At 36.6% G+C, this 72,089-nt stretch overlaps 2 pseudogenes; both read right to left on the reverse strand.

The window, feature by feature from the left end:
• Positions 1-39,083: 39,083 nt before the first annotated feature.
• Positions 39,084-39,213, reverse strand: LOC112859210 (U2 spliceosomal RNA; annotated as a pseudogene).
• A 5,164-nt stretch (positions 39,214-44,377) lies between these two features.
• Positions 44,378-46,031, reverse strand: LOC112858822 (SNW domain-containing protein 1 pseudogene; annotated as a pseudogene).
• Between the last annotated feature and the right edge of the window lie 26,058 nt (positions 46,032-72,089).

A 72,089-nucleotide genomic window follows, 5' to 3' on the forward strand; every position in this document is an offset into this window, starting at 1 on the left:
AAATTAATAACTATGTGGTGAAATTCCACATAATATCATTTATTTTCTAGTTAACTACTCAAGTATACTTATTTGTTAATCCAAGTTAAAATAGACAATTATTATGTATTTAATTCCTCGCTGATATTCCTTTTAATTTGCCCTATGGAAATGGAAAATTCTTAGTGAATATGAATACAGCTCTGAAGCAATAATTCTTCATTATGCAGGGGAATATTATCTATAAAAGAAAAGACTCATAAATTTGGACTCCCCCAATCCCACCTAGGAAGTAACTGATCCTTAGTAACATGGTACTCAGGCAAGAGTCATTCAGCTGGTGAGTGTGGGAGGGCAAAAGAGGACATTTAGAGAATGGAAAGGCTGAGGTATTGTGGTTTGATAAAGGCTTGCAGAATATCTGGAAGAAAGCATGTAATTGACAAGAATTAATTTACATCATTTAAGAGAGATTTTCTGAGCAAGTCACCAGTAAAAATTGCTAAGGGATGGAAGTATAAAAATGTCAAATGAAACCAAGAAACATAAAATAGGCAGATGCTTATATACGTCGGCAAAGTGCAGTTTCAAACCAAAACTGAAAAAAGTAAGCATGGACAGAAACAAATTAGAAGATTTCTTGGTATGGATCAATATGTGGCATGAAAAAAAATTCAAATGCAAAAGGATCAACTCAAATTTTTTGGTAATTTCAAGTTAAGCCAGGCATCAACAAGCCATGAGGCTATATACCTCCATTTTCTCTGTATGAATATGGGTCTATGACATTATAAATTATACATACTGGATAGAATTAAAGAAAGAAAAGAATTCCTGTCAAATTCTGTGGTAGTGAAAGGAGTTGCTAACAATAAGAAATAATCCTATACCAATCTTTGAGGGCACCTTACTAACTATCCCAGTAATAAAGCATTTTCTCAGGTATTTGTAACAATGCCTCAAAATCTGATGTATATTTGTTAAATTTCTGCTCATTTTTAATGCTTTGTTTTACTTTTAGTACCTATTGATTCAGACTCGGGACTGCTTTTGAAGTTAGGCAAGTATTGTTTGTCTTGATGTTAGTAGCTGTTCCTGACTTAACTCAGCTCCATAGAGGCAAGGAACAAAGAGAGAATCAGAGTAGATACTTTAATAAAAGAGGTTCTCTGTATACAAGTAAGGTGTAAATATACAGAAGAATATCAGAAATATAAAAGAAATGTCAAGCCAGATAGAACAACTTTTTGATGTAGGTATCACAGATCAAATCTTTGTTGGAGAAAGTGTTGATGAAATGTCTCCAAATCCTCAAGAAAAACATATCTGTTCACTCACAGATTTATTAATAAAAGTTCCTTGATATCAACTCTATATTTCCAACAAGCTTTCTACAGTATGACAAACAACCTGTAGGTTTTATAACTCTTCTGGGTTTAGGTTATGTGATTCTCTTGAAAATAAGTATAAGCATAGTATATTTTATTTTTTTTTTTTTTTTTTTTTTAATTTTTTTTTTCAACGTTTATTCATTTTTGGGACAGAGAGAGACAGAGCATGAGCGGGCGAGGGGCAGAGAGAGAGGGAGACACAGAATTGGAAACAGGCTCCAGGCTCTGAGCCATCAGCCCAGAGCCCGACGCGGGGCTCGAACTCACGGACCGCGAGATCGTGACCTGGCTGAAGTCGGATGCTTAACCGACTGCGCCACCCAGGCGCCCCAAGCATAGTATATTTTAAACTATACTGTTGGATTTTCTTAAAATTATGGTGTAACTCTTGTATAATATCTTAGTCTTGGTGAGATATACTGTAAGAAGTATTTATTCCGTGTAGTTATGTTTTAAAGAAAACATCAGTCTGTCAAAATATAAGCTAGAGAATACTGAGGTCCCATTTCCTCTGGTTCTTAACCACATCAGACCTGAGCGCCTTAACATAACCACTCATTTTTTTCCACCATCAATTATCTTGTCCCTCTCGGGTTTCATCATATGTTGGTGGGAAAAGTTGGAAACAAATACAAATTATTTGGTTAAATCCTACCTTTCTACTCTGCACCTGACTGACTTTAATTTTATTCATGCTGACAGCACTTTGAAGTACTTAGTAATAATTCTAGGGGACGTGTATCCCTGCAATTAATCCCAGTATATTATCCAAGTTCATTTGCTTCTCACGCTCTTACACTTACTTCATATTTTCTCTCTCTCCTTAAATTTTTAATATCTCCATCCTCTCTCTTATTTGATTAATCTGCTTTCTATTTCATTGAGAAAAACAAAGGCAATCACAAGAGAATTTCTGTACAATTTATCTGAAAAAAAAAAAAATCCCACAACAACTCTCCACTGTTGGAAGTAAATACCCTAGTCCTGTTAATGACACACCATTTCATATATATTGAGCCTGTTACTCCATTTTTTCTATCATTTCATCTATGACTATCCCCCCTTTTCTCCAGCCAAGGCATCACTGATGATCCATGAAAACATCAAGTATTTGACTATGCAGATATCTGAAAAGTTTTGCTTAGAAAATCCACAAGTATCTGCATGGTCAAATGTCTCCTTATCATTGAGGACCTGCCTGGCCATCCTCTTTTCAAGGAGCACCTCTAACACAGACCCTTCCTTTCTCTTTGCCCAGTCAGATGTTTCTCTATAGAATTTGCCTCTCTACCCAACTATTAAATGAGTTAGTTTACATACAGCACATACAGTAGTTGTCATGCATCAGAAACTTTGAGTGTTGCCTACAATTATCATTATCATTAACGTTATTATGTTATAATAATATAACTATTATTAAAAACACCTTTATATTCCTCTATATTCTAGTGTAAATTTGATAAAGGCAAGGCAGTTCATTGTGCTCACTGCTGTTTATCACCAGTATCTAGCAAAATGTGTGGTATATCATATGGGCTTGATCAGCGTTTGTGGCAATATAACTAAATATTTGAACTGCTTTTAGAGATTTTCTACTAATTTATTATTCTTCAAGTGAGAGAATCTTATTCAAAACCTAGTTGAAAATAGCCATTTTCTATCTCAAGTTTTATGTGATGGATGTGTTTCTATATATTCTTAAGAAGTATGTATATTTTTAAATACTTATAAGGTCCTATGAATAGGAACTATAATCTGCTGCCCCAAGCTTGAAGAGTCAAATATTTTATTTCTAATCTTTTTTGAGCTAAGTGCTAGGGAACACTTTTTAGAAATGATTCTATCACATATTAACTAGTGGCTGGTGCACATTAGACTCTTGAAATTAGTTCTTTAGTCTATTTCTCTGTCTTTCAAAGTCCTGTTTAATAAACAGCAGGTAGGAAAAGCAATTTATTTTCATAGATTCATTTCAAATATTATGCTTGAATCATGCATTCATTATAGCACTTATCATATAGTAATATAGTTAATTATTTAATCATCTGTCTTTTCAATTAGAGATCAAACTACTTCAATCTATAACATAATGCCTAGAACACAGAAGGTGTTATTTTTTGTTGAATCAATTGCATCTACTCACATCTATCAATTAATCAATAAATGAAAGCTTTTCCTATGTTCACATACATATGTTATCTACTGGAAAACTTTTTGACAGTTCCCCAGTGTTCATTTGTGTTCTGAATATTTACTTTTCTATATACATGATTTTTTTTTAGTAAGAAGAGTTCACTTATACAGAAATAATTCTATGTATGTATAGATATACTACCTAAATATAAAATTAGAAGTACCATAATGCCATGTCCATGTGTAAAATATAAACTACTATATACTAATATTCATGTTAATATATATGAAAGTTACAGTAATAGTGGGAAAGGCTAAAAGTAAACTATATTTGAAATATAGACAATGGAGTTTTTGATTCCCATAAAAATCCTGGAGTAACATCTGAATTTAAGGTGCATTTTGAATGTGAGAAAGCTTCCCACTAGATCACAGGGGGGTGTATTAATTTGAACAACTATTCTATCTTTTTCTTTTTTAATTACCATGCAAAACCCTTCCTGCACATGGTACAGATTTCAGCACTTTTTTTTTTTTTTTCTGGTGCCTATGGAGAGTATTAAGTGTGTGGGCATCACCAGGTCCCTTTATACCACAGCAACAGTTTGCTAAGCGTAAGGATCTGGAGTGGGGCCTCTGGTCAGGGCTGTGGGTACTCCTCCAGTCCTCAGCTGCTTGGTGTGTGAGATAGTTGTTGGATCCCAGAGGTGCCAAGACTCTGCAAGGGGGCGTCTGACTGACATGAAGATATTTGAGTCTGTCAGCCTCCCACTCAGCAACCCACAAAACTTCCTGGAAAGCAGACATCTAGTAAAAATTTTAGGATTTTGCTATAGGCATATATGATTTCCTTGCTGAATTTTCCCCCAGGACAGAAAAATTGTGGTGCCCAATGGAGTGCTGAGGTTAAATTTTAAAATATTACTTAGTATGAAGTGGTCCCTCGATTTGGTTCAAAATATGTATCCAAATATGTTTCCTCCGTTAAGAATGATGGCTTAAGACCCACCAAAGCAGACCATAATGTCATTTTGTTTACAGCTGAAATGTTTTAATAAACAAAAGTTTTGTTATAGTATGGATTTATAGCTTTTTCCTAATTAGATATTTAGATATTTAGAGATATTTAGAGAATGGCCTAAATTCAGCAGAGAAAGATCTACATATATAAATTTATCTTCTAGTGAAAGCAATTGGGATTTCCTTAAGGGATTCACTGCTTATGCAAACTGAAAAAAGCATTCTTATAGACAATCTTCTAGTGAAGTTATAAATCTTTTAGAACAGTCTAAGAGAAAGGATTCTCTGGATTCCACTCTCAAGTAAACATCTAATCATAGATGCTAAAAGGGAAAAAAAAAAAAAAAAAAGGAGCGCCTGGGTGGCTCAGTCAGCTAAGCATCCAACTGGATTTCAGATCAGGTCATGATTTCACACTTCATGGGATAGAGCCCATGTGAGGCTCTCTGCCAACTGCATGGAGCCTGCTTGGGGTTCTCTCTCCCTCTCTCTCTGTCCCTCTCCGGCTCATGCTGTCTCCCTTTCTCAAGATAAATAAATAAACTTAAAAATAAATATATTTTAAAAAAAGGAAAAAAAAAGAAAAGTAGCTCTTTTAGCTGCTGGGCTGTTTTTCTCTATTGCAGCACTATTCACAACATCCAAAGGTGGAAACAAACCCAATATTCATCCACAGATGAATGGGTAAAGAAAAGTTAGTATATAGATACAATGGAATTGTATCCAGCCTTTAAAAGGGATATTCTGGGGGCGCCTGGGTGGCTCAGTCGGTTAAGCGTCCGACTTCAGCTCAGGTCACGATCTCGCGGTCCGTGAGTTCGAGCCCCGCGTCGGGCTCTGGGCTGATGGCTCAGAGCCTGGAGCCTGCTTCCGATTCTGTGTCTCCCTCTCTCTCTGACCCTCCCCCATTCATGCTCTGTCTCTCTCTGTCTCAAAAATAAATAAACTTTAAAAAAAAAATTTAAAAAAACATTAAAAAGGATATTCTGCAGTATGTGTCAATATGGATGAAACTTAAGTTTAAGTGGTCAAATACAGCAGGATTCCACTATAGAAGGAAACTAAAATAGTCAGAATCAGAGGGTCAAATCGTGTGACTTCCAAGGGCTTGGGGGAGATGGAAATTTGGAATTACTAATCAAGGAGTATAAAGTTTGTTTTGCAAGATTAATAAGTTCTAGGCATCCACTGTATAACATTGTTCCTCTGGTTAACAATGCTGTATGGTACATTCAGAATTTGTCAGGTAGGTAGGCCTTATGTTAAGTTTCCTTACCACAATAAAATACAATTTAGAAAGGAGAAAAACAATACCTTTATCTAGAACTTGACAAAGTTCGATTATGGATTACAAGAAAAAGACCATTTCAGGTCAAGAAGGTACTTCCTATATCCTGTTTGGGTAGTAAAATTTACAGAGTAAAATTACTGTTTCAAGTTTATAGGCATTGGGATGCTTTTAGCATTTATCGACTAGGCATTGGGATGCTTTTAGCATTTATCCACCCAGTGGGAAAATCAGAGGTTTTCAGGATATGCATTTTTAAAATCACATGAGCTCTGGCATAGTAGAAATATGGTGCCAACTAGCCCATCAGTTTTTATTGTATAGATTTCCCTTCAGTCTTTGGGTGTTTTGCAAAATGTCTTCAATACGATCCTACTGCCACCAGAGGAAACAAAGGAGAACACCGTTAATTGTTCAGCTGGCATCTTGGAATGTGTCAGAAGAAGAAAATATAAAATCCACTTGTCTTATTCTGAACTCTCTTCCCTGAGTTCAGTTTAACACATATCTCTAGGCACTTTATGCCCAAGGAAGAAGGTTCCATGTCCCTAAAAATATGGAGCCTCAGACACATCAATCTATCCCATTTATGTAATAAATATAAAAAATTCTTCTAATGCTGCTAAAGTTAAAAAAAAGGTTTTCTTAAGTTTAAATGCTGTATAATGAATTAATCTCATATGCACTTAACATAGACAAATAATTTCAATACTGCTGGAAATTTTTGTAATATTTTAGATTTTCTTTAAAGAAAGTTCAACTTCTTTGCAGTTGTCTTGGCATATAGAGCACCAACATTATTTCAGTTATAAGTATCTGCCAACCTTTAAACACCTACACATAGATTTTAGTTATCTGTGATGGTGTTGAGACTCGTTCCAATCTGTAATTTTTAATTAATATTCTACTTATGGATTTAAAACCACTGAAAACTAAACAAGATTATATGAAGCAAAAAACAAATGTCATATCAAGTTAATAAACAAAGCAAAATGCTATAGAAATAGTAATAAAAAAACCACAAAGAATCAATTTAGATGAGCCAAAATATATTACAAAAGGAAACACTGAAGATAATAGAGATTTATTTATCCCAATCACTGTGTGCAACAACATATTCCTTGGCACAAAATGGATGCATGATTATTTTAGGCTATCCCTGTGTACTTGGTTATGAGACAGCAATGAGCCACTTGTGTGCAGTAGGAGATTCAACATCACCAATACCCTTGCTGTGTGGGACGTTACAAAGGGGTCTCCAAGTGAAAAAGGTCTTCTCGACTAATGACATTATAAAGCTAGCACATTCCCTGTCAGGTATGACTATGTCTCCCCATACATTCATATATTGAAATTCCAACCCCATCTTCCACCCATGTGACTATATTCGGAGATGGGACCTTTGGGAAGTAATAAGGGTTAAAGGAGATCATGAGGGGAAAGCCCTCATAATGGGATTAGTGGCATCGTAAGAGGAAGAGAGAAAGGTAGGTCTCTGCCATGTGGGGACACAGGAAGAAGATGACCATCTGCAAGCCAAGAAGGGAACTCTTACCTCAAACCAACTAACTGGACTTTTATCTTAGAATTTCCTGCCTCCCAAATTATGAGAAATACATGCCTATTGTTTAAGTTGCCCAGTCTATGGTATTTTGTTACAGCAACTCAAGCAGACGAATATAGGTACTTTGGAGACAAGTGTTGGCTCTAAAAACTATGAATGGTTTTGTCCTGTATGAATAGGACTTCCTAATGCACTCTGAATTCCCAAGGATTATACTCAGAGAAATTTTTGTAAGGGTGCTTGGGACTGGTTTCCCTAATGCTGAGTGAGAGGGGAAAGCCCCATCCCAGTTCAATATGTACCACGGGGTAAGCAATTACTAGAAGCCTTGAGCTAGTCCCACGTGGGTTTTTGGAGCCATAAGCAGACCTGTTCATACCGCAGGCCCATATTTCTTGGATCTTTCTGTTTCCTATAGCTAATGACTCCCACTGTTATCTGCATCTGTGGTCTGAAGGCTTTCTTTCTTTTTTGCCCTGGAGCCATATAAAGTCATTCTGACCCACATGGAACCAGGGAATCAACACTCCCTGGGAGAAGCCTTCAGCCAATGAATATAAACACTTAAGCTCCTTCACCCTTCACGGGGAGATATTTCTGAGATGTTTTACACAAAATCTCAGAATTTCTCTGTGAAAGTGAACTTCATTTTCCTATCCTTTTAGTTGACTTAAAAGTGTGTTCTTTATTGGTTGTGTTCTTTGGCCGTATCACTACCTACATCCTTGCAGGTAATCCCGGCCAAATAAACTACCGGTACGCAAATCCTCATATCTGACCTTATTTCAGACAAAGAAAACTAATACACCCAGACACCCTGAGGAATAATGTATCTTCTTGACAGATACAAGATGAAAATTATATCCAAGCATATTTGTGCCTAAGAATCAGAATTTTTCTCCATTGTATAGCTGGGTTTCTGTGTTAAGCAACTGAGCCAATAGCTATCAGACTTTCTGTTCTGAATGGCTCATTCAATGTAGCTCTTCATAGTCCAGATGATGGACCTAATGTGGCAGTAAAAATAGTAGTATCTAAGCTTTAATGAATTACTAGAATACTTCAGACCTTGTTCTAAGAGTTTGATATATGTTACCTCATTTTGTTTTAACTGTTCTATGAGTTAGATGCCATAGTGTCACCCAAGTGTACAATAAGTAAACAAACAAACAAACAAACAATCTTGCAGAGAAGATGGGTGTAACAATGTTTTCAAAGTAATATTGCTTGGAAATAGCCGAGTCATAATGTAAACTCAAACAGTTTGATTCTAGAATCCCATTTTTTTTTTTTTTTTAATTTTTTTTTTTTTTTTTTTTTTTTTTTTTTTGGGACAGAGAGAGACAGAGCATGAACGGGGGAGGGGCAGAGAGAGAGGGAGACACAGAATCGGAAACAGGCTCCAGGCTCTAAGCCATCAGCCCAGAGCCCGACGCGGGGCTCGAACTCACGGACCGCGAGATCGTGACCTGGCTGAAGTCGGACGCTTAACCGACTGCGCCACCCAGGCGCCCCTAGAATCCCATTTTAAACACAAGACTCTATTATCTCATTGACTTTCTCAGATGACTCAATTTTTGTTTCCAAATTGGTAGAGAGTAGGCCTCATTTTTATCTTCAGATTTCTCTCATTTGAATTAAGTCACTGTCTCCCCTAGAGAATTTACTTCCTTATTCACAAATAGGTACTTTGGCCTCTCGTAAGAACGGGCATACAGCACTGGGAGAAGGACACCTGTAATTGGTTCTCTTACCACACAGAGGAAAAATAAAGCCTGAAACAGAAGAACATTTCTATTTTTCAATTTAATTTTTCATTCAGTATTTAGTGATCACCTACTGTGTTGTAGGCACATTCGTAGGTCAAGCAGATAGCATAGTGAGAAAAAAAAATAATGTCTCTTCACTCCTAGAATTTATATTTTCATGGGTGATAAAATATACAATCATATAAAAAATGAATAAAACATTTCCAGATATTTTAAGTGTTCTTTAAAAACACACACATGAAAGATAGAATGTCTGGGGTCTGAGTTACTGCAAAGAAAGTCTTGCTGAGGGTGAAATAATGATGTTGAGACCTAAAAGAAAGGGAGTCAGGCATGCAAAACTCTAGGGTTGATGTTCTGAGCAGAAAGGATAGCAGGTTCAAAACCCAAGGGAACAAGAAAACAGCCATGATGGCTAGAGAACAGTGAGCAAGGTGGATAGTTTGAGACAGGCTTGAAAAGTCAGGCCGAAGTCCAGTCGTACAGAGTTTGGTACGAGCGGAAGATGTTTGGATTTTTTTCTGAGTGTAGAGACAGTGGAATAATTTAGACATAAAAGACACAATCTGTTTTGTTTTTTAAAAGATAGACTTAGCTTCTATGTGGGAAACCAATTAATGAGGTTGAGGGAGGAACAGAAAAACCACTTTGGAAGCTACACAGAAGTTTAGCCTAACAGTGGGTTAAAGAGATATTGGTGAAGATGAAGAGGCATAGACGGGCATGGGGATATGCTGTGCATGTGTATCCAATAAGACTTTGTCACATACCTCCTGCTGAATTCCCTTAGCTGACTAAATTCTAAAGCCTTACAAAGTAAGAGAAGAGGGTAATGTAATGCCAAGAGCAGAGAAAGTGTCCCCCACAGAGTGTGGACTTCCTCTATCATTCAAACACTGCTTAATTATAATTTCTGTATCATTGGCTAGGCCTGGACTTCCTCTAGTGTGCCATGTCTAGCCCGCAGGGTCAAATGCCAAATATAAGAATACGGACAGGCAAAGAGAATGAAAAGTGCTAGTTCTAAAGTGAGTGCTCTTTTTGGAGACTTATATATTGCGTTGGGAATAAAAGCAAAATTAAAAAAAAAATTGCATGCCACTCTAATTAATTTTTCTATAGTGCTTCAACATCTAAGATGAATACATTATTCCTAAAAAGTAGTAAAGCAAAGCCAACATTTAAATTTACCTGTTAAATTAGAATAATATAAACAATCCAGTTAACTTCTCTTTTAAAATATGGATCTTGAAATCCTCCTTGTGCTATAATTTGAGCTGAGGTCAAAGTCTCATAGTGCAAGATGAGAAGCTATTTCATAAAAATGTCACTCACTAACCTTACACCCACCACCTATTATTTTCTAGGATTATTATTTAGTTTCTACAACTTGAAATACTTTAGTCAGGGTGAACTGGAAAAAGTAAAGATGGCCACATTTGGGAAGGACTAAACTTGAAAATGCTATTCATTACAGATTATTACCATAATCTCTGTGTATAATACAGAATATTACCTCAGATAAGGAATGTGATTTTTACAGATTAATGAACTGATTGGGAAAATTCCCACTCTTTCAAATTAAACTAGAAAGTAGCAGCCATAACATAAATGAATACATTCGTGCTCAGAAATCAATGAAAACTCACTCCTATGTTTATTTTCACTTTATGTAGTAATTTATAGCATCTGCTACTGATTTTTTAATTTAGTTTTCACATTTATATAAACTATCTTTTAATATTGATTGCTATGCAAAGAAATGATATTTGTCAGTATTTGTAGGATCCTACAATGATCCAGGCATTTATAAAATTTAGAATCTGAAATCATATTTTTGAATCATGAGTACATGTAATGGGACCGATAGCAAATCAAGAATATTTTATGAAATATAATCGTTCAACCAAGTAATGTAGATCAACACAATTCTTTTTTCCCTGTCTTTTATACAAATGTCAGGCAAGAGGCATGACTTAAAATATTCTTATGATCTGTGATTCCAGTAGTGAAATACATCTCATTTCAGAAAATGCCCCTTCATTTCTCTCCCTTGTGTCCTAAATTCCATTGTATTGATCTTTCTGACTTTCTTTCCCATTTTTTCTTTAACTTCTAGTTTCATTACATTGAAATAAGTGTCATCTGTACTACGTCTTCTGGTGATTTCTTGAGGGTTTTTCTGTCGTCAGTTTTTGTTGACATACCATGGACTCTGTTTTTTCAACTCTATTAAAATATAACTGACACATAGCATTGCATAAGTTTAAAGCGTACAACACAATGGTTTGATATATGCGACATATACATTCCAAAATGATTGCCACAATAAGGTTAGTTAACTTATTCATCACCTCACAAAGTTACAATGTGTGTGTGTGTGTGTGTGTGTGTGTGTGTGTGTATGCACATGTACACACAATGAGACTTTTAAATTTACTGGGTGAGAAAAATAAATAAGTAAATAAACAAAATCTACCAGGTGATAAGTAGATGATTGTCCTCCTGACCTACAGTTAGAAGATCTACAGTAGCCTGACGCTACCTGCAACGTCCTTCACTTCATCTCATCATTCAGGTATTTTATCTTCTCATGTCATCACACAAAGAAGGGTGAGTACAGTACAATAAAATATTTTGAGGGAAAGACGACATTCACAAAACTTTCATTATAGCATATTGTTATCATTGTTCTATTTTATTATTGCTGTTGTTAATCTCTTTTTTGCCTGATTTATAAGTTAAACTTTATCATAGGTATGTATGTATAGGAAAATCACATAGATTGTAGGGTTCCTTATTATCTATAGTTTCAGGAATCCACTGGAGGTCTTCGAATGTATCCCCCAAAGATAAAAAGGGGCTACTATAGAGCCTTATATTTTCTTTTATTTTAATGTTTATTTACTGTTGAAAGAGACAGAGAGAGAGAAAGAGACAGAACATGAGTGGGGGAGTGGCAGAGAGAGAGGGAGACACAGAATCCGAAGCAGGCTCCAGGCTCCAGGCTGTCAGCACAGAGCCCGATGTGGGACTCAAACTCATGAACCATGAGACCATGGCCTGAGCCAAAGCTGGGCGCTTACCCGACTGAGCCATCCAGGTGCCACAAGAGTCTTATAGTTTCTAAACACACAGAAGATGTTTACATCTTACTCCTGTTTTCCCCTCTTTTCAAAACACTAAAATGAAGAGGTTAGGTTATGAATCAAAAACCAGGAAGAATTTTGCTGTTACATGAGTCACCTGTCTCAGATGAAAAAAAGATGGTGTCCAAGTGGTGCCCCCAGCCAGGCATTAGTAGAGTTGGTTCCACACAGTCATACTGCTAGGATTCATAGTGAATAGATGGCCTACCTGCTTGATCTGCTGATCGAGAGCCCTTCACATGATGAAGCCAGATACCAGTCCCTACATATTACAGTTGCCTTTGCTTTGCTGTTGCTGTTGTTTACTATGAACTCTCTTCTAAATGGCCGATTGTGTGGCATAATTGTAGGCCTAAATAGATAAGCATGGTTATTGTTGAGTAAAACATTCCTACAGCTGGAAGAAAAAATCATAGCATGGATGTCTGTTAAATCTCCATCTAAACAGGGTACATCATTTGGCAAACCTGTGCTAATTTAATCTTGGTGAATAAAAGCCTCAAGTGTTATTTCTAAAACTGAATCAATATGCTTAAAACATTTCTGGCAAGTAAAAACTTCTATACATGGTGCATGAAATCGAAAATTATTTATAGCCTAAGTTCATACATTTGTTTCTGAGAAATTTCAGTCTTTTCTCACTTAAAACCCAACGCCCAGAAGCTATAATATGATGTTCCATGTACATCTTTTTTGAAAGCATCTCTTTCCCTTAGTATTAATTTTACATCATTCTCATTCACTCAGTGAAGTGGTCTCAATGTATTCAAAGTTAGGCCCTCATGCTCAGTTCTTCTCCACACTCACTTATACATGAGGCAGTTTCTGTGTTGTTTTCTATCATTGTAAGTATCAAAGCTAAAAATAATAGCTATGCATTAATTCAACTATGTTGACATTCATAACTACGTTTTTACAGAGTTGCATAGAAAGCATATTACCACTGAAGAACATATTTAACATACATGCTAATGGAGAAACGATGTAGATGACTCAGTAAGCATTAAAAATAATTTATTTCATCCTACTTCTTTCAGGTCTCTCTGGTTAATTGAGTAGATTACAAATTTATGTGTTATGTAAGTTTCACATGATGACAGAGCATTTTCTTTTAAAATATAAATGAATCTTCTAACTTAAATGTCAAGAAGTCGTCACTTTTTAAGCAAATTTATAAAAGCACTACAAAACAACATTTTGAATGGAGAAATGTATGTAACTTTACTGATGAGAGACCATTAAGTATCTCTCAAAGCAGTTGATAACATCTTAGCCAAAGGAATTTAAACAGAAGGGAAAAGTGAATACATACATTTGTTAGAAAACCTACTTATAACATTCTCATCTCCAGAATAATTTGCTACCAAGGGCATTTAATGCCCTTGACTCAAGTAACAAAATTACAACCAGTTTTCAGGTATATTTTAAAACATTCTCTGGTATATAAATTTGCAAGCATATCTGTAATCATCTCAGGAAACAATGATAATCTTTAAAAATTCCTTTAGAAAACGATTTGCTAGAAATTGTATTTGGATTATTCTAATGTTTATAAGCATAGAAACTTAAAAACACCAATGGTGAATAAAATAGGAGAACCATTTTATAATGGAGGTAAGCAAAATCTTTATATCTTCAAAGGACTTCTTGAAAGTTCTGTTGGTAATTTGACTAGGTGATCGAATAGATGTTGTCAGAATTCTCGTCTACTTGCTTAAGATGAAGAGAAATGACAAGTACTAACCAGAATGTTGGTAATTATAACCACACTCTTCTTGAAGAGCCCAGGATACCATATTGGTTTTTATGATCTATCTGTGGGGTGCTATGTACTTTGTACCCATCAGAAGATTAATGTGATGGCCCTAGAAGCTATTTGTATGCAACTCCATGCTTTAACTCAAACCTTAGATGCACTAAGGAGACATGACAAGTTGAGCAATTGTGCTCATATAATATATCTAGTAACTCAAAGAACTTTTTTTTCTACTTATGTGACTAAAAAACACATTTAGATCTGAGACGACGATAATTAAACACAGATCAGGTTTTGTTTGTTGTTGTTGTTTTCGCCAATCTTGCTTGATACTGACACACGAGCAATGAGTTCCATGACAGAGAGGCAAATAGAAGTATGAAAGATTTGGAATGTTATTTAAATATTCCAGGCAATCAGGAGTCAAGAGAAAAAAAAATAATTTACTCAAATTAAGTGATAGTTTATTCTCATAAAGCATGAGAATCAAACATAAACTGTGTTAGGTAACTTATTTATGCTTTCTCATTTAATAATCAAGACAACTCTATTTAACAGATATTAGAATATTCATGACTTCGTCCTGAGATTGAAAGTGTACACCCATGAGCACGTGCATGAATTTAGAGCCCAAGCTTTTTATGACAATGAACTGATGTTTAGTGCAGCTAAATGAATGTTATGAAAAGCTAGGTAAAAAGATCCTATCTAGGACTCCTCGGTTTGGGTATCCCACAAACATACTTTAATGAAAGCTCAGTGACTTGAAGGAATAATAAGAATTAAGGGCATATATTTTGCAGTAGTAAATGTCTTTGAAAAAATACTTTTCTATGTTTAGGGTTGAATTATATCTAATCAAACAAGCCACTAACTGGTAAAGGCTAATATTCCTGAATGAAATGAATATGCAACTAGCCTCCACATCTTTTTTTCTGGTTGAAGATGTTATATGAATATTGAAGGTAAATGATAAAATGAGTGAACACTTTATTATTCACTATCTAGAACTTACTTGATCTTTACTGCCCAGTTTTATCTTTTTTTAATTATTGAACTTTTATTTGGTTAAATATGGCTCACTAGATTTGCAAAACTACTGCCCAGCTATATCTTTGTAATAAGTGATATACCATTAAAATTGCATACAAGCTGGTATGTGCAACATTGTAGAGATCCATTGTGTAATTTAATAAAATACCTGAACATTTTATAAATGCTATGCTGCTTTTCTTTAGGGTCACTATTGGAAGGAATATGAAATTGACAGGATGTGAAATATATTTAGGCTTATACCAATTTTAACTGTATGTAAAAGAGAAAATAATTGTTACTTTAACTTGACAAATTTATATACATATATATACATATATATATATATATTACTATGTATTACATTTTAGATAATATGCTAAGAGCTGGACAATGTGAATGGACAAAATAAAAAAGGAAGGTCTTCCCTCATGGAATGTATATTCAGGTATGGGGGATAAGACAAAAATAGGATCAATAATTTAGCTATATCATATTTTAGAAAATAACAAATCTTGCAAAGAATATTTTTAAAGGAGAAATAGGATAGGAAATGCCATGGATACAAATTCAATTTGTAAATGGCTGCTCAGAAAAGGGCCCACAGAGAAGGTAGCAGGAGCAAAGATTGAAGGAGACAAGAGTAATTCATTGGTCTTTCCAACAAACAACAGGATGAAGGCAGAGCCCCAGAGGGGATGTGTGCCTGGCTTGTTCAAGGAATGCCGAGTAGATCAATATGGCAAAAGTGAGGAACGAGTGAGGAGAATGAGATTGAAGAGGGGATGAAAAGGAGAGGATACAGGGTCTGACAGGCAGTTGTTTTTTATCTTGAAGTAATTTGAAAAGACATGGAGAAATCTGAGCAGATATGCCATGATTTGATTCACAGTTTAATAGGGTCATTTTAGCAACTTTGTTGAGAATAGAATGTAGGAGTCAGGAACAAGGGTGGAAACAGGGAATCTAGGGATAATACTGTACTGGTTTAACCAGAGTAGCAGTAAAGGTGGTGAAAACTATCTGTTTTCTAAAACATGCAAAGCACTCTTGAAAGAGAACAATGTGGAGAGAAAAGTCAGGTAAAAAATATGGACAAGCAATTTATAGAAGAGGATAAGCAACAGAATAAACAAGCCTCCAAAATATCCTCAAAAGCGCTGGTAATCAGAGAAGTACAAAATTTTGAAAATAAACTATCACTTTGTCCCAGTCGCACTGAAATTAGAGACCTGTAAGATGCCCAGGGTTATTGTAATGTGGGGCCGTCTTAATTCTCTAGTGCAGTTGGGACTGTGCAATGGTATAGCTATTTTGAACACCAATCTGATGCCAGAGACACAAATTAATTATTTGTGTTAATAATTAATTATTAACTCCTAAGACCCAGTAATTTCTCTTCTGGATACATATCCCAGAGAAATTCTCATGCAAGTCCATAAGGGAACATGATGGAGAATGGTCATGGAAGCATTCATTGTTATAAATGGAAACTAGATGAAAATAAAATATCTTAAGGGACTTGTAGGACAACATCAAGTGGACTAACATTTGCATAATAGGTGACCCTGAAGGAGAAGGGGGTAGGGGTGGCCTGAAAACGTATTTGAAGAAATAACGGCTGAAAAGTTTACAAACCCGAGGAAATAAACAGATCCTGATCTGGGAAGTCCAGAAAGCTCCAGCAAAAGATAAACCCAAAGTGACCCATACCAAGACAGATTGTAATTAAAATGTTAAACGTTAAGGCAAGAAGAGAATTTCAAAAGCATAAAGAAAAAAAAAACTTATTACACACAAGAGAACCCCCATAAGATTATCAGCAGATTTTTCAGCAGAAACTTTGCAGGCCATAATGGAAGAGCATGGTATATTCATAGTGCTGAAAGGAAAAAAAAGAAAATTCCAACTAAGAATACTCTACCTGGCAGATATAAAGTTAGAATTGAAGGAGAAATTTAAGACATTTCCAAAAAACCAAAAGCTAAAAAAGTTTATCACCACCAAACCGGCCTTACAGAAAATGTAAAAGGGGATTCTTTAAGCTGAAAAGAAAGGGCATTAATTAGTAACAAGAAAATTTGAAAGTATAAATCTCACTGATAAAGGTAAATATATAGAAATATATAGTAAAAATTGTGGATTGATCACTTATAAAGCTAGCATGAAGGTTAAAACACAAAAGTAATACAAATAACTGAAACTATAATAATTAGTTAAGTGATACACAAGGCAAAAACATTTAAATTTGACACCAAAAATATAAAACATGGAGGGAGAGAATCAACATACAGAGCTTTAGAATGCATTTGGTCTTAAATTGTTATCAACTTAAAATAGACTGCTATAAATACAACTTTTTATATGTAAGCCTAATTGTAACCTCAAAGCAAAAACATTAATAAAAAAAGGAATCTAAGAATACCCCCATGTTCAATGTATTATTTACAATAGCCAAGATATTGAAACAGCTTGCATATCCATCAATAAATAAATGGATAAAGAAAATGGGATACACATGGGGAGCCTGGGTAGCTCAGTGGGTTGAATGTGTCAGACTTCGGCTAAGGTCAGGATCTTACAGTTTGTGAGTTTGAGCCCTGTGTCGGGCTTTGGGCTGACCGCTCAGAGCCTGGAGCCTGCTTCTGATTCTGTGACTCCCTCTCTCTGACCTTCCCCTGCTTGTGCGCTCTCTCTCTCTCTCTCTCAAAAATAAATAAACATTTAAAATATTTAAAAAGGAAAATGTGATACACAAATACAATGAAATATTCAGCCATTAAGAAAGAAAGAAAGAAAGAAAGAAAGAAAGAAAGAAAGAAAGAAAGAAAGAGAAAAAGAAAAAAAGAAATAAAAAAAGAAAGAAAGAAAGAGAAATCTTGCCATTGTGACTCCATGGATGGACTTAGAAGGCATTATGCTAAGCAAAATAAGTCAGATAGAGAAAAACAAAGGCTGCTGTATGATACTACTTGTTTGTGGAATCTAAAAAATAAATACACACACATACACACACACACACACAAACTCATAAAAACAGAAAATAGATAGGTGATAGGTGATGGCCAGAGGTATGGGTTGAGAAATGGGAAAAATGAGTGAAGGGAGTCAAAATGTATCAACTTCCAGTTATAAAATAAATAAGTTATGGTGACCATAGTTAAAACTATATTGCATATTTGAAAGTTGCTAAAAGAATAAATATTAAAGGTTCTCATCACAAGAAAAAATGTTAACTGGACTTATTGTAATGGTTATTTCACTATGTACACAAATATCAAATCATTACGTTGTACACCTGAAACTAATAAAATGTTGTGTGTCAATTATACCCCAATTTTGAAAAATGGGCAAAGGACTTGAATAAGACACACATATTGTCAACAAGTGTATGAAAAAACTGCTCATCATCACTCATCATCAGGGAAATGCAAATCAAAACAACAACGAGATATTACTTCCATGTCAGGATAGGTCACAAAATGCAACCACTATGCAAAATGGTTTGGAGGTTTGTCAAAAAATTAAAAATAAAGTATCTACCATTTGATCCAGCAGTCCCGATTCTGAGTATATATCCAAAAGAATTGAAATCAGGATCTCAAAGATATTAGCACTAATGTTCATGGCAATACTATTCACAACTGCCAACATTTGGTTTGGAAACAACCAAAACAGGGTTACTCACCGGGTTGGGGGTGGGGGCCGGGCTCCCGCTGGGCTCCTGTGTTCTGTGCCTGCCGAGGCAGTGCGGAGCCCTCTGGCTCCCGATTGTCCTTTGTGGCTGCTGTGGTTGCTGCGTCCTTGTCTCCTGACCTGGGGCTGCAGGGGCCAGAGTGATCGTGCCTCTCACCAGCCACAGCTGCCCAGAGCAGAAACGGCCTGCACGATAAACCTTGGTCGACAGCATGGCTGTGGGCCACAGAGCTGGACTCCCCTGTGGCTTTCTAAGTAGAGAGCGTTTGGTGTGCGTTGTCCCAGCCTGCGGCTTGCATCATGCCAGTGTTGTCAACAGGATCTGGTAGTGACACAGTTATCAACAGAAGTACTTTAAAAAGTTTCCCTTGAGAGACTTGTAGGGAAGATGGCGGCGTAGGAGGACGCTGGGCTCACTGCGTCCTGCTGATCACTTAGATTCCACCCACATCGGCCTAAATAACCCAGGAAACTGCCAGAAGACTAGCAGAACAGATGCTCTGGAGCCAAGCGCAGACGAGAGGCCCACGGAGGAGGGTAGGAAGGGCGGAGAGGCGGTGCGCACTAGAGGGACTGGCGGGAGGGAGCCAGTTGGCAGAGGGGTAGCCCGCCTGGCAAGGCAGAGCTCCGGGGTCTGGCTTGCAAAAGCAGAGGGGCCGACTGTGTGAGTTCTGACAGCCAGCGGGACTTAACATCTGGAAGGTTATAAATTAACAGCTCTGCTCGGAGAGCCAGAGGGCTGGAGGACAATGGGAGGGAGAGTTGTTGCGCCGCGGACACAGAGCTCAGCTCAGCGGGGAACAAAGGCGCTCACCAGCGCCATCTCCCTTGCCCATGCCCCAGCCAAAATCCCAAAGGAAACCAGTTCCCCTCACGGAACTTGCTTGCACTCCGCAAACACGCAACGCTGTGCTTCTGTGGATCCATCCCTCTGACGGGCCTGCCTCCCTCCCAGTGCTGCAGGGCCCCTCCGGCAAGGGACCACCCACCGCAAAGCAAACTAAGCCTGCCCCTCCTGCCCCTGTGCGCCTTGAGGATCCACCCCTGCTAATACATCAGATCCCATTGAAGCAACACCACAAGCCTAGCAGTGTGCAAGCAGCCAAGAGAGGGACTACACCACTCCACAGTGAGTCCTGCCCCTTGGAGAGGGGAAGATAGGTACACACCAGTCTGACTGTGGCCCCAGCAGTGGGCTGGGGACAGACATCAGGTCTGACTGCGGCCCCACCCACCAACACAAGTTACTCCAGACAGCACAGGGGAAGTGTCCTGTGGTTTCAAGCCACGGAAGGGACTACCCAAAATAACAAAATGGAAGAATTCTCCTCAAAAAAACTCCAGGAAGTAGTGACAGCTAACAAATTGATCAAAAATGATTTAAGCAATATAACAGAACAAGAATTTAGAATAATAGTCATAAAAGTAACCATTGGGCTTGAAAAAAGCATAGAGGACAGCAGAAAACATATTGTTACAGAGATCAAGGGACTAAGAAATAGTCATAAGGAGCTAAAAAAATGCTGTAATAAGGTGCAAAATAAAATGGAGGTGGCCATAACACGGACTGAAGAGGCAGAGGAGAGAATAGGTGAACTAGAAGATAAAATTATGGAAAAAGAAGAAGCTGAGTAAAAGAGAGATTAAAAAAATCCACGACTATGAGGAGAGAATTAGAGAAGTGATGCGATAAAACTCAATAATATACGCATAATTGGGATATCAGAGGAGGAAGAGAAAGAGAAAGGTGCTGAAGGTGTACTTGAGGAAATCATAGCTGAGAACTTCCCTGATTTGGGGAAGCAAAAAGGCAAAGTCCAAGAGGCACAGAGCTACGTCCTCAGACGTAACTTGAATCGATCTTCTGCATGATATATTATAGTGAGACTAGCAAATTACAAGGATAAGAGAAAATTCTGAAAGCAGCTAGGGATAAACATGCTCTAACATATAAAGGGAGACCTATAAGACTCATGACCGATTTCTCTACTGAAACTTGGCAGGCCAGAAAGGAATGGCAGGAGATCTTCAATGTGATGAACAGAAAAAATATGCAGCCGAGAATCCTTTATCCAGCAAGTCTGTCATTTAGAATAGAAGCAGAGATAAAGGTCTTCCCAAACAAATGAAGACTGAAGGAATTTGTCACCACTAAACCAGCCCTACAAGAGATCCTAAGGGGGATTCTGTGAGACAAAGTACCAGAGACATCGCTACAAGCATGACACCTACAGACATCACAATGACTCTAAACCCATATCTTTCAATAATAACACTGAATGTAAATGGACTAAATGCTCCAAGAAAATGACATAGGGTATCAGAATGGATAAAAAAAAAAAAAAAAAAAAAAAAAACCAGACCCATCTATTTGCTATCTACAAGAGACTCATTTTAGACCTGAGGACACCTTCAGATTGAAAGTGAGAGGATGGAGAACTATCCATCATCCTCCTGGAAGTCAAAAGAAAGCTGGAGTAGCCATATTTATATCAGACAAACTAGACTTTAAATTAAAGGCTGAGGGCGCCTGGGTGGCTCAGTCCGTTAAGCGGCCAACTTCGGCTCAGGTCATGATCTCATGGTCCGTGAGTTCGAGCCCCGCGTCAGGCTCTGTGCTGACAGCTCAGAGCCTGGAGCCTGTTTCAGATTCTGTGTCTCCCTCTCTCTGACCCTCCCCCGTTCATGCTCTGTCTCTCTGTGTCTCAAAAATAAATAAACGTTATAAAAAAAAATTTATAAAAAAAAATAAAGGCTGTAACAAGAGATGAAGAAGGGCATTATATAATAATTACAGGGCCTATCCATCAGGAAGCGCTAACAATTATAAATGTCTATGCACCGAATACAGGAGCCCCCAAATATATATAACAATTACTCACAAACATAAACAACCTTATGGATAAGAATGTGGTAATTGCAGGGGACTTTAATACTCCACTTACAACAATAAATAGATCAGCTGGACACAGGAACAATAAAGAAACAAGGACCCTGAATGATACATTGGATCAGATGGACTTGACAGATATATTTAGAACTCTGCATCCCAAAGCAAGAGAATGTACTTTCTTCTCAAGTGCACATGGAACCTTCTACAAGATAGGTCACATACTGGGTCACAAAACAGCCCTTCATAAGTATACAAGAATTGAGATTATACCATGCATACTTTCAGAACACAATGCTATGAAGCTTGAAATCAACCACAGGAAAAAGTCTGGAAAACCTCCAAAAGCATGGAGGTTAAAGAACACCCTACTAAAGAATGAATGGGTCAACCAGGCAATTAGGGAAGAAATTAAAAAATATATGGAAACAAATTAAAATGAAAATACAACAATCCAAATGCTTTCGGATGCAGCGAAGGCAGTCCTGAGAGTAAAACACATTGCAATCCAGGCCTATGTCAAGAAACAAGAAAAATCCCAAATACAAAATCTAACAGCACACCTAATCAAAATAGAAGCAGAACAGCAAAGACACCCCAAACCCAGCAGAAGAAGAGAAATAATAAAGATCAGAGCAGAAATAAACAACATAGAATCTAAAAAAAACTGTAGAGCAGATCAATGAAACCAAGAGTCGATTTTTTGAAAAAATAAACAAAATTGACAAAACTCTAGCCAGGTTTCCCAGAAAGAAAAGGGGGATGACCCAAATAGATAAAATCATGAATGAAAATGGAATTATGACAACCAATCCCTCAGAGATACAAGCAATTATCAGGGAATACTATGAAAAATTATATGCCAACAAATTGGACAACCAGGAAGAAATGGACAAATTCCTAAACACCCATACACTTCCAAAACTCAAACAGGAAGACATAGAAAGCTTGAACAGACCCATCACCATTGAAGAAATTGAATCAGTTATCAAAAATCTCCCAACAAATAAGAGTCCAGGACCAGCTGGCTTCCTAGGGAATTCTACCAGACATTTAAAGCAGAGAAAATACCTATCCTTCTCAAGCTATTCCAAAAAATAGAAAGGGAAGGAAAACTTCCAGACTCATCCAATGAAGCCACCATTACTTTGATTCCTAAACCAGACAGAGACCCAGTAAAAAAAAAGAACTACAGGGCAATATCCCTGTTGACTATGGATACAAAAATTCTCAATAAGATACTAGTAAATGAAATGCAACACCATATAAAAAGAATTATTCATCATGATCAAGTGGATTCATTCCTGGGCTGCAGGGCTGGTTCAACATTCTCAAACATTGTGATACATCACATTAATGAAAGAAAAGATAAGAACCATATGATCCTGTCAATCGATGCAGAAAAGGCCTTTGACAAAATTCAGCAACCTTTCTTAATAAAAACCCTTAGGAAAGTTGGGACAGAAGGAACATACTTAAACATCACAAAAGCCATTTACGAAAAGCCCACAGCTAATATCCTCAATGGGGAAAAACTGAGAGCTTTCCCCTGAGATCAGGAACATGACAAGGATGTCCACTCTCACTGCTGTTGTTTAACATAGTGCTGGAAGTTCTAACATCAGCAATCAGACAACAAAAGGAAATCAAAGGCATCAAAATTTACAAAGATGAAGTTAAGCTTTCACTTTTTGCAGATGACATGATATTATACATGGAAAATCTGACAGACTCCACCAAAAATCTGCTAGAACTGATACATGAATTCAGCAAAGTCACAGGATACAAAGTCAATGTACAGAAATCAGTTGCATTCTTATACACTAATAATGAAGCAACAGAGAGACAAATCAAGGAACTGATCCCATTCACAATTGCACCAAGAAGCATAAAATACCTAGGAATAAACCTGCTGAAAAGTATAGAAACCTTATGAAGAAATTGAAGAAGATACAAAGAAATGGAAAAACATTCTGTGCTCATGGATTGGAAGAATAAATATTGTTAAAATGTCAATACTACCCAAATCTATCTACACATTCAATGCAATCCCAATCAAAATTGCACCAGCATTCTTCTCGAAGCTAGAACAAGCAATCCTAAACTTTGTATGGAACCACAAAAGGCCCCAAATAGCCAAAGTAATTTTGAAGAAGACCAAAGCGGGAGGCATCACAATCCCAGACTTTAGCCTCTACTACAAAGCTGTAACCATCAAGACAGCATGGTATTGGCACAAAAACAGACACATAGAGCAATGGAATAGAATAGAAACCCCAGAACTAGACCCACAAAAGTATGGCCAACTAATCTTTGACAAAGCAGGAAAGAACATCCACTGGAAAAAAGACAGTCTCTTTAACAAATGGTGCTGGGAGAACTGGACAGCAACATGCAGAAGATTGAAACTAGACCACTTTCCCACACCATTCACAAAAATAAACTCAAAATGATAAAGGACCTGATTGTGAGATGGGAAACCATCAAAACCCTAGAGGAGAAAGCAGGAAAAACCCTCTCTGACCTCAGCTGCAACAATTTCTTACTTGACCCATCCCCAAAGGCAAGGGAATTAAAAGCAAAAATGAACTATTGGGACCTCATGAAGATAAAAAGCTTCTGCACTGCAAAGGAAACAATCAACAAAACTAAAAGGCAACTGACAGAATGGGAAAAGATATTTGCAATGACATATCGGACAATGGGCTAGTATCCAAAATCTATAAAGAGCTCACCAAACTCCACACCTGAAAAACAAATAATCCAGTGAAGAAATGGGCAGAAAACATGAATAGGCACTTCTTTAAAGAAGACATCCAGATGTCCAACAGGCACATGGAAAGATGCTCAATGTCACTCCTCATCAGGGAACTACAAATCAAAACCACCCTCATATATCACTTCACGCCAGTCAGAGTGGCCAAAATGAACAAATCAGGAGACTATAGATGCTAGAGAGGATGTGGAGAAATGGGAACCCTCTTGCACTGTTGGTGGGAATGCAAACTGGTGCAGCCACTCTGGAAAACAGTGTGGAGGTTCCTCAAAAAATTAAAAATAGACCTACCCTATGACCCAGTAATAGCACTGCTAGGAATTTACCCAAGGGTTACAGGAGTACTGATGCATAGAGGCACTTGCACCCCAATGTTTATAGCAGCACTCTCAACAATAGCCAAATTATGGAAAGAGCCTAAATGTCCATTAACTGATGAATGGATAAAGAAACTGTGGTTTATATACACAATGGAACACGACGTGGCAATGAGAAAGAATGAAATATGGCCTTTTGTAGCAACGTGGATGGAAGTGGAGAGTGTTATGCTAAGTGAAATACAGAGAAGTCATACAGAGAAAGATAGATACCATATGTTTTCCCTCTTATGTGGATCCTGAGAAACTTAACAGAAGTCCATGGGGGAGGGGAAAGAAAAAAAAAGAAAAAAAGAGGTTAAAGTGGGAGAGAGAGCCAAAGCATAAGAGACCCTTAAAACTGAGAACAAACTGAGGGTTGATGGCGGGTGGGATGGAGGGGAGGGTAGGTGATGGGCATTGAAGAAGGCATCTTTTGGGATGAGCACTGGGTGTTGTATGGAAACTAATTTGACAATAAATTTCATATAAAAAATAAAATAAAATATTCAAGAACTTAAAAAAAAAACAAAACTGAGAACAAACTGAAGGTTGATGGGGGGTGGGAGGGTGGGTGTTGGGTATTGAGGAGGGCACCTTTTGGGATGAGCACTGGGTCTTGTATGGAAACCAATTTGACAATAAATTTCATATTTAAAAAAAAAAGGAAACAACCAAAACAACACATGAATAGATGAAGAAAATGTGGTATACACATACAATGGAATTCTATTCAGCTTTAAAAAAGAAAGACATTCTTAGATATGTGACAACATGGATGGACTAAGAGGACATCATATTAAGTAAAATTACCCCGACACAGAAATTACTGCCTGACTCCACTTTATGTAATCTATCTAATATAGTCAAATTCCTAACATCCAAGTCCAGCATAGTGGTTATTCGGGAGTTGGTGGGGGTAGAAAATGAAGAGTAATTAATCAGCAGGCACAAAGTTTCAGTTAAGAAAGATGAATAAGTTCTAGAGGTACACAGTGTACCTATAGTCAAAAATAAAGTAGTCAATGTATAGTCAATGTGTAGTCTATACAATGTATAGTCAATGTATAGTCAAAAATTAGTTAAGAGGCCAGGTCTCATTAAGTTTTCTTATCACAATAAAATAAATAAAACCAGGGGCAGCTGGATGACTCAGTCAGTTAAGCGTCCTACTCTCCATTTCAGCTCAGGTCTTGATCTCATGTTTCATGAGATAGAGCCCCATGTTGGGCTCTGCACTGACAGTGCAGAGTCTGCTTGGGATTTTCCCTCCCTCTCTCTCTGACCCTCCCCTGCTTATTCTCTCTCTCTCTCTCTCTCTATCTCAAAATAAGTAAATAAAAACATTAAATACATATAAACAAAATCAGAACTGACAAAGATTGGTGTGTGTTCATATTCCTATGTCATTTAAAATAAAATAGTTATGAAGCTTTATGAATATGTACGGAAGTCAGATTTAGATGACAGTAGAAAATATTCATATTAAAGGGTGTGTATGCACATGGATGATTTTAATTTAGTCATACAACAGAGGGATTGTGAGGAATCTGGGATATTAATTGACACTAAAGGGGAGAAGCTGATTAATCTGCCAGTGCCACCCACAGAGCTCATGACAGAAGTGGCGCTAAAGTGGACCTGAATGCCTCCTAGGGCCAGAATGCTGCCATGCCGTGAACAGTGGAAGAGGATATTATTCAAGAGCCTTTAATAAGGACCGTGGTTCCAAATTTTGTAGTGCTCTCCATTTCTATTTATGTAAATCCAGGAAAATGCCAGATTTCAAGTTTGTGTACATGACAGAATGTGTGCCTGTCACAATAATTTGTTTGTTTCAAGAAAAATGCGAAAGGACTCTGGTGGCCATTTCAGTGCCCTAGTGATTTACTTTGGTTTATATGCTAAGTATTAACAGTTTCATTTTAAAAAATGACACATTTTAATTGTTCTGGAACAATTTCATTTTAAACTTTTGGCTTCATTTAAATGTAAGAAACTCTAACTTGTTCGAAGTTTCTGTAAATATTTTTCCTCTGGGGCATCTGTAAAGGTATGTCATTGTATAGTAAATTTAAATATTAGATCTTTCCCATTATAAGCAAACAGATCAATTATGTACATAATTCTGATTATTTACAGTAAATTATTTATTCAAGCATCCTTTGAGTTGCATTTACTGTTTTCTATTTTTGACATTTAGCTTTACTGTATTTCACTGAACTTTGGTCACTGTTTATCATCATAGAAATTCTATTTCACTCCATTGCAAACATTTCTAAAGTCACTAGCAATTCACATCGGTTTTCATTACTACACTGATTTGTCTGTTATAAAACATTTTTAATTGCACTACTTTGTTGAATCTCTTCTAGGCTTTACTTTAGCCAATACATGGTGAAAATTTGATTAAATATTTTAAAGAGCATTAGAGAAAACTAATGTTCTCCAAACAGCCCCAAAAATTGCTTCTCCTAGAAAAATAAAGTGATATTGTATTCAAAATTCAATGGCAACATTACAGGATAAAATCGCCATTTTCCTGTAACCTTCTGTTATTCTATTTACTGGTTACCTAACTCTCCAATTATGGGAATTTATTAATCATAAATCAAGTGAAGGCATTCGTTTCATTTTCTTCTGTCTTTTTCTTTCCCCAGTTGCCAGTTCCAGAGACAGACAGGGAGCAGCCAGCCGCTCTGGGCGGGTTGACTGACTGTAACTGTGTCTGAACTGGTTGTAGTGCTCAGCAGGGAGTATATGTTCCTACAAACGTTCTGAAATATTAATATACAAAATTGTACTGAGGTTTCTGATAGCAGTAGGCCGGCTGCTGTGCGGTTTTCTGATTAGGGTTCTATTGGTGATTCCGAGAAGTCAGTGGCGCCTAAATGGGTTAAGTCTAATGAGGTTTGGAAAGCTGATAGCATAATTTAAGATGACTTTCAATCTCAAAGCTGCAGACCTGGCTGACCCCAGCAAATTACAGTGTTTGTTAATGCTCTGTTATAGACATCTTCTAGTCAACCAAAACCAGATATATTAAGTGTAAAAATCGAGTTGCGGTTCTCTAAGAAATGTTCCTGGCTGTATTTTGACAGATCTTCTGATGACACTCTTTTTTAAGGCATCCGATACTTCCTAAATTTTTAGAGGCTGAAATCATAAACAGATAGGTGTGCACAGTCATTTTACTTCTTGCTGAAGAAACATAATTACCTTAAAACTTTATCATCATAATCTTATGCAATATGTTTCTCTTGGGAAATTTAAAAACAATTTAAAGAATCAGAGATAGACAGAAGGAAAAGATAAAACCACAAACTCCCCATGCTAAAACAGGCAGAAAACTAAACTAAACAAACAATAACCCAGACAGTGGGCTTAAACTCTGTAAAATGAGAATGTGAAGAAAGGCTGTCATTTTTTAATTATTAAAATATATTTTTCTTTATGGATTCAGTGTTAAAGAACTAGTGACAAGATCCAGTGACACTTTAGAAATTATTATTCTCATGTATATTAAATATTAGGTCTAAAAATTGCATGTGAAATACATCTCTGAAACAATAGTTCAAGATAGTCATTTTTTTTCACCTTAAGGCAATTAGTCATAAACAGAGCACCATAACAGATTTCCAACATATGAGAAACTATACAAAATCTTAGTAGCTTTGGATATTTCTTTTGAAATGAATGTTTTCCAGTCTTTTCTAATTGTGGGTTTTCCAGAACTGTGGAAACTTTTTTCTCCTGTTTTTTGATAATAATAATAAAAAAAAATTGTTTAGAGATCCAGAATACTTTTTATCATGTAAATCTTATAATGGATTTCTAATAAATCAGAATTAGTAATAGTTTTGAACTAAGCATAAGTTTTTTGAACAAGCTAATGGTACAAATATTATTAAGCAAATGTTTAATTATTTTAAGTAAAATATTTCTCCATTTAAAACTTTGTAATTCAGTGAGTATCAAAAAGTGTTTTCCCTCCAGTTAACTGAAATTACAGCCCCTTTTAAATTGTAATACTTTAAATAATTTTGCTTTCTCTTCTAATAACTTTACAAATTTTTATCAAGTAAAGCACTTTTATAAAAACTTTAGTTTCTATTATGAAAATTTGTCAAAGTAAAAAATTAAAAAAAGGTCTTAGAAGAAAATAATTTTATAAAATGTTTAATATTTTAAAATAATAGTGTTTTTTTTTTTTGTTTTTGTTTTTTCTTAAGGATTGTATTTTGAAGTTAATCTCTACACCCAGTGTAAGATCAAGAGTCCCATCCTCCACTGGACTGAGCCAGTCACATGTCTCTTAAAATCATAGTCCTTTAAAATCATATTAAAAAAAAAATTCCAATACTTTAAAGCCAAGAATTTATTAACATTTTACTTCTAGTAATTTAATATTCAATTAAAATCTATTTGTATTTTTTTTTAATTTGGAGTAGGGTGGTTGCTTGTACCCTTCAAAAGTACAAAATTCACTTTCTGTAAAACATGAAATATTTTAAAACTCCTTTAGTAAAACTGTGATATGAAATATACCAAACATATGTAAGATTATTTTTAAACAAATGTATATAATTTTATGTTCTAAAATATCTATTGCACTTCAAATCAGTTATGGTAGATGGCTACATACGTATTTCAACAGTGCAGTAAATTCTCTAAACATTCTTATATTCTTTTTAGAATTTACTTACATTCTGACTCTAACGTACATAATTGAACACATAAAATTACTGTGGAAGTCCTTGATTTCACTCAAAAGCTTTTTAGTGATCTATACAACTTTTAAACTCGCTTGTTTCTAAAACTAACAAACAAAAATACCTAAGTCTTTTTTTTAAAAGAATTGGAGTTTGGGGCGCCTGGGTGGCGCAGTCGGTTGAGCGTCCGACTTCAGCCAGGTCACGATCTCGCGGTCCGTGAGTTCGAGCCCCGCGTCAGGCTCTGGGCTGATGGCTCAGAGCCTGGAGCCTGTTTCTGATTCTGTGTCTCCCTCTCTCTCTGCCCCTCCCCCCCCCGTTCATGCTCTGTCTCTCTCTGTCCCAAAAATAAATAAACGTTGAAAAAAAAAAAAATTAAAAAAAAAAAAAATAAAAGAATTGGAGTTTTAAGGTACTACCAAGAAGACAACAGAGTAATTTAAAAATAGTTTCATTAGAAGAGGGATTATTAAAAAAAAAAAAAGAGGGTTTATCAATTTAAATGGGAATAATATTTGAAGTAGACACTTAAATGTTTAACTCATGCTCACCATTATTTACAATTTGAAACAGCCTTACAACAACATATATGTTTTAAGTATTCTACAGCATAGTATAAAATAAAAGTCAAGATGATTTATATCATTACAAATTAATCCCAAGAATTAATTTTACAAATATCAATTCCTAAAATAAATATGACTTTGTTAGTTAAAATGTAAAGCTGGGAGAGGTTTTCTTTGACTCTTAACTGTTTTTTTGGAAATGTTTGTAGAAATTATAGATAAAAATTCCATATTGAGTTTTCTGTGTACTTCCTCATCTTTAATGGTTGTTTTACATGAATTTCAGATGAAATTATTTAAATATTTGTTTGCTTATGAGGCGCCTGGGTGGCTCAATCAGTTGAGTGTCTGACTTTGGCTCGGGTCATGATCTCACAGCTCGTGAGTTCAAGCCCCACGTCAGGCTCTGAGTTGACATCTCGGAGCTTGGAGCCTTCTTTCTTGAGATTCTGTGTCTCCCTCTCTCTGCCCCTGACCCACTTGCATTCTGTCTCTGTCTCTCTCAAAACTAAATAAACATTAAAAAATTAAAATAAAATAAAATAAATTTGTTTGCTTAAACACTGCCTATGAGCAACATTATCTAAAAACAAATAAGAGTTAAATTGAACAGGTTTGTGGGGCAGGAGTGGGCTGGTGGGGTGAAAAATACTTTGGATCTATAATACTGCTTAGGTCATTAACCAACATCTCAATAGAACACTTTTCAGGAGGAAAGGGAGATGGATGCTGTCGTCTTTCCTCTCCATTTATTTTTTATGGTTATTTATTCACAGATGATGTGGGCAGACTGTGTGCAGAGAGAAAGCATGGGTAATTTACAGGCAGATGTAACCCTCAATTGGCTAGGATATTCAAAGTGCTCTAAAGAATTAAGAGGGAAGTAGGTCATTTGAATCATAAACGTTTTTAACATTTACTTCATAAATGAAGCTAATATGTACTTGTTCTAAAAGTAAAGGAAAAACCTGGCTTCAAATAGGATAAGGAAGAAAGTAAAACAAAACAGAATTATTAAACCATCCCAGTTTCCACACCTCTATGAAAGTCAGTAGGAGGTCTACTTCTGACAGTGTACGAACCAGCAGGAGAGTTTACTAATGAAAGACAAGATACATGTGTTGACATAGCATTAAATGACTGGTTTGTCACTCCCCCAGGATGTGAATTGTGGATTCTGTGTTGTAGTAGCACAAACTAACTGCTTTTATCCTTTTGTTTTCTTAATTTTAACTTCTCACACAAATTAACAGCTCTTTGTTTGCCATTTGCATGTTTGTTTCATGTCATGCTTGGTTAAAATTAAAATTGGCCCACTAGCTATGGCACTTCAGAATATAGTACTTCTTCAAAGACCTGCAGGATGACTTAATGAGTATGCAATGCAATTCTCTTAAGTCAAATTAAATTTAAGCTGTCTATGTTCCATACTGCAATAGTACATCGTATATGATATAAATTGAGAGTGCTCAAAAAAGGAAGGTTGTATGTCTTCCATATGCAAAAAAAAATGCAATATAATTGGCTAGCTATGGATTTTTACTCCTGCCACCGAGAAATTTCTGAGTTATAACATTGCAGATCTATGGCATTGTGTCCCTGAATATGAACAGCAACAGGACCTAAAAAGATCAAAGCTCAAGTTTGCCTTTGAAAAAGAGACTGTTGTAAGAAAAACAATTTTCTCCTTGTTATCACCATGGGATATATCCATGGGCTGGAGAGGTCACATTGTCATTTAAATTCTTTAAAGTCAGCTTTTCAGGGTAAAAGAATAATCAAAAGTAAAGCATGCTCCTGAGGATCCTGAAATTTATTTAACTCTGGCAGCAACATTAGCAGGTGGATGCCAGTGGCCAGGGAAGAGGACCTATAACCAGATAAAATCAAAAGCAAGGAATTTATTAGTCTTAATTTTTTTCTTTTAATATCAACATCACAAGAATTACTGCAACTAGTTAGTTTTACTAGGACTTTTAATTAAGAGATTAATATAAAGAAAAGACTGATCGAATCTGCTATTATCAATGCGTACATATTTATTGCAGACGGAGGTCGATAGGAGTGCATGAATCATGATTTGACAATTACTGGCAAGAGGCATTTTCCCTCCACAAAATCAGCAGCATATCCTTAATCTAATTGTGTGCTCACCTATGTTGGTTTAGAAATAGAATACTTTAAAACTTCAACGCTTCTATTTGTTTCAGATGTAATTTTGTTAAAGTGAGAAAATTTGGTCAGTTTTGAAGAGAGCCAAATTTTAGAAAAAAAAAAAAATACTGATGTTGAATATTGCTTAAAAACAGTAGGGTGTGTCTAATTACTGGAAACCAACAGTTTCCAGAAAGAAGTCTAATAAATATGTTTTAAAATTTATTCTATTGGTCTTTTTAGCCATAGCAGGCCTGGTAATTACCTGCCCTAATTTTCTAAAACAGCGCAGAGAATTTTGTGAAAATATTATTGGAAATGTTTCTTCCATAAAATATATAGATATAGATAGAGTATTCCAATCTAAGAAAACATATCAGCTAAAAGAAAAAAGAAAAAAAGTAGTATCTGATTTAAATACTTGGTGCCTAGGATATCAGTGATTAGATACAGCAATTAACTCATTTTTTAACCCTTGGCTGCAGAGTGAATTTATTTTTCAAGTATGTGTAAGGGTTTTCTTCTTTCTCTTTCCTTTTTTCCCCTTCCTTTCTTCCTTACCCTTTCCTTCCCTTTGTCTTATTCCAGTTTTTTATCCCATAATCATTATTTTTACTCTTTTTCTTCCTGATAGTCTCTAATTGTATATCAATAAATGTCCTTGAATGTATAGGCAAATTTGAAAAATAAAATATGTGTATTACATTAACTAAATACTATTGTTCTAGACATTATTCTCTTCACTTTTTTCCTAAGTTTTTTTTTTTTAAGTTTTATCCATGTTACTGCACATACTTTGAAGTTTCTCTTTTGACTACTCTTTTGGGTTTTATTCTATAGTAGCATCCATGATATCATTTACACCTTGTTGATAGATTGTCTAATAGGTATTGCATTGTGTTCACTCTCTAGTATTCAAGCATTGCTATAGTAAAAACCCTTGTACTATGTCCCCTTAGGTACGAAACCCAAAGTTTTTCTAGAATGAATATCCAAGTATGGATTGTTGGATCATCAAGTATAACTATCTATAATTTCACTAACTTTCTCCCTGTGTATTATGAAGATTGTTTTCCCACAGCCTCACAATCATTTGCTAATACTTCTACATTTTTGTCAAGTAGGTGGGTATAAAATGGTTTTGCATTGATTTTAAATTTTCAGCAAAAACATCAAGTTTCACATATTTGTTGATCATTTGATTTTTGCCTATACATTTGCTTTTTATATTCTCATTCAATGTTGTTCTAATGAACTTATTTTATATTTGTAAATGGCCAGGCGTGTTATCTATTATCCCATTTGTTTTGTCATTCTACTTATCTTCCCCCATGGTTACCAGTTTGCTTTTCCTAAAGAGAAATTCACCACATTTTTAACTTATTTTTTTTATTTTAGGAAGTTGCTTATTTTAGTAGCCCTTGCCACACTTTAAGCGGCAAGCATATATTTTGTCCTCATTTTAAGGTCGCATGGTGAAAAGCAAGTACAGAAAAATTAAGGACTTTGGTCAAGTTCACTCAGTCAACAGCAAAACTGGGTATCCATCCACAAATGTGTGTCAAAGGAAGAAAATGTCCCTTGTTTAGTGCCAAGAGATTCCACCCACACCGTTGGATGAGCAAGCATGAAAACCAAGAGATGCCTGGCTCAGGACTAGAGATCTGCAGCCTGTTTGGAATTTTGTTTAGTTACAAAAAACAGACACTATTATTGCTAGCGTAAGTAGAAAACAAGCTTGTATATTAAAGAATAATAAGTGGTAAACAAAGTCCTGGGAAACAAAGACTAATGTTCCAGGAACAATGGCCAGTTCTAAGGTAATGTCAAAAACCATGTTGTTTCTATCAGGATCACAGCTCCAAACAGCAAAACCCAACAACCAGATTTGACTACAGTGGCTCTTCTCCCATCATTTTGGACACTATTATTTAAAGATTAGTTTTCCAATTATTGATTCCTCCAAAAGCAAGATGTCTCTGCTACTATCTGGGAAAGCAATATGACAGATTCATTTATATTCCTCACTTCTAAATTGGAGTTTCAACTTAGTGTACATGATAGGTCACCTCTGTTAAAAAGGAAGTGAAACTTGGGGCGCCTGGGTGGCTCAGTCGGTTAACCGTCCTACTTCAGCTCAGGTCACGATCTCGCGGTCCGTGAGTTCGAGCCCCCCGTCGGGCTCTGGGCTGATGGCTCAGAGCCTGGAGCATGCTTCCGATTCTGTGTCTCCCTCTCTCTCTGCCCCTCCCCTGTTCATGCTCTGTCTCTCTCTGTCTCAAAAATAAATAAAACCTTAAAAAAAATTAAAAAAAAATAAAAAGGAAGTGAAACTCATAATATTGGCATGTTGCCAAACACTGAAAAGTTAAATCAAAGAATAATATGTAGTAACTAATAAGAAAAGTGTTGACTACAAACTACATTTGGTTCTCTGGTTTTCATCTTCCCATAATACTGAAGAGAATTTTTGAGTCAATAAATCAGAGGTAGTTTGAATAATTAGCATATTTATAAAATTTATAATTTATAATTTGATTATTCATCTCAAAAACTACCTTATTTGTTCATTGACTCATTCACCTATTTAAAAAAAAATGCTGACCAATCTATTCATTATCATGATAAAAAACAAACCAATAAACCGAAGTTTATATAATAATGTCTTAAAATTAACTTAATATCAAAAAAATTTATTAACAGTTTAATACATTAATTTGGGGAAACTTTTTTCTATTATAGATTAAGGTCAGAAAACTGAAGCCTCCAAGATTAATTTATATTATAAAGGAAATTTTAAGATGGTCTGGTCTACCTAGTATAAACAAAGATAAAAGCAGGACCTTTTCCTCAGAAATTAATCTTATGTACCCAGAAACTCTAATGACCACATTCTAATTTTCCTTTTCTGAAAACCACAAATTTAATTTAGCATTTACCTAAATATAGTTTTCCAGGGCACTAACCCAAAAGGAATTACTCAAAATGTCTTCTATAGCCAATAATCTCGTAACATGTTATGTATCAAACATACTACTTGCATTTTTTAACAAGTGAGAATATTAAAGATCTCAAAGTATCTTACTTGCAATAATAAAACCTTTAAAACTGTTAAAACACGTTCTCTGACAGATGAATAGTACCTTGACTAGGTCAGCATTTTGGTATTTGTGACCCTTTTCTCTCAGTTGTCTAGAAGTGCTTCTTCTGCTTTTGTTATAAATGGGATGTCTAATATAAGTAACTCTTTGTGTCCAAATTATTGAAAGAGAGAATATTTGAATAAAATGATTTTAATTCCAGGCTAAATACTGCTCATGCAAACCAGTAAAGCCATTTGACTATTTTGGCTCGCATACATTCTTGTTGGTTGGAGCCTATATACGGCAGTTGTTACCCATTTTGAATATTAACCCATTCAGATGGGTGTCTTTTATTGCTAGACTTACATCGAACTACTTGAAAGCTTTCAATTTACACATTCAAGTTTGCCGAGGCATAGGCTATTCAATGATTCTTAATCTATTTATTAGTTCTCCGTACAATTGTTTTTCTCCTCCTAGAAGTACAATCTTCACATGTGAAATCTTCATATTTTCTGAATCTACCAAGCATGTCACTTATATTTTTTTTCATTATGACATTTCATGATCCGTTTGGTCAATTCTTGTTTTGTACTTTAATTTTTTTTTTTTTTTTTTTTTTTTTATTCTAGGGTGCCTGGGTGGCTTAGTCGATTAAGCGTCCAACTCCTTTAGATTCAGGTCCTGATCTCACGAGTCTGTGAGATCGAGTCCCTGTCAGGCTCTGTGCTGACAGAGTGGAGCCGGCTTAGGATTCTCTCTCTCCCTCTCTGTCTGCCCCTCACTTCCCACCCCATCTCTTTCTCAAAAATAAACATTTTAAAAAATTATGTTATTGATCTTCCAGGTCACTAATTTGGGTGTCCTCGGTGTCATGCTCTCCTTCAACTTATTTATTGAGTTGTTCAAGTATAAAATAAGGTTCTTTGTGTGTGTGTGTGTTGCTTTATGTTTGTTTTGCTGCAAACTACAAACTCCTTTTTGATGTTGCAATTAACTTTATTCCCTTACTGCTTTTTTGACTTTTCTGTTGTATTGTCTGTCTTTCTAAAAACCATTATCTAATCATGTCTTCTATCAATTCTGACTTACCTTCTGTTATTGTCATGCCAGTCTTTGGTCCACTGGTTGTTAGAGTGCCTAAGTGTCATCAGCAGGCTGCTAAGTGTTGAACGTGAGTGGTGAATATAAGAAACCAGCTAAAAGTTCCCTGCTGATAATTCTGGAGGAAGTCTCTCTGCCATCTTTGCTACTTTAATTCCCACAGCCTCCATACTCATGGATATCTCAGCCAACACCCTTAACACCTTTTTATCGCTTTATGAGAGGAAGGCAAACTAGGAACATGGGCTGATGTACAACTTCCCACCATGAATTCAGAATCTACTGCTTTATGGCTCAAGGGCTTTATGATGCTGACCTAATAAGAGCATGCCCAGAACAAAGAAAAAGAGTTCATACAAGTTTTGTTTTCCAGAACTTCCGGAAAGCACAGGCCTTCAATTACCCCTAGGTATGTAGACTTTAGTGTACTTGCTCAAAAATAACATTTTTAGCCCCTTAAAAGAGCACAGATTATACGAACCTTAAAAAATGTGTAATTCAAGTGTCCATCTATTTTCTCAAGCAATATGTTTACACGTTTGCCAAAAAATTACTGAGTGCCTACTCTATGTCAAACACAATAGGAGTCATAGAGATGCAGAAACATATGGTGACCTCACCCTCACAGAACCTAAAGTCGAGGGGAAGAAACAAACATCAAATTTAAAAGATATATAGAAGCTGAAATAGTATGCAAGCAAATGTAAAATATACATGTGAAATACCACGAGAAAGAGGTATACTGAACTCTGGGACACCTAATGGGCAGCTGCCACCTGGGAAGAGAGATGAAAGACAGTTTCATGGAGTAAGAGATAGTTGGATCAAATAAAGAGGATATGTATGAGTTTCCTGGGCAAAGTATAGAGGGACCAGCATTGTAGGCTTAGAACTTAGAAGGTAGTGAGTAGGCATTTAATGAAAATAACTTTGGAGGGATTGGTAGAAGCAAGAATGGGGGTGGGGAGCTTTCTTAATTACAACAAAACTTTTGTTTATAGCCTTAGAGCAAGCAATGAGAGTGACTGTGAAATTTTAATCAGGGAGTGGCATAATCAGATTATTATTGTTTAGAGGAAAAATAAATCCATATAGAATATGGATTTGAGCAAGTGGAGGCCAGCTGAAAGTCTACTACTGTGTTCAAAAGAAAACACGTTAATGGCTGAAAGTAAGGTGCTGCTCGTCATGGAAATTGAGTTCAATTTGTGAAATTAGGAGGTAAAATCAACGCGTATTTGATTTAGTGTATGAAGAAGAAGGAGGCACCAAGCATAATTTCTTTGTTATTTTTTTCTTAAGTGGATGCATATTGGTTCACATTCATGACAAGTACGGAAATGTTATAAAACCAGTTTGTAAATGATAGTCTTATTATCAATTATAAGCATTTTTTGGTTAAGTTTAAAATATCAAAAGGAAATAGAGAATAAGAAAAAAAGAGTACGAGGCTGGAGACATGTATCAGACATTCATCTCTGTATGGGTAGAACTGAAGTAACTGATAAAAGCTAGGACCACTAATTAATTTGAATGATGGCAGAATACAGATTTTAACTACACTAAAGAAGAAAACAAGCTTTCAAAGAGAGGAATTCATAAGGATAAAGACAAAGTAGAAGTGTTTGATGTGAATAAAGCCAAAGGAAGACAGTTTAGAGAAAGAGAAAGAGATACATTCAAAAGTGTGCAAAGTTTCCAGAGTCAAGTACAAGAAGGAAAAAGTCCCAATGGATTTAGTCACATCAAAGTGAGTTGTGACTTATTGAAATAATAGAACCAGAATCTGCTTTGCAAAAGGTTGATGAGTAAAAGGGAATTGGGAAGATAGAGACTGAATTTTAGAAAACTCAGTACCAGATTTCGAATGAGCCAGAGAAAGGAAAGTTCTGTATGATCTCACTTATATGTGGAATCCAAAAACAAACAAAACCAAACTCATAGATAAAGAAAACAGGTTGATGGTTGCCAGAGCCAGGGAGTAGGAGTGGGTGAAAGAGGTAAAAGTAGTCAAGAGTTACTGGCTTCTAGTTACGAAACAAATAAGTCATGGGATGTACATAGAGCATGAGGACTATAGTTAATATTACTGTATTGCATATTTGCTAAGACAGTAGAATTTAGAAGTTCTCTCGTCACAAGAAAAAAATTGCCATTAGGTGCGATGATGGATATTAACTAGACTTATCTGGCAATACCTGTACATACGAAATTATTTGTTATACACGTGAAATTAATATATGTCAATTTTAACTCAATAACTTTAAAAAAGAAGGTTTGATTCCATGAGCTTGGGCCTCGAAACTCCCACAAGTTAAGTCAAAACAATTATAGATTTCCCCTCATTTGTCTTCCATTTCTCAGAGATTACTGTCCTTACTTTCTTGATGTCTAGTGTCTTGAAAACTGTCTGGGCGTTGTATGGAAACCAATTTGACAATAAATTTCATATTAAAAAAAATAAAACGAAATGCAATTTTCTTCAAAGAAAAAAGACAAGTGCATATGCAGGGTTTTGTGTTGTGTGTGTGTGTGTGTGTGTGTGTGTGTGTGTAGTTGTTTAGTTTTTATAAGTCATGTGCATGAGGGTAAACCTTATGTACTGATTCCTGATAATCCACCTTGGCGGAAAATGGAAGCCCCTGCCTACAGATTTTTGACAGACTAAAGGTAGCATGTGAAAAGTCAAGAAAACCTCCAAGGTTTTGGCCTAAAGTATTATAAATATGACTTTGCTATTAAACTGATAAGAACAGATACTATACTTGATCTTAGCCAAATGGCCGAGAAGTGATATTATGATTTTGCTATTAATTGAGGCAGAAAGACTCCTTAATGATGTTCCTTAAATGGTGTTATTCTTTCCCCACAGTTCTTAAATCTGCCTGAAAATTAGAATCAGCTAGTGAGCTTCTTACAATACTCTTGAATGTCTCCCAAACCCCTACAGCAGAAGTTTTTTAGTGTGGCCCCAGGACACTGGTATCAGAAGATTTCCACATTATTCTCATGTTCAGTCATGGCTGGAAAGCAATGCTCTATACTATTGCTTCTGTCACTTTAATATGCTTATGAACCACTTAGGGAACTTATAAAATTCAAATTCTTATTCAGTTTTTCAAGGTGATAAACTTTGTATTTCTCACAATGTCCTAGCTGGTTCCAATGCTGCTGGTGCACATTTTGCACAGCAAGCTACTGCTGCTATTCAAATCCATGACAGAGTGTAAAACATTTGTGTTAGCTATTCTGTATTAAAAAGATGTACGAAGTAAAAGATGTAATGGCTAATTAAGTTCGGCAGACAGTGAGTTAAACAAGGTTAGAGTTTTCTTTATTGCAAGATTTTTCATAGTTAATGCCCTCCTAAAGTTTCTTTTTCCCATACTCCGTTTTCATGGAGCATGTTACAGGATTAGCAATTTGCAAAACTCACTATCTTGTACTAATGCAGAAGTTGAGCTATCTTCAAATAATCTTTGCTACTTTCTTAAAAGCTTACAATTTTACTGAGACATCCGTTTAACTGATTTGTTTTCAGTTTCCTAATCTGATTCACAACTTGATGATTCTAATTTATTTACAAATGCAAGTAGGTTTTATAAAAAACAAATTAATAGAGCTTTAGATTTTAAAGTGATAATGTACATACACATGATTCTTTGTTTATACTTAAAAATGCTTTACAAATGAATATACTTTTTCTTTGTTCTCTTCTATAGCTTTCCCATGCACACATTTTCCTATGGTTTTCTTTGCATAATTTCATAGCATATTGTTTGTTGATGTATTTTTATTAACCAATATTTTGTGAAACAATGAGATAAGAGAAAAATAATCTTGGGGCACCTGGGTGGCTCAGTGGGTTAAGCATCCAACTTCGGCTCAGGTCATGATCTCATGGTTTGTGGGTTCGAGCCCCTTGTCGGTCTCTGTGTTTACAGTTCAGAGCCTGGAGCCTGCTTTGGATTATGTGTCTCCCTCTCTCTCTGCCTCTCCCCCACTCATGCTCTGCCTCTCTCTGTCTGTCAAAAATAAATAAATGATAAATGTCATGATAACATGACAGCCCCAAACCTGTGGGATGCAGCAAAGGCAGACATAAGAGGGAAGTATACAGCAAGACAGGCCTTCCTTAAGAAGGAAGAATGGTCTAAATTCATTGCCTCTTCAGAAGCTGAGTGATAAAACCCAAGCTTGCCAGGATTTACAGACCTAGAGGTAAACATAAACTCATTTTGCATAGATGCTCAAATGACAATGAGTCTTAGTTTCTGCTGCCTTATGTAGGAAGGACTTTGGCATCTCCCCTGATGCTCCTCATGCCACGATATTTAGGGTCATAAATATTTTAAACTTCCCAAGAAGTTTATGTCTCACAAATACTCAGGTTCTTATTTTTTTATGTTCCAATCTCTTTTCTAGATGTATTGCTCATCGCATGGATTTGCTGCTCTACCAGAGGCAGAGATCCAATTAAGGGACATCATCAACAGATGGATCAAGCTGTGGTATGAAGGGGGTGTGGATCCTGAGAGAGAATTGGTTAACCGACACCAGAGATACATGAAATGGACGGAAAATCAAAATGAATGTACATTAACTTAAATTTTCTATCCCATTATCTTCATTAATACGAGTTTACTGTGCTAAAACACTCTTGTTCAGCAATGTAAAATTCCAAAAAGTTTCATTCCAGGAACTTTTTGAAAGATACAACAACTCTTCAATGGGAAGCATCAAATAATAGTTTACACCTTACAACTCTTTTAATTCCTTACTACAAATCTTTGCCTGGCTGTTCTTACCAATTCTAAATTATTCCATCACGATTCTTATCCTAATTGAGCCCCTCCTCTGAAGTATCCTCTATAAACAAGACATCAAAATCTTAACAAATATCCCAACTTTGTCATTATCTCTCAGAGATGTTGCTATGACACTGTCAAAGTGGTGTTCTCATGTTAGAATGTGAATATTTTTCTTTTTCTGCACAAACAGGACTTTCTGACAGAGATAAAGAGCACTCTATAATGATAAAGAAGCTATCTTTTTTTTCCTAAAATCATTTACTTCTTATATTCTAAGGTGATAGATTTGGAGCCATGTGTTTATATTTCAAATGGTAATAAAACCCAGAGCCAATGTTTACATTCTAAAATGTGAAAACCTAGGTGATTTTCCCCTTCTCTCCCTAAGAAAGGATTTGTTTACATTCCAAACTAAAAACAGACCCATCTATCTCTACACAGACTGGAGTGAGGAGTGGGGTTACTATGCCAACACCTATATATTAAGCCTCTAATTTCAAAATTTTGATTCTTCTCCTATAGTATAGGTCCTCTCTACTCCCCTCTACATGCAGGTCTGTTTGACTCTCACCATGTTGCCTCCTGGAGGAAAATGGAGCATGGACAAACAGTACTAAGATATTCTATAAATAAATAATCAGTTTTGCCTTTGATCCAAAACCTTGTATATGCTGTCAGAATAAAATAAAATATAAATATATATTTACTCCTTATCATATAAGCATTAAAATTAGCCTCCTGTTACTGATAGGCTGTTTTGGTGACATTTTTGAGAACCAGTATTCTATGGTGCTGAATTTCACAATGGTTTTGTGAAGAAAAAAAGGAAAAGAGGAAAAGAGAGGAGAGGAGAGGAGAGAAGAGAAAAGTGGAAAAAGAAAAAAGAGAAAAGAAAAGAAAAGAAAAGAAAAGAAAAGAAAAGAAAAGAAAAGAAAAGAAAAATCACCTCAGCTATTCAGTCTTTGCAAGCTCTGAAAGCACCTTGATGGTAGCAAGGCTTCAGAAAGCACCATGCCTCGTTGTTTGCTTCCTTCCCCTATTACCCTACAAAACCCCACATAATCCACAAACAAGACATAGATATCAAGTTTTGCAAACTAATGCCTAAGGGATTAATTGGTCCATTTATTACAGTAAAACTCCAACTAGGGCTCAGTAAAGACACCTTAGTATAATCCGAAATATTTCTATGGCCCAAATACCCCTACATGACACACAAGAGATTCAGGGCAATGAGTGACTCTCTACATCTCCAGTAAAATGTTAAGTTTTTTTTCAAAGCTTTTCAGATGGAACCATGTGTTATACTGTTATTCCTGACTTTGCCAAAAAATTTCAGTCAGCCTCCAAAAGTCTGTCCTATATTCCCTGTGCTCACTTCGTCCTCCAGCCTCTCTGCTGTCCTGCTATAATCCTAAATTCCCAGTATAAAAGTCATCCAAACACTGAAAGATCGCTTCCATGCTTCATCATTCTGGTTTGAAATTTCATAGATTTTAATGCGGTCTTATTTTTAACATGTAAAACTATATAAAATGTGGTGTTTCTTAAGTATTTATGTGTCTTACAAATTACTTTGGGTCTTGTCACATTGCAGATTGTGATTCAATAAGCCCAGGTAGGGTTTGCGTGCCTGTATTTCCAACAAGCTCCCAGGTGATGCTGCCATTGATGGTCTAAAGACTCCACATGAGGTAGCAAGGTGTTATAGGAAAACAAGCCTCCAGGAGAAGAGTTTGCACATTTCAATAAATGTAAGGAAGACCTTCTAACACAGGATGAGCTATTATTGATTAAAATGCGGAAGCCAACTGTGTAAAGATGTGAGAATTGCCCTTCAAAGGGAATTAGTGATAGCTGGAGACTAAATCCTTGCCTTTACCTTCTCTTTTCCTCTGTTCTTTTCCTTCTTCTCTTCCCATTGTGTCTAAATACCCATTCTTGTTTCTTCTTTTGCATTTCTGTACTAATATTTAATCTCCTTTTATCCCCTTCCATTCAACTTCTAAGAAATGATTTTTATATTTCTGCTTATTACTTTCAGGTTCATTTCCTAATTGTCTTGCTAAGCTCTGCATGGTTCCGTCTAACTCACCCACATTCAGGATGATCTCATAAAGAAATGGGCTATCAATATTGCACAATCATTTTTGAGGGGCATTAAAAAGATCGTAGCATTGTGAGTTATGCTAGACCAAAAGATACATAACATTCTCTAACAGTAAGCTTCCCCAAGTGTAGCTTAAGCAAGTCTGTAGTGATTATATTTTGTTTTTATTTTTGTCTAAATGTTTTTACTTAAAACAAATCATTGTGCCAAGAAAGAGCTGACTTTCCCCGTTCCAAATTAAAACACACCACAATAGGGGCAAATGTGGTGTGGTAGGATTGGTCCACTATGTGAATGGATATCCTTCTACTCACTGTGGTTGGGGCAACTTAATTCATCAGCAGTCATTCTTACACAACGTATCAACCCCAAAGTATTAATGTCACACAAAAGGAAGTGGTCTTAATATCATGAATGGGGCAGTATGTTCTACAAATGCTAAAATGTAGAAGCATGAACACAAAAATTAAATAGTTCAGATAATTTTCCATTTCTGCTTATTCCTGTAATAAAAAGTAGTGTTGGGGTCTGACACCTAGATTTGGTTTTTATTCTGGCCATTTACAAAGTGTTTCCCCATCTGACTTGTATCAGTAGGGTTATGGATTAAAGTTCATTAACTTTTAAAAAAAATGTAGTGTTTATTTATTTTTGAGAGAGAGAGAGAGAGCACACAAGCAAGGAAGTAGCAGAGAGAAAGGGAGACACAGAATCCAAAGCAGGCTCCAGGCTCTGAGCTGTCAGCACAGAGCCCGATGCGAGGCTCGAACTCATGAACCGTGAGATCATGACCTGAGCTGAAGTCAGATGCTCAGCCGATGGAGCCACCCAGATGCCCCAACTTTTTTTTTTAATTTTAGAAAGAGAGAGCATGTGAGTCAGGGAGAGAAGTGGAGGGGGAGGGAGAGAGAGAGACAGAGACAGAGAAGGAGAGAGAATTGTAAGTAGGCTCCATGCTCAGGGCAGAGCTCGATGTGGAGCTCGATATATCTTACAACCCTGCAATCATGACCTGAGCCAAAATCAAAAGTTGAACACTCAACCAATGGAGCCACCCAGGTACCCCAAAATTTCATTCACTATGGAGAGGGTATAACTGCTCCTTCCTCCTCTACTTGTTTTCATGCTCATGTTCTTTGGGGTGGTTGCTCTCTGAGTCTTTTATAGCCACTTGGCTATTTGGCTTCTTCCAAAAACTTGTCCAAATAAAAAGGACCTTCCTCAAACTGAACTGGTCCTTCTCGGCCTCTTTGTCTGTGGTCCAAACCAGAAAACTCTTTATTGAGAACAACTCTGTTGGTCTTTATTCTGGCTTCTAGGTCATCACCATACCTGGCCTTGTCCAGAATTTTACTGGGCCTGTAAATATTCTGCACCATTATCTTTGACACCTCTGCAGACTTGATCACAAACGTTGTAAATTTCATTTTTTACACCTGTAAAAATACTGTCCATACCCTTGGATTGCTTGAAGGGCACTTGGTCATACTGAACGTCATTGGACATCTGAGGATTGGGCACATGAAGAGCGATGACGTCACTGATACCTCGATTTTCATTTGTCTGTAGTTTTGACCTCTTATTAGGAGCTTCCCTGGAAAGATTCCAGTCATGTGGTCTGTCTTTTTACCTGTCATGCCAGATTTCATCCCTCCCATGGGCCTCCCAATCCTCTTTTTTCACATGGGTTTTGATCCCAGCTCTTCTCTCACTGGCTTTCTGGGCTGTTTCTCTAAAATTCTCTCCATGTTTCTTCTTTTCTTTTTGAGCCATCTCTCTCTCTACTTGAGAATGCATTTTTACAGCTTCATGAACATTCTGGCCAGCAATATAGTGGGCTTCTGCCAGCTTGGCAATGTTCTCATTGAGACGAAATGTCTGCAACCCTCTTCTGCTCGCAGCCAAGCATTTGTCTAATGGAATTGTACAACCCTTTGCATTTTTCCAGTTTGAAATATAAAGAGGAAACTTCCATTCTTATGGCTCCTTCATGGTCATCTTTTCGCTAGGAGAATGCATGACAGGCGCAGGAGGAGAAGGTGGTCCTTGGGGAGCTTTCTTATTAATCTTGAACCTTGGAGGTTCCACTGGATCTTTCAGCATTCTCGCCATCCAAATAACTCTGTTTAGCTCCAGAATTGAAAGCCATTCTTGGTTGAGATGGTGAGTATCAAATACACTGAACAGCAGCCAGTTTATTAGCTGCTCACACTGGCATGGCTGCAGCAACCTTCTATGATACAGATTTTTCTAGGGCTACCCTTGTCTTTTCTGTTAGCTCTTTAATGGCTTCTTCATCAGGTCTTTGCAGGTCTGGATCATCTGCATTCATGGCTTCCTTGGGAACCAGGTCACTGTACTTGCCATAAATGACCTTGTCGTTTGACTGTCCTGGCTGAGCAATTGCATTATATTTAAATTTCCTTCAGGATCTACCTGAATGGCCTGTGCATTTGACATTTTTTTTTTCTTTCATCACATATCTACTGGATACTGGGCAATATAGGTCTCTGGAAAAGTACCCCCAGCTCCAAAATCCTCTAATAATCACAGTATCCAGTTTTTCTGGTACCCCATATGGTCTTTGAGAGACCAGAGAGGTCCCTCGTGATCTCTGGGATCTTCCCTTTTCTTCAGCCTCAAGCTGGTCCTAAGATAGCTGAGTAGGTGAAGGTAAAAAGCTGGTAAACATCTTGTTCTTCTTCCAGAGTGAACTGTAATGATTTTTTTTTAGATGTTCTCTACTGTATCATCTTACCTACTATCTTCAACACATACACATACACACATAATTTTATTATAAACATTGTATTAGCTTTACTGAAGCCATTTTACAGGTATATTGTTTTTCAAAAAAAAGAAACATTCTGAACTTATTGCTGTTTTGATCTTTTATCTCTTTTTTTGTGTTTCTTCTTTTATTTTAACGTATTTTATACAGATACAGGGACAAGAGTTAAAATGTGAAATAAATTTTCTGGAAATAGATTGTCTTGTTTGGAGAGCATAAATAAATCCGAGTACTATAATTTCTTTTCTAGTTGAAGTAGAAAAGGGGTATATAAGTTAAGGTTATGAGATAAAACTAGTTTTTTATGGTATTAATTTTTTTTCTTATTTTGGCTTTTTGCTACATTCCTGTCTTGTGACTAAGAAGAAAAGTAGAGGAAGCTTGCAAGGAAAATCAGCTATAGAGACTGTGAGATCATCAGTATAGAAGATAAAAACAACTACCAGGTTTAAAAAGGTGAAGAGGGCAACACATGCTTAGAGAAAAATAATAAACTAGTTGAATAGAACTAGGTTCTAGAGAAGTGAAAATTTAGGAGTAGCAGATATGCAATTGATAAGAAAAATTAACATATACCTTAATTTTTAATGTTATTGTTCGTAATTTTCTACCTTTGTTCTTATAATTTTTTTTTCTTGGCTAATATTCAAACTGAAAACAGTTTCCTACAGTGAATTAGGTGCTATGCATAGCATAGAACTGGGGATGATGTGCACTGGTTCATTGAATTTACAATCCAAGTTAATATTATTGTGTAATGCTTCAGTGAGTGTGGTATACCTAAGAGGCAAATAAACTCTATCAGGCACCAAAGTGTCATTTGCTGTACCAGAAGCAGTAACAGAAATGGAACCCCAGTGTTCTGGAAGAAGATGTTTGCCTCTCGTGGGTGATCATGAGAAACTAATTTGCTCACAGTAGGATTGGATGATGATTGTGGCAGATTTGTCTTTACTTCTTTTTATTAAGGGCACAAGATCACAAAATTACCATTTGTATACTTGGGAAAACCAAAGATAACGTTCAAATATAAAAAGAAAACACACATATCTACATACACTAACACATGGTCAGAATAAATGCATTGTCAAGCCTCAAACTTAGTGTTTTTCTGATGTATTTTAGTTTTTACTTCAGTATTAGAGTTCATCAGATATATTAAAGACATATATGTGAAACACTAACTGTTTCTTGGAATGCCTAAATCAAAAAAAGAAAAAGAAAAAAAAACTATGAATTTATGAATAGGAACAAGAAACTGTAATCTACTTGACTTTGGAGTTGACATCGGGGATGTATAGATAAATCCAAGGGTATGCTTAATTTAACTCAAAACAATATAATTCAGATCCGTCAAATGAAGAGGTTTGATAATTAAAACAATAATTTTACCATGGGAAGTATGTATACTGTCTGTTTAATTGTGAACCCACTGCTTATAATATTGTTTCACTGATTTTCTGAGACAGAGATCCCCAAATGCTGTGGCCATTTATTGTTCTTTTTTGTATACCCATGGGATAGGTAGCAATAAATGAGGAGAGTACGCCTCTTAAATCATTTTGCAAAATGTTCAGATAATTTCTACCCAGAAATAAAAGGACAGAACTAACATGCATAACATAAATACTATTAGATAGCAACTCTGATAGGTCATTTACATATGATATCTTATATAATTGCTTAGAAGTAAATTAATCTACACATTATCATTTTGGAATGTGAAGCTTAAATAATCATTGAGCTGGCATCTGTATGTTGTGTGAACATGCTGTTCACACTTGGTCCTGTCTACTACTCTTTTTTCCTTTAGATATATTATAGATATTAAGAATAATTGCAAACTAAAAACAAAAAGATAGATGATAGGAAAAATGTGTGTGCAGATAAGAACCACAAAACATATGAGTGCAAAAATTTCAGAAAAGTGTATTTAAAAGGCAAATACGTTCATAAAATGTTATTTCTTAAATGGATTATATTATCATATTATATTATATTTCTTATATTTCTTAAATGGATTATATTATCAAAATTGATTGAGCAAAGCTCAAAGCTCAAAAGTATACTTAGCACATTTTTCATTAATTATAATAGCATAGCCCCTTGTCCTCTCTCTCTCTCTCTCTCTCTCTCTCTCTCTCTCTCAAAATAAACATTTAAACAAAAGATGCAAGAGGCTGGTGGTTAAAGGTGCCAAATGGCAATTGGGCTGCCTGGGTTTGAATTCCAGATCTTTCTCATAGCATCTGTGTGACAGTGGGCATGATATAAGAATTCCTGTCTCCTCAGGTTACTGAGTAGCCTGGATTAAACGGGTTAAAACTCATGAAGCCCACAGATCAGTCACTGACACATAGCAAGTGGTCAGTAACAAATAACAGCTGAAATGTGCTAACAGCCGTCTGGCTCGTCCACACAGGGTCTGCTCCAGGACCCCCAGAGCATGCATTTTTTTGAAATATAATTTCTTATTTTCACTTACATAAATAATGCTTTTTGAGGGATTTCAAGGATTTAAAATATATATATAATTAATAATTTATAGTCATTTTACTTTTCAATGTTATCTTTTATAATATATTTCACACTGCTCTAATGTTTTATATGAATTAAAAACTTGATTGATTCTTGGAATATCATATAAATTGCCTTTAAATATTTTTTTAATGTTTATTTATTTTTGAGAGAGAAGAGATGGAGAGTGAGACCACAAGCAAGGGAGGGGCAGAGAGAGAGGGAGACACAGAATCGGAAGCAGGTTCCAGGCTCTGAGCTATCAGCACAGAGCCCAACGTGGGGCTCAAACTCATGAACTGTGAGATCATGACCTGAGCTGAAGTTGGACACTCAACCAACTGAGCCACCCAGGTGCCCCTAAAGGTTTGTAGTTTCAAGATGTATTTATTACAAAGTAAATTAAAAGAACTTTGTAAATTGCACATAAACACGATTGTTTAATTTGTCACAGCACATTTAAAGCATTCAATAGCAGTCAGAAAAGCTCTAAAATTACTGCAACTGTAGATATACAGATACCATTGTTCTAGCAAATAATTCTAAATCAGCGTATTTTATTACTTGCCAATCTCAATAGCTAAATTTTATAACAAGTAATTTTTCTTTTCTATCACCCTTATTTTAAACTCCTAGTAAAGGAAAATACAGATTTTATAATTTGAGAGTACACCTTTTTACTCTGATGTTTAACCAAAATCATTAAATGTTCATTTCCAAGTATACTTAATGAATACTTGAGTAGAAATAATGAGTTCCTTAAATATGCCTGACTTTAAGCAGCCGATTTTTACCATTTCTGCAGTTGCAATAAATATCCATTTCTGTTCACCCAGAAGAAATAATTTCTGGCAAATCACTTCTAAATTCAAATGTATGTTGATCTTATTTACTAAATCTTACTTAACAATAAACAGTAACAACCAACACTAACAACAATAATAAAATTTATGACTTGGCTGCCCCACCATTTAATTGGATATAATCTTTAATTATTGAAACTAATCACCATCTATATAAAATCCATTATATTTTTTGTTTGTGGCTTCTGTATTTTACTGCATTATTCAAGCGATCTATCATCAGAACTAAAAGAAGTATGAATAAAGCACATACATTGTCTCATTGAATGGATATACTGAAAACAAAATTTAACTCAACTTTGATTTCCTTTCATATTTCAAACAAATGAACCAATTAATTGCCGGTTTAAGTACTTCTATGAATTAAATCACAATTATCAGCATATGTTGCCTGACTGAGGAGTGTCGGTTGATACAGGAGTATCATAATGATTCCAAAATAAATCAAAGGTATTTGTAAAATACTTACAAACTATTACCTTCCAGAATTGTTGCTAGTTATCTTCTATTATAAGAAAAGCTAATGGGCGCTTTTATCAATTATCTGTGATGTTTCCAAAATTCTAACCTATATAATTCTGGGTATCAGAAATGTTGCTTAAATTGTTCAAGTTTTAACCATTTGCAGGTGAAGGGGTCAGACATGATTCCAAACTTCTCAGGATGTAGTATTTGCAAACATTTGTGCATGTGTTATGCTTCTACAGGGTTTCTCATTCTCCTGATAAGTACACTTAGTACTTAGTCATCATATAGCACAAACATGAATGTATGCAGCCTAGATGTCTATGAAAATGAGCCTTTTATCTATCCATCTTTACATATAGTGCTCTAGTTTTCATTTCTGAATTTCATCTAGATGCTTTACTGCCTCTATTATTTCTTTGAAAAATATGCTATTAAAGAAACGAAAGTATATGTATATTTGACAAGTCAAAAGTTAATTCAGAGTTAGATGGTGGAGTAGTAGGTGGACCCTGGGCTTGCCTCATCCCTTGAATACAGCTAGATCAACATCAAATCATTTTGAACACCTAGGAAACCCATCTGAGGATTGGGAGAAAGGTCTGCACAATTTGAGAGAGAGAGAGAGAGAACTTGGCAGGTATGAGGTGCAGAGGCATGAATTGGAGGAGATAAAAGCTTCAGTGCCACAGAGGGTAGGGAGCCCTTTTCATGAAGAGAAGCAAAGAAGGGGAGAAAGCATCACATTGGATTTGTGCATGAAAAGCACCGCCCCCCTCCCAAATCACTGACTGGGGAATAGGGAGGAACAGACTACCACAAGTTTTTGCAAACAGTTGAGCTCAAATATTGAGGTTTTGAAAGTTGGTGCCATTCACTGAAGTTGATCCAGGCAGACAGTGGTGCTCCTGGGAAGAAGGAGGGCTGAGGCCCGGGAGTGGACAGCAGACAGTGTAGTGTGGGGGTCCACTGGGTGGCACTGGGAGACAATATTCCTTTTCCTAGAGTGCATTTGGAAGAGGGTATATTGATTCTCCAAAGACAAAAGACCTGGCTGAGTCTTTGAATAGCACTTCAAAGATAGGGGACCGAGGTGTGCCCAGAGGGTGGATAACCTGATCACAGCTTCTTGCTGTGCTTCACCATAAATTTCAGGCACCAGTGCAGCCATGTGATTGCTTTTCTGGGATAGAACAGTGCCAGCACAGTGCTGCAAAGCTCTTCCCCAGAGGAGGGTAGTGGGTCCGTACCTTGCCAGTTCCCTTAAGAGTTAGAGTCCTGAATTCCCACAGCACGCCAGAGAGAAAACACTGTGGCACCACGTTAAAAGCCCAGACACAGGAGCTGAGAGTGGGGACCTGACAGAAACTGAGAACTCAGAAAAGGAGATTGCTCACTCATCTGTGAGGGTTTTCTGGAATGGCAGCTGGTGAGAAATCCCTGCCCTGGGGATGAGAGAGAGGGGTGGCGCCATCTTCCCTGAGTTCACAAGCACTGTGGGACTTCAGTGAGCAACACAGTGCCCCAATGGAGGCTGGAGGCCTCCCTGTGCCCTGCAGGGGCATCTTTACTAGGGAAGGTCTGACTACCAGCCAGGATAGCGGGCCTTTCCCCCAAAAGACCAACATAGGACCCCCACGTACACCAAGACTACTTAACAGAGTGCTCCAAAGCGTTGGCTTTAGTTCTTTATTTTTTTTAATTTATTTTTTTTTTAAATCAGGCTTACAGTTTTTTGTTTTGTGTTCATTTGTTTTTGTTTCTGTTTTTTCATTTCCTTTCTCTGTTTTTTGGGGATCAGGCTTTCTTTCTCTTTCTTTCTTTCTTTCTTTCTTTCTTTCTTTCTTTCTTTCTTCCTTTCTTTTCCTTCCTTCCTTCCTTTTTCTTTGGAATAAGGCTTATAGTTTTTTTGTTTGCTTGCCTTATTTTGTTCCTTTTCCTTTTCTCTTTTTTTAGAACAGGTTTTGTTTGTTTTTCTTTTTTAATGAGGCTTATTTTAACAAACAAGTCAAAGCACACCTAGTTAAAGGTACAAACACTGCCCACTACAAGCAAGGAGGAACTCTGCAGAGGACTGACATAGAGGAAAGAACAGCCAAATCACAATAGCAGAGTGCACATAGCATACACCAGAAACACTTCCTGAAGTGCCAGGACCTGAACAGTGTATGGCCCCTTCTTAACATAGCATTACTCTCAGGAACAGGAAACATAAGAAACTTTAATTACAGACAAAAGACAGAAACCTAGATAAAATGACAAGATGGAGGAATTCTCCCCAAAAGAGAGATCAAGTAGAAACCACAGCCAGGGGTTTTCTCAAAAGAGATATAAACCATATATCTGAACAAGTTTTAGAATTAGCAGTCATAAGAATAGTAGCTGGGCTTGAAAGAAGCATAAAGGACAAGAGAGAAACACTTGTTGAAGAGATAAAAGACTGAAAAACTAGTCAGGCTGAAATAAAAAAATGCTATCCCTGAGAAATAAAACTGACTGATGTAATTACAATGAGGATGGAAAAGCAGAGGAAAGAATAAGCGATATAAGAAGATAAAATTATAGACAATAATGAAGCTGAAAAGAAGAGGGAAAGAAAACTATTGGATCATTAATAGAGACTTAGGGAACTCTGTGTTTCCATGAAGAGCAATAATGTCCTTACCATAAGAGTCCCAGAGGGAGAATAACAGGAAAAGGGAGTAGAAAGTTTATTTAAACTTAATTATAGTGGAGAACTTCTCTAATCTGGGGAAGTAAACAGGCATTCAAGTCCAAGACGCACAGAGAACTCCCCTAAAATAAATACAATAAATAAATAAATAAATAAATAAATAAATAAATAAATAAATAAATAAAGATAGATAGATAAATGTTAAAACAAAGACATATCATAGTGAACTTGCAAAATACAAAGACAAAGAGAGAATTCTGAAAGCACCATTGAACAAAAGGCCCTTAACCTACAAGGGAAGACAGATCAGGTTTGCAGCAGACCTATCCACAGAACCTTGGCAGACCTGAAGGGAGTGGCATGATATATTCAATGTGCTAAATGGGAAAAATATGCAGCCAAGAATATTTTATCCAGCAAGACTGTGATATAGAATAGAAGGAGAGATAAAGAGTTTACAAAACAAACAAAAACTAAAGGAGTTCACGAACACTAAACCAACTCTGCAAGAATTATTAAAAGGGACACTTTTAGTGGGAAAGTGAGGCCAAAAGTGACAAAGACTAGAAAGGAACAGACACAATCTACAGGAACAGCGACTTTACAGGTAATACAATGGTACTAAATCCATATCTATCAATAACTACTCTAAAGATAAATGAATAAATGGACTAAATGTACCAATCAAAAGACATAGGGTATCAGAATGGATAAAAAAATACCCATTGATATGCTTCTTGTAAGAGACCATTTTATATCCAAAGAAACTTCCAGATTGAAAATGAGGGGATGGAGAATCATTTATCATGCTAAGAATATGAAAAGAAAGCTGAAGTAGCCACATTTGTACCAAACAAACTCGATTTTAAACCAAACACTGTAACAAAAGATGAAGAAGTGCACTGTATCATAATTAAGGGGTCTATATAACAAGATCTGGCAATTATAAATATTTATGCCCCCAACCTGGAAGTAGTCCAGCCAAATATATAAGTCAATTAATAACAAATTTAAAGAAACTCATTGAAATAATACAAAAATAGTAAGGCACTTTAACAGACAAATCATCTAAGCAGAAGATCAATAAGGAAGAAATGACTTTGAATGACACACTGGAACAGATGTCCTTAACAGATATATTTAGAGCATTTGATCGTAAAGAAGCAAAATACACATTCTCTTTGTGTGCCCATGGAACATTCTCCAAAATAGACCACATACTGGGACACAAATCAGGCCTCAACCAGTACAAAAAGACTGAGATCATACCATGTATCTTTTCAGACTGCAACACTATAAAACTAGAAGTCAGTGACAAGAAAAAACTTGTGAAGGCCACAAATACATGGAGGTTAAAGAACATACTAAGGAGGGACACCTAGGTGGCTCAGTCCATTAAGCATCTGACTTCAGCTCAGGTCATGATCTCTCAGACTGCAGTTCATTGGCAGCTCAGTGCCTAGAGCTGGCTTCTGTATTCTGTGTCTCTCTCTCTTCCTCTCCAAAAATAAATAAACATTAAAAAAAAAGAACATCCTACTAAGGAATGAATTGGTAAACCAGTAAACTAAGAAAGAAATCCGAAAATACATGGAAGCAAATGAATATCAAAAGACAACAGTCCAAAATCTTTAAGATTCAGAAAAGGCAGTCATAAGGGGGACATAAATAGCAATACAGGCCTTCTCAGAAAGCCAGAAATATCTCAAATACACAAACTAACTGTACACATTAAAGGATCTGGAGAAAGAACAGCAAATAAAGCCCAAAGCCAGCAAAGAATGGAAAAAATAAAGATTAGAGCAGAAATAAATTATATGGAACACTTCAATAAACAAACAAACAAGCAAACCTAATAGAACAAATCCACAAAACTAGGAGCTTGTTCCTTGAAAGAATTAACAAAACTGATAACCCCCTAGCCAGACTTATCAAAAACAAAAGGACCCAAGTATATAAAAAAAAAAAAAAAATGAAAGAAGGGAGATCACAACCAACATTGCAGAAATACAAACAATTATAAGAGAATATTATGAGCAATTATATGCCAACAAACTGGTCAGTCTGGGAGAAAGGAGTAAATTCCTAGAAACATATAAACTACCAAAACTGAAACAGGAAGAAATAGAAAATTTGAACAGACTGTTAACCAGCAGAGAAATTGAATCAGTAATCAAAAGTCTCCCAACAAAGAGTCCAAGGCCACATGGCTTCCCAGGGGAATTCTACCAAACATTTAAAGAAGAATTAATACCTATTCTTCTGAAACTGTTAAAAAAATAGAAATGGAAGGAAAACTTCCAAATTATTTCTATGAGGCCAGAATTACCTTGATTCCCAAACTGGACAAAGACACCACTAAAAAGAATTACAGACCAATATCCCTGATGAGCATGGATGCAAAAATTCTCAACAAGATATTATCAAATAGAACCAAATAGTACTTTAAAAGTATTATTCACCACAATCAAGTGGGATTTATTCTGGGCTGCAGGGGTGGATCAATATCTGCAAATCAGTAAATGTGATATACCCCATTAATAAGAGAAAAGATAAGAACCATATGATCCTCGAAATAGATGCAGAAAAAGCATCCTCAAGAACATAAGGATAGAAGGAACATTCCTCAATCATAAAAGCCATATATGAAAGACCCACTGCTAATATCATCCTCAATGGAAAAACCTGAGAGCTTTTCCCCTAACGTCAGGAACACGACAGAGATGTCCATTCTCATCACTGTTGTTCAACATAATATTGCAAGTCCCAGCCTCAAATCTTATAACAGAAAGAAATAAAAGAAACAAGTTTTGCTATTTTCAGATGACATTGTATATTCTATGTAGAAAACATGAAAGATTCCACCAAAAAAATTGCTAGAACTGATATGTGAATTCAGCAAAGTCATAAGATGTAAAATCAATGTACAGAAACATGTTGCATTTCTATACACCAATAATGAAGTAGCAGAAAGAGAAATCAAGAAATTGACCCCACTTATAATTGCACCAAAACCCATAAGATTCCTAGAAATAACCCTAACCAAAGTGGTGAAAGATTTGTATTCTGGAGACAATAGAACACTTATGAAAGAAATTGAAGAAGACATAACGAAATGGAAAAATGTCCCATGCTCATGGACTGGAAGAACATATATTGTTAAAATGTCTGTACTATCCAAAGAAATCTATACATTCAAGGCAATCCCTAGCATTTTTCACAGAGGTAGAAGACATACTTCTAAAATTTGTGTGGAACCAGAAAAGACCCCCAAATATTCAAAGTGACTTTGAAAACCAAAGCAAAGCAAGAGGCATCAAAATTCTGGACTTGAAGTTGTATTACAAAGCTATAATCATCAAGACAGCATGGTACTGGCACAAAAACAGACACGTAGATCAGTGGAACAGGACAGAGAATCCAGAAATAAACCCACAACTATGTGGTCAACTAATATTCCAACAAGCAGGAAAGAATATCCAATGGAAACAAGACAGTGTCTTCAACAAATGGTGCTGGGAAAATTGAACAGTGACATGCAGAAGAATGACCCTGAACCACTTTCTTACGCCATGCACAAAAAATAAATTCAAAATGATGAAAGACCTAAATGTGAGACATGAAACCATCAAACTCTTAGAGAACAGAGGCAATAACATCTTTGACCTTAGCCATAGCAACTTCTTACTATACACATTTATGGAGGTGTGGAAAACAAAATCACAAATGAACTATTGGGACTTCATTAAGGTAAAAAGCTTCTGCACAGTGAAGAAACCAATCAATAATACTAAAAGGTAGCCTACAGAATTGGAGAAGATATTTGCAAATGACATATCAGATAAAGAGCTAGTATCTAAAGTCTGAGCTTATCAGACTCAACACCCAAAAAATACGTAATCCAGGTAAGAAATGGGCAGAAGACATGAAAAGACATTTGTCCAAAGACATACAAATGACTAACAGACATATGAAATAATGTTCAACATCACTCATCAGGAAAATACAATCAAAACCACAATGAGATAGCATATCACAACTGTCAGAATGGCCAAAATTAACAACTCAGAAAGCAACAGACGCTGGTGAGTTTGTGGAGAAAGGGGAACACTCTTATCTTACAGTGTTGGTGGGAATTTAACTGGTGTATCCACTTGGGAAAACAGTATAGTGGTTCCTCAAAAAGTTTTAAATAGAACTGTGTTATGACCCAGCAATTGCACCTCTAGGTATCCATCCAAAGGATAGAAAACCACTGATTTGAAGGGGCACATGCAGTCCAATGTTTATATTAACACTATCAATAATAGCCAAATTATGGAAAGAGCCCAAATGTCCAACGGTTGATAAAAGGATAAAGAAAATGTGGTTTTATATGCAATGGAATATCACCAGGCCATCAAAAAGAATGAAATCTTGCCATTTGCAATGATGTATATGGAACTGGAGTATATTATGGTAAGCGAAACAAATCAGTCAGAGAAAGACAAATACCATTTGATTTCACTTATATGTGAAATTTAAGAAACAAAACAGATGAACATAGCAGAAGGAAAGGAAAAATAAAATAACATAAAAACAGAGGGAGACAAACCATAAAAGACTCTTAACTATGGAGAACAAAGTATGGGTTTCTGGAGGAAAGGTGTGTGGGGGGAATGGGCTAGACGAGGGATGGGCATTAAGGAGGGCATTGTTGTGGTGAGCACTGGGTGTTAAATGTAAGCAAAGAATCACTAAATTTTACTCCTGAAACCAATATTATACTATGTGTTAACTAACTTGAATTTAAATAAAATCTTAGAAGAAAATAAAAGTTACTTCACTATATCTAAACTTCATTTCACCTCTATATTCAGAAAGCATTTGAAAACTAATAGTAAACTCATGAGATGAAAATGAAGCATTTAGTGAATAAATGCTAAGTAATTATGAATTTTAATTTAAAATTTTTAGATCAGTGCACACATACAGTTGATATACAGTATACATTTTTCTGTATATATCTATCAGCATGATATATATACATGATAAATACTGTTGTCAATTAGTAGATTTTTATTATCAAAAAACAACAGTTTTGATTTTTTTTTCAAATTAGTTGTATTATTTTTTGAATGGATGAAAAGCAAAGAATATTATTTCTGATATAAACTTACCTTTCAAGTAGATGATACTACAGATGTTCATAAGAGTACATTGAGTGCTATATATTTTAAAAGAAGAGGTGCTTTCCAACTTGAAAATAGTATAACAAAAAAACTTAGCGTTAAATATTATGAGGAATTGAAGAATTATAGCAACTGATATACTTAATTTAAAAACTTGAAATAGGGGAATCAGGAAGATGGCGGCGTAGGAGAACGCTGGGCTCACCGCGTCCTGCTGATCACTTAGATTCCACCTACACCTGCCTAAATAACCCAGAAAACCGCCAGAAGACTAGCAGAACAGAGTCTCCGGAGCCAAGCGCACATGAGAGGCCCACGGAAGAGGGTAGGAAGGGCGGAGAGGTGGTGTGCGCTCCACGGACTGGCGGGAGGGAGCCGGGGCGGGAGGGGCGGCCCGCTGGCCAAGCAGAGCCCCCAAGTCTGGCTGGCAAAAGCGGAGGGGCCGGTCGGAGTGTGTTCCCACAGCAACCGGGACTTGACATCTGGAAGGTTATAAGCTAACAGCTCTGCTCAGAGAACAGGAGGGCTGGAGGACAATGGGAGGGAGAGTTGTTGAGCCCCGAAGGCAGAGCTCAGCTTGGCGGGGAACAAAGGCACTTGCCAGCGCCACCTCCCTCGCCCATCCCCCAGCCAAAATCCCAAAGGGAACCAGTTCCTGCCAGGGAACTTGCTTGCTCCATGCAAACACCCAAGGCTGTGCTTCTGTGGATCCATCCCTCCTGCTGGTCTGACTCCCTCCCGGTGCCACAGGGCCCCTCCGAAAGCAGATCTCCAAAGGAAAAGGGAGCTGAGCCTGCCCCTCCCGCCCCTGTGCACCCTGCCGATCCACCCCAGCTAATATGCCAGATCCCCAGCACCACAAGCCTGGGAGTGTGCAAGTAGCCCAGACGGGCCACGCCACCCCACAGTGAATCCCGCCCCTAGGAGAGGGAAAGAGAAGGCACACACCAGTCTGACTGTGGACACAGCGGTGGGCTGGGGGCAGACATCAGGTCTGACTATGGCCCCGCCCTCCAAGGCAAGTTATTCAAGACAGCACAGGGGAAGTGACCCACAGTCCCACACCACTCCAGGGACTATCCAATATGAGGAAACAGAAGAATTCCCCTCAGAAAAACGTCCAGGAAATAACAACAGCTAACGAACTGATCAAAAACGATTTAAACAATATAACAGAAAGTGAAGTTAGAATAATAGTCATAAAATTAATCGCTGGGCTTGAAAACAGTATAAAGGACAGCAAAGAATCTCTTGCTACAGAGATCAAGGGACTAAAGAACAGCCAGGAGGAGCTAAAAAATGCTATCAACAAGTTGCCAAATAAAATGGAGACAGCTAGAGCTCGGATTGAAGAGGCAGAGGAGAGAATAGGTGAACTAGAAGATAAAATTATGGAAAAAGAAGAAGCTGAGAAAAAGAGAGATAAAAAATCCAGGAGTATGAGGCAAAAATTAGAGAACTAAGTGATGCACTAGAGAAATAATATATGCATAATTGGTATTCCAGAGGAGGAAGAGAGGGAAAGGTGCTGACAGTGTACTTGAAGAAATAATAACTGAGAACTTACCGGATCTGGGGAAGGAAAAAAGCATTGAAATCCAAGAGGCACAGAGAACACCCATCAGACGTAACTTGAATTGATCTTCTGCATGACATATAGTGAAACTGGAAAAATACAAGGATAAAGAGAATATTTTGAAAGCAGCTAGAGATAAACGTGCTATAACATATAAAGGGAGACCTATAAGACTCGTGACCAATCTCTCTACTGAAACTTGGCAAGCCAGAAAGGAATGGCGGGAGATCTTCAATGTGATGAACAGAAAAAATATGCAGCCGAGAATCCTTTATCCAGCAAGTCTATCATTTAGAATAGAAGGAGAGATAAAGGTCTTCCCAAACAAACAAAAACTGAAGAAATTCGTCACCACCAAACCAGCCCTACAAGAGATCCTAAGGGGGATCCTGTGAGACAAAGTACCAGAGACATCACTACAAGCATGAAACCTATGGACATCACAATGATCCTAAACCCATATCTTTCCATAATAACACTGAAAGTAAATGGACTAAATGCGCCAACCAAAAGACATAGGGTATCAGAATGGGTAAAGAAACAAGACCCATCTATTTGCTGTCTACAAGAGACTCATTTTAGACTTGAGGACACCTTCAGATTGAGAGTGATGGGATGGAAAACTATTTATCATGCCATTGGCAGTCAAAAGAAAGCTAGAGTAGCCATACTTATATCAGACAAATTAGACTTTAAATTAAAGGCTGTATCAAGAGATGAAGAATAGTGTTATATAATAATCACAGGGTCTATCCATCAGTAAGAGCTAACAATTATAAATGTCTATGCGCCGAATACGGGGGCCCCCAAATATATGAAACAATTACTCACAAACATAAGCAACCCTATTGATAAGAATGTGGTAATTGCAGGGGACTTTTACATTCCACTTACAGCAATGGATAGATCATCTAGACACACGGTCAATAAAGAAACAAGGGCCCTGAATGACACATTGGATCAGATGGACTTGACAGATATTATTAGAACTCTGTATCCCAAAGCAACAGAATATACTTTCTTCTTGAGTGCACATGGAACATTCTCCAAGACAGATCACATACTGGGTCACAAAACAGCCCTTCATAAGTATATAAGAATTGAAATCATTCCATGCATACTTTCAGACCACAATGCTATGAAGCTTGAAATCAACCACAGGAAAAAGTCTGGAAAACCTCCAAAAGCATGGAGGTTAAGGAACACCCTACTAAAGAATGAGTGGGTCAACCAGGCAATTAGAGAAGAAATTTAAAAAAATATGGAAACAAACGAAAATGAAAATACAACAATCCAAACACTTTGGGATGCAGCGAAGGCAGTCCTGAGAGGAAAATACATTGCAATCCAGGCCTATCTCAAGAAACAAGAAAAATCCCAAATACAAAATCTAACAGCACACCTAAAGGAAATAGAAGCAGAACAGCAAAGACAGCCTAAATCCAGCAGAAGAAGAGAAATAATAAAGATCAGAGCAGAAATAAACAATATAGAATCTAAAAAAACGGTAGAGCAGATAAATGAAACCAAGAGTTGGTTTTTTGAAAAAATAAACAAAATTGACAAACCTCTAGCCAGGCTTCTCAAAAAGAAAAGGGAGATGACCCAAATAGATAAAGTCGTGAATAAAAATGGAATTATTACAACCAATCCCTCAGAGATACAAGCAATCATCAGGGAATACTATGAAAAATTATATGCCAACAAACTGGACAACCGGGAAGAAATGGACAAATTCCTAAACACCCACACGCTTCCAAAACTCAATCAGGAGGAAATAGAAAGCTTGAACAGACCCATAACCAGCAAAGAAATTGAATCAGTCATGAAAAATCTCCCAACAAATAAGAGTCCAGGACCAGATGGCTTCCCAGGGGAGTTCTACCAGACGTTTAAAGCAGAGATAATACCTATCCTTCTCAAGCTATTCCAAGAAATAGAAAGGGAAGGTAAACTTCCAGACTCATTCTATGAAGCCAGTATTACTTTGATTCCTAAACCAGACAGAGACCCAGTAAAAAAAGAGAACTACCGGCCAATATCCCTGATGAATATGGATGCAAAAATTCTCAATAAGATACTAGCAAATCGAATTCAACAGCATATAAAAAGAATTATTCACCATGATCAATTGGGATTCATTCCTGGGATGCAGGGCTGGTTCAACATTCACAAATCAATCAATGTGATACATCACATTAATAAAAGAAAAGATAAAAACCATATGATCCTGTCAATCAATGCAGGATTGAATTTTGACAAAATCCAACACCCTTTCTTAATAAAAACCCTCGAAAGTTGGGAGAGAAGGAACATACTTAAAGATCATAAAAGCCATTTATGAAAAGCCCACAGCTAACATTATCCTCAATGGGGAAAAACTGAGAGCTTTTTCCCTGAGATCAGGAACACGACAGGGATGTCCACTCTCACCGCTGTTGTTTAACATAGTGTTGGAAGTTCTACAGCAATCAGACAACAAAAGGAAATCAAAGGCATCAAAATTGGCAAAGATGAAGTTAAGCTTTCACTTTTTGCAGACGACATGATATTTTACATGGAAAATACGATAGACTCCACCAGCAGTCTGCTAGAACTGATACATGAATTTAGCAAAGTTGCAGGATATAAAATCAATGTACAGAAATCAGTTGCATTCTTATACACTAATAATGAAGCAACAGAAAGACAAATAAAGAAACTGATCCCGTTCACAATTGCACCAAGAAGCATAAAATACCTAGGAATAAATCTAACCAAAGATGTACAAGATCTGTATGCTGAAAACTATAGAACGCTTATGAAGGAAATTGATGAAAATATGAAGAAATGGAAAAACATTCCATGCTCATGGATTGGAAGAATAAATATTGTCAAAATGTCAATACTATCCAAAGCTATCTACACATTCAATGCAATCCCAATCAAAATTGCACCAGAATTCTTCTTGAAACTAGAACAAGCAATCCTAAAATTCATATAGAACCACAAAAGGCCCCGAATAGCCAAAGTAATTTTGAAGAAGAAGACCAAAGCAGGAGGCATCACAATCCCAGACATTAGCCTCTACTACAAAGCTGTCATCCTCAAGACAGCATGGTATTGGCACAAAAACAGACACATAGAGCAATGGAATAGAATAGAAACCCCAGAACTAGACCCACAAACGTATGGCCAACTCATCTTTGACAAAGCAGGAAAGAATATCCAATGGAAAAAAGACAGTCTCTTTAACAAATGGTGCTGGGAGAACTGGACAGCAACATGCAGAAGATTGAAACTAGACCACTTTCTCACACCATTCACAAAAATAAACTCAAAATGGATAAAGGACCTGAATGTGAGACAGGAAACCATCAAAACCTTAGAGGAGAAAGCAGGAAAAGACCTCTCTGACCTCAGCCGTAGCAATCTCTTACTCGACACATCCCCAAAGGCAAGGGAATTAAAGCAAAAATGAATTACTGGGACCTTATGAAGATAAAAATCTTCTGCACAGCAAAGGAAACAACCAACAAAACTAAAAGGCAACCAACGGAATGGGAAAAGATATTTGCAAATGACCTATTGGACAAAGGGCTAGTATCCAAAATCTATAAAGAGCTCACCAAACTCCACACCTGAAAAACAAATAATCCAGTGAAGAAATGGGCAGAAAACATGAATAGACACTTCTCTAAAGAAGACATCCGGATGGCCAACAGGCACATGAAAAGATGCTCAACGTCGCTCCTCATCAGGGAAATACAAATCAAAACCACACTCAGATATCACCTCACGCCAGTCAGAGTGGCTAAAATGAACAAATCAGGAGACTATAGATGCTGGCGAGGATGTGGAGAAACGGGAACCCTCTTGCACTGTTGGTGGGAATGCAAACTGGTGCAGCAACTCTGGAAAACAGTGTGGAGATTCCTCAAGAAATTAAAAATAGACCTACCCTATGACCCAGCAATAGCACTGCTAGGAATTTAACCAAGGGATACAGGAGTACTGATGCATAGGGGCACTTGTACCCCAATGTTTATAGCAGCACTCTCAACAATAGACAAATTATGGAAAGAGCCGAAATGTCCATCAACTGCTGAATGGATAAAGAAATTGTGGTTTATAAACACAATGGAATACTACGTGGCAATGAGAAAGAATGAAATATGGCCCTTTGTAGCAACGTGGATGGAACTGGAGAGTGTGATGCTAAGTGAAATAAGCCATACAGAGAAAGACAGATACCATATGGTTTCACTCTTATGTGGATCCTGAGAAACTTAAGAGAAACCCATGGGGGAGGGAAGGGAAAAAAAAAAAAAAAGAGTTTAGAGTGGGAGAGAGCCAAAATATAAGAGACTCTTAAAAACTGAGAACTGAAGGTTGATGGGGGGTGGGAGGGAGGGGAGGGTGGGTGATGGGTATTGAGGAGGGCACCTTTTGGGATGAGCACTGGGTGTTGTATGGAAACCAATCTGACAATAAACTTCATATATTGAAAAAATAAAAAAAATAAAATAAAATAAAGGATGGAAAAACAAACAAAAAAAAAACCTTGAAATAAAAAAAACTGGTGTATATGTGTGCATTGTGTGTAAGTAAAAATAAACAAAAAAAAATCAAAGCACCAGTCCCAAGAACACCAATCCCTAACATTTACATGTGTTTCTGTCTGTGACCTAAACACTGCTTAGTTCAAAAAGACCAATTTGATGTCTCATAGTCAACACAATGTTAAATCACACATCTATAATTTTTAGTCATTGTTAATAAAACAGCACTGACATCCTTTGTCCTTTGAGATTATCCAATGTAATGTGTCCTCTCTCATTTTGTTTATATTTGTAGTTTCCCTGAAATTATCATTCTTAACTTAAATATTCCAAAACAGTGATACAGAAAAGATAAAATATTCAGAAATCATCACTGGTAGGTTGTAAACGAAAAAATAATTATAGTTGTGTAGATTTGTAGGGAAAATTTTAATGCCAAACAAAATATGACTAAGGAGATTATATAAAGGAAAAACTCCTTACATGTCTTGAAAAGAATAGATACCTAAGGGTGATTAATAAGAAAACCCTAGCTTTTTAGTTTGCATGAGTGGCTGGAGTGGCCGGTTTAGTACCTTTATGGGTAGCACGGGTCTATGTTTTTATTATGGCATGTCCTTAGTAAAGTCACTGATGTTTAATTAGGCCTCAGTAGAAGCAGGTTTAGAAATCACTTTACGAAACTACTTGGATTCAACTGTGTAATATGACATAACCTATGTGCCCTAGAGTAATTATGAGCAAGTGCCTTTTTGAAGTGATGTGCACACAAAACAGCTTCTTTGTATGACCTGCTCTGGGAGCAATATAATAGCTTCATTGGGAGTAGGCCACATGAGTCACACAACGACAGAAACCTGCGTTGGCTGTTCTACCAATTATCTTGGTGGGCAGCAAGCCTCTGAACGGTCCTCAGCCTTGCACTAACCTTCTGCAGAAGGTCACCCTGGTACTTCTGGGTTAGGATGAAAGAATGGTCTGACTTCATTCTGCCGAGCATTTCTTTACAATAACAGGCATTTTCAGTTATCTGCTGCTCTTTTGGTCCAAATTATTGGACTTTCCTGAACATTTCTCTTCAATATGGATGACATTTACCTAATACCGTTAGGTAATTACTACTTCATAGTTTTGAGGACTTCAAATTTTTACTATAGAGAAACTGTCAGCAGTAGTTTTCAAAGTTTTGATTGGCTTATTTTTTTTTTTTTATTTTTTTTTTATTTTTTTTTTCAACGTTTATTTATTTTTGGGACAGAGAGAGACAGAGCATGAACGGGGGAGGGGCAGAGAGAGAGGGAGACACAGAATCGGAAACAGGCTCCAGGCTCTGAGCCATCAGCCCAGTGCCTGACGCGGGGCTCGAACTCACGGACCGCGAGATCGTGACCTGGCTGAAGTCGGACGCTTAACCGACTGCGCCACCCAGGCGCCCCTGGCTTATTTATTTTTAAGTCACACACCTTTGTGTTCAAAAACTTAAAGGATCTCATTATATAAAGATATAAAGACAGGTTTTTCTCAGGTTGATAGGGCTGGCAGTAGAATGCAGAACTTCTTCCTTTCTATCTATTCTCGGTCACATCCCAATCAGCAGAGAAACCTTGGTGGAACTCATGAAATCTTACACAAAAAAGGCAGAGAGAAAATAGTATGCTGACATTCATTTTAAATATTATGAACTTATAAGAAACCACCAGTTTATAAAAACATAACATTATGTGAAGAGTGACCAAAAAAGCAATATTTAGTTTTGTATATCTTTGTATATCTTCATACTCATATTTCTCAAAACTTTCATTAAATCCTATCACTCCGATCAATTGTCTATTCTCAGCAGACTTTATTTTTTAATTTTTTAGAGTTTTTGATATTTCAGCTTATTTATCTTTTTTAAAGTTTGTTTGTTTATTTATTTATTTATTTATTTATTTATTTAGAAAGCAGGCATGAGTGGGAGAGGGGCAGAGAGAGAGAGAGAGAGAGAGAGAGAGAGGAAGAGAGAATCCCAAGCACTCTCCGCACTGTCAGCACAGAGCCTTGTGCTGGGCTCAACCTCACAAACCATGAGATCATGACCTGAGCCAAAATCAAGCGTCAGATGATTAACCGACTGAGCCACCCAGGCACCCCAATTCCCAGCAGACTTTAAAGGAGCCTTCTCCATAACTTATCTTCAGCCTACATCACAGATAATCACAAACATACACATGTAAGACCCACAAACAACATACATATGCATACTTACAAAGACCATATTTGATTATAGCAAAAAAACATTTTGATTGTCTTCATTCACATTTCAAACAATCCAGTACATACAAATGTATTTTGTATATTCCCACTTAGATGAAAATACATATAATATGTAATTAGTTATAATATATACAATATAAATACATATAAATCCCATTCCTGCTGAATTCAAACACCTCCACAAATCTGGTCCAACTGTCTTGTGAGTCTTACATTCCTACTTTTTAAAAAATTTTTTTAAAATGTTTATTTATTTTTGAAAGAGAGAGAGAGAGACAGAGCGTGAGTCAGGGAGGGGCAGAGAGAGAAAGGGAGACACAGAATCTGAAGCAGGCTCCAAGCTCTGAGCTATCAGCACAGGGCCCGATGTGGGGCTCAAACTCACAGACCGTGAGATCATGACCTGAGCCAGGTCGGATGGCCAACCAACCAAGTCACCCAGGTGCCCCCATCCTACTTTCTGAAATGTATTATACAGGTCAAACAAGTTGGATCTTTTGATATTCTGTTCTACAGGGAATGCCCAACATCCAATTAGTAAAATCTATTCCATTGTTGTAGGTCTTACTCAAAGGGCATCTTTAAATTCATACATTCACTGAAAAGCCCACTTGGAAAAATTTATTACTACCGGAAATCCTATAAAATATGATATAATTTTCATTGAAATTGGCATACTTTCTTTATATTATAGTTTTTATCTCCTATACTTGAATTAAAGATCACAAAATTTTGTAGCTATGAGTTATTTATCCTTATATCCTGGATTTTCTGACAAAAAATAAATGTAAAAAAGTAAAAAATGTAAATGTAAAGAAGTAAAAGAGAAAAGTATTCCTTAATTGAACTCACAAATACACTAATTAGTATTAGAAATTAAATGATTGCTTTGGGTATAACAAAGGTAATTGAGTAGAAAAGTAAAAAAAAAAAAATCTTTAACAATTTTTGGCAATCAGTTCTGGAAAATAATATTTTAATAAAATTTTTACCTCACTGTCAAATATGAAAACATATGAGTGTATCAGATATTGCTTCTTCTCCTTTATATTCTATAAAATGTTACCATCCATTTTTATTCAAAGTCACTTTTTATTGCATATGTACAATGATGCAATAATGTTGTATTATATCTCTAACCCTAGCAAAAGAAAACACAGACATGAATTTGTGTAGGAGTTTAGAATGTGAAGTGAGTGGTAATAGAGAAGATGGAATTAATACACAAAAGTCTTATTCCATGGTAACAGATGTAATTATTTACCTTCATTTTTTGCCTTTTTATTATTAATAGTCTTCAGAAGAATTTGCACGTGTTTTATTGCTCTTTAGGGCATAAATTGGTGATGTAAAAGTTATTTTTTATGACACTATGAATTAATTGCTAGAAACATGTTCTTATTTAACTACATGACCAAAGTATAGTCAGGGATATTAATCATTTTCACCTTTTAAGCACACATACAAAATCAACTTTATCTCCATGAATAGTTTCCTGTACTAAAGTTGGTTAACTCAAAAACATGAGCTGTAGTTCTTGTGGGAATAAGGGTCTTATTCAAATAATTTGTCTTCTTGGGTAATGACTTGTGACATTGTTATCAGTTTGTGTTCAGGATTACAAAGCTGGCCCTCAGAAATTTTAGAGCAGTCTTTGTGTAGGATTAAACCATGTTTCTCTCCACTGATTAACCATTATTTGGTTATTTATACAACACATTCTTTGAAAGTAAGATTTGAGAAATCTATGAGGCTAAAAAATATTAAAAAATGTTTTATTTTTAAATCATAAAGTCCATCTTGAAAGAGATATAAGTTTATTGGAAAACTTTTAAATACTACAAAGCAAAATATATGAGAGAATTGAAACAAACACTGAGGAAAAATCTATATGTATCATTTCTTATTGAAGTTACTATTACTAAGTAGCCCCTTTTTTCAAAGTGCTTTGGATCCAGATTGCTTTAAAAGTATAAATAAAAACATTAAAAAATAAATTAAATAAATAAAACAAATTAAATTCAATAAATACAAATTAAATAAAAAATAAAAACAAATTAAAAGCTTTGTATTAAAAAAAGGTAAGTCATGGATTGATAATAGTGTGCATAGTGAATGGAAGAAGTTATAAGGAAAGGTCTAGAAATCTCATATACTATGTGTCAAATATTTCTTTGCACATCTATTGGTCAATAAGGGTTAAAAAAAAAAAAAAAAAAAGAGCGCTTACAAGAAAAATGAGACCTATGCATCATTCTTTCCATAAAATATAACCAAGAATCAAGGCTTTTTGGCAAAATCTAATTTTAGCTTTCTCTATGATAACATTTTTTTAAGAATTTTTTTTAAAGTTCTTATTTATTTATTGAGAGAAAGAGAGAGCACAAAAGGGATATGGGCAAAGAGAGAGGAGAGAGGGAGACTCCCAAGCAGGGTCCAGACCATCAGCATGGACCCCTACATCAGGTTTGAACCCACAAACCACAAGATCATAACCTGAGCCAAAGTCAGATGCTTAACTGACCGATCCACCCAGTGGCCCCCATTTTTATTTTTTACCTTCTCTTTAGTAGTCCTGTTTGAGGTGAGGTCTAGGGGAAACATGAGGTCATAGGCTGTTCTGTGGGATCCTGGTCAACTACCTCTTGGCTTCATATTCTGTAGTGTTTGGTCTGTGTCAGTCTAGACTCTGCCTAACACACACATTTACACCTTACGTTTTCTCTTTATTTTTAGGACGGCTGTCAACCTCTCATCTGCAGGACATACCTAAGGCAGTCGATATTTTGAACTAAACAAGACTCATGGGACATAGTTGGTAGTTCTTACCCTGACAGTGAATAAAATCTCTCATATGCTCATATCTTTTCTGGTCATTCATAAGCAATTCAGAGGCCTACAGTCAATTTAAATTGCAAATATACTCCCAATTTAGAAAGTAAATTTTTTCAGAACCGATAATCAAAACTCCTAGCTTGAATTTAAATTAATATCTCCTTTTTTCCCATTGACGAACCATACTTCCTGATACCTCTGAAGTTGAAGCATAGAGAAGAAAGAGAATAATCTAAGTCTATGCACAATGCCCCCTTCTCAACAAAGACTTATTTAAAGATTATAATCTATCTCATGTTAATGTATATAGTTTCTTCACAGACTTTCTTGTTGGACCTCTCCATGATAAGTTCCTAGACGGAAGCAGTGCTAGTGTTTTCGGCTAGGCAATTGCAATTCTACCTAAGCTTCCGCCTCTGTTGGTACACCCCATAGCATCTAAATGCTGGATTGTCCTGGCTTTTTCTTTGTTCTCCAGATGGACTTGCCATGGGGGCAGAGTTGGAAGCTATTCGGCAGCTCAAAAGCATCAGCTCTTTCACCAAAATTGATTTGGTGACTGCCACTCCTGACCTACAACCAATAGAGACATACACTGAGTCCATAAAACCAAACTTCGAGAAGACCAGCCAACCATTTCGTAAAAGTGCCTAACATCAGTCACCTTCATCCCTAGAACTGGCAATGTTTATACTGACTAGGGTAAAATATGGGTTTGCCTTTCCTTCCCACAGTCCTTCAGCCGGCACCACTCTCTGCAGATGTAAAGAGGATCTTATGATATGGGATGTTGCATAATATTTGCTAGGTGTGAGGGAAAAACTTAAAGCTAAGGAAAGGAAGCAGTACCTTCAAAACATGGGGTGAACTGGTGCTACTACATATTACACCATCCAGAATCTACTAGACAAGAATATGGGTGCAAAAGAATGGTCTCTTAAAGACATAGCAAGGGATCAGCACAGAGACAACACTTTGTAAAAATGCAACACTGATTTCAGCCTCTGAGACCTTGAGCAGAGAACCCAACCAAGCTGTGCCCAGACTTCTGACTTACAGAACCTGAGATAATAAATGGGTGTAGTTTTAATCTTATAATTTTGTGATAATTTGTTACACAGCATAGAACACTAAGACAACTCTTTTATTGAAAACACCCCAGTGATAAATCACTTGAACAAGAATCTTCATCCTAGATTTTTCTTCGCAGGAACATAAACTAAGACATCATCTTAAGTGAGATTTCTTTTCATTTCTATTAGGATTGCTCATCTGGTCTCCAGGATTCATGTGTACTTGACCCGCTGTCATAAGGTAGTGCAGTTATTTCCCTGACACCGGCTTTTACTCTGTTGATGCAAATCATGTTCACTTTTCTAAAATGTGACTGCTGTAACGGTCTCCTGGATTAACACACACACACACACACACACCATTGTATACCAAGGTCAATGAGTGGTCCCTTTGAAGCCTCTCTCACTAATGTTTAGTTTAAGAGTTACTACCCCTTATATCTTCCTGTTGAGAGGCAGGAAAATGAGATTCACAGCACAATTCTTTGGAAAGAAATCTTCCTAACCAAACCCACTTCGTCACCAATATGTCAAAGCATTGATATGCTTGATATAGAATAACAATGGGATTGTTTATCTAACTAAACTGCATCTAAAATTACATGTTTATTAAAAAGTACATGTTTTTTTTTTTTTTCCTTTGTGGTTCTGTGTGCAGGGTGGTCACAAGAGAAATTTGCGGGAGATTTTTAAATTGGAAGCAAAGCAGCAGCCTTTACACTATGAAAAGTATTACAAAACCCGGTGTTGCAGTAATTCTAATACATTGCTGCAGTTGTACTGGCTCACTTTGTCCAGAGGAGATGATAGTTAGGTCTATAGACAATTGACCTTATCTTTTAGGTAATCCAAGTTCTAGGTTGGGCACTTGTGTAACTCTGTATGAAGTACACCAGCTTCTTCTGCAGGTCGAAAAATGTCATTGATATTTGATGCAGTTAAAAAAAATTCACTTTGTCCTTGTAGGTTTTAGATTGTCCTCTGGGTTCTTACTCTCCATTATTTCACACTCAACTTTTTTCCCCATCTGCCAGCCCTGTGGACTGAGGCTTTAGCCTCACAGGCTTTTTTATCGACTCCCTCAACTATATAAAGTCTAACCTTTTTAATAATTCAAATATTAAATATGTATAATTTTCATATTGTGAAAAATTACATAAGAATCATACTGATTCTACTTTCCTAATCATACTCTCTGTTATGGACATCTACTGTCAAATTTCTACATGATATGAAGCTGACATTGATAATATCAATTTATATCTTGTAATGTATGCCTTTTACATAGGATTCTAATTTCTACTGTGTTTAATCATTAGCAATAGAGCATTTATTTAGTGCCTGTTTGTAGCATTTGTCAGTGTTTTTATTTGCCATTAATGCTACACTTCTTCAGTCACAGGACACTCAAGGGGCAAGTGCAGACTCTCACAGGATCTGATCATGTGCACCTACATACACCTGGCTCATCAGCTGCCAGGTTCCACCTTCTCTTAGGCACCAGACTGAGGCATAACGCCTCACTTGAGGCCTGTGAAATCAATCACCACTTCCAACAAATCACCACCTCAATACATGTGGAAGGGTGACCTTCGAGGGATTGCAACCTCCATAATCAACACCTGGATCGAAGGTTGGCAAGAGGCTCACCAAACATACTGTGGCACTACCAGGCCAGGATGGGGATGGCCAATATCTCCTCCTTGAGATGCCATGCTGTGTACAGGCCTTAACCCTCCCTTCCTCATCCTCAGATCACTGCAAGGGATAGAGGGCAATAACAGAACACAGGCTTTCTCCTTTCTTCCCCTCTGCTTACACAAATAAGTCAGAGGTGGAGGATGGCAGAAGTGGTGGGACAGAGAAAAAGAGGGGTAGGTCAAGAAAATCCTGGGATACAAGGGGGTGGAGGAAAAACATGAAGGATACATCCTGGTAAGGCAACATGTGGTTCTGGAAAACGTGAGCCCAGTTGCTAAGACCTGAAG

This window comes from Puma concolor, chromosome B1 (assembly GCF_028749965.1).
Source record: "Puma concolor isolate L17-30 chromosome B1, mPumCon1.1.hap2, whole genome shotgun sequence".
Lineage (NCBI taxonomy): Eukaryota > Metazoa > Chordata > Mammalia > Carnivora > Felidae > Puma > Puma concolor.